At 37.0% G+C, this 72089-nt stretch overlaps 1 pseudogene; it reads right to left on the reverse strand.

Moving 5' to 3' along the window:
- Nucleotides 1–13218: 13218 nt before the first annotated feature.
- Nucleotides 13219–34775, reverse strand: LOC149194976 (oligopeptide transporter 7-like; annotated as a pseudogene).
- Nucleotides 34776–72089: the final 37314 nt, after the last annotated feature.

A 72089-nucleotide genomic window follows, 5' to 3' on the forward strand; every position in this document is an offset into this window, starting at 1 on the left:
ATAAACATAAAATTTAAAACATGAAATAACCAAGATTAAATAGTTTGATTACCATGGATTGTGGCATGAATAACAAGTTGCACACAATCATTATTATGCAGAAAAGTAAATAGTAGTGGCAATTGGACTTGCACACTTTCATGGTCTTTTTGTTCTTGGGGTTCATATATTTTCATTTTTTTTTACCTTCTCTTATTCTTTTTTTGTCCTTTGATTTTTATTTTAGTACATATCCTCTTTACCATTTTTAACTTTTTATAATATCGAAAACATTTGCAGAAAGCAAAGGTATGTACAATATTGCAAGGCTTAACCTTAGTCATTCCAAATTATGACTCCTATTGGTATAGGAACCTAAGACTAGGCATACCATTTAACTCAAATGTACAAGATCTTACCCAATGGTGAACTCACTTCTTTATACCTATAGCCAACTGTACCAACCAACATTTTGCATGCACTTCTTTTCTCAGACAACACCCAGGTCAGTATTAACATAACTATAGTTCGATCTAGGATCAATAAAATAGAAACAACTTGATCACAAAGCTTACCGTCCATCTCAATGATCAATGCCTAATGATCCACCTACATGTTTTCCATAACAACATAAATCCAAGGAATGCTATGACCAACATCACCAACTGTATGTGCCTCCTAAGCACTATAGATTTGGGGTCTACTAACATTGATAATGCACACAATCACTCTTACGATGATCCTTACCACATATCCAAAGCTACAATGATTCCCTACCACAGCCTCTAGCCCTCTGTTGTCCATGTCCCTTCTTAGCTGTATTGAATCTCTTGTGAGGAACTGCATTGTCTTTGTCACTTGCATCTCGAGGTATTCCTCGCTTTGGTGGCAATTTTCCTTTAGCTTTGTCACTTCTGTTCAAGTCATGTTTCAACTCAAGTTTGTACTTTCACTACTCATAACAATTCTTCAACATTTGGATGGCCTCCTCCATCGTTATAGGCTCATCTAACTCAATCCGGTATATGTATGCAACTAGAAATCCACTGATGAATCTCTGAACTTTGGTCTTATCCTTTCTAAGGTAAGGTGCATATCTCAACAACTCTAAAAATATACTATTATACTCCTCATCTATCATAGAACCCATCCGCAACTTATAAAACTCCTTAGTTCAGTCATCATAGTACCTCTCAAACAAGTAATTCTTCTTGAAGAGCCTTTCAAATGCATGCCAAGTCAAATCATCCTCATGTATGTCCTTGACATTCTTAACGTCTTCCCACAAAATATTTGCTTTACCTTTGAGACTAAAAGGGGCTATCCTTGCATTCATGTTTTCTAAGTACTCATGAAGCCTAAAAAATTTCCTCGTGTTGATCAACCAATCCTCCTCATCTTGTGACTTTTTCATAACAACATCAAAGGTAGGTGGATTTTATTTCTTGAGCTCATCCAGGAGGTATCCAATATCATTCCTTGCGTACGGATGACAATGATGACGATCACAATGTCTATCACAACCAAAACTAAAGTAATACCTATGTCTCTCACCCTCCCTATCCAGGGTGTCCAACATCATGCCATTTATGATAGTGTCATATCTATCAGACCTATGGCTATGATGAGAATTGCTACCATATTCCCCATTAGTTTTTTCCTCATGTCCATGGATGATCTGAAGAGGTCTCTATCATTGCAAATCTGAAAAATTCCTAAGTAATATCGCATTCACCTCTGCTTGTTTCTCTTGTGCCTACATGATTTTATCATTGTCTACTTTGCAACTCCTTTTCTCTTCCTTCAATGCTCTCAATGTGTCTGCCAAGTCAGAGGAGTGCCCCACACCACACTTCCCATCTGAATCATAGGGAGATTATATACAATCTACCATATTGCTAGCCATCTAATCTCTTTACTGGAAGGCATAGTATGTCAACTAAATGAAATCACCGTAAATAAACATACCTTGTCATAAATTAGGGAGGATACCTCGTCTACAAGATCATCAAATTAGCATGATTCATGTACAATATAACTATAATAACATATAGACATATACCAATAAGTGCATCAATGCATAACCATGATACTAACTAGGGTCTAGTCATCAATGCAAGGTTATGTCAACAATGCATAATATGACCTCATTCATGAAAAAAATCATTACTCCACTATACACATTTTCTGATGCAACTATCCACTTGCGTATGTAATACCTAATCAGCTACGTTTACTCATAACTGCATGTATTTAAGCATAAGCGATCAATTCTTGTAATCAACCTACAAGACTGATGCATGTAAACAAATAACCAAGAATGCAACCCAACATACAAAGATGTAATAAGACTGCTTATAATTATATAACTAGTCAAATACTCATGACGACGCACTCCATAAAATCGACATTAAGTTCCTGATGATAACCTTATTACTACCATGATCAATATGATGTAGTGCAACAAGCACATAGACTGCAAGTGTAAGAACCACACACGCAATTGACATGCGTGCATGACCAACATATTCACCCATATATGTAGCACTAGATATGACCCAAAGAGAGAGCAACCATGCTTTGATACAAACATGTAACACCCCCTCCCAAGTCTACCCAAAGTAAGTATGGCAACTGGGGAAAACACAATGTGAGATACTATTATGATAAGATTCGAACTCCTATGATACATTAAGGAAGTGGAATCGACTGAACATCACATGCAGTCATCAAACATCATCAAAATAACCCTCACGAGACAAGCCAACCACTCAGACAAAAATTCCCTGGGTCCCACTATTATTCTACATCTCAAAGGCCATAGTCACTCTCATGCTATAGACATGGGAGCGACCAGAAAACCAAAGTCACTCTCGTGGGCCTTCCTAACAATGACTATGGACCAAAATATCTAGTCCTATTCCAACAATCCTGGGATTTAAGCCACTTTTCTACACCAGAATCTTGGACGCTGCCCAGAACTTGTTGTAAGTTCCGGAATTAATCAAAAACATCATCACAATGCTGATAAATAAAAAATCACCCTCAGGACTAGGTTTAAGCATCCCCAATCAGGACTGACATTCTGTCAAACACATGGCATCAATGCAACCTACAGGTCGAGGATACAAGATAGAGCATAAACGACTGAAATAACTTATGAAACATAACCAAAAGGATCATCTCCTTCTCCATTGAACTACTACATCATCAATTAGGTCTTGCATCCATCCATCTAAATGTGACAAGTAAATATATGAAATGACCATGATATAAATCAGTCATTCAACCATGCTTATAACCAACATAAAACCATATAAAAATTAGAGATATGAAAGCTATTAAATCCACATAAAAATTAGCACAAAAGGAAAACAACTTAACTTTTATTAATCATAGGCAAATCCGACCAGGTTTGGGAATTCCACAGACCACGTAGCCATATACATGGCTGAACGAAATCTCTCTTTCAGCCAGTAACCCCTGTGCCATATTCCAAGCATGAATGTGGGATCTCATAGAACAATCAATGAAAAAACAACCGAGAGAATCTAGAGGTTAAATCACCTCCACCCTCAGCAAACCATGATCACACCAAAACCGGTTCTTTGATCACAACCAATCAAAATTTGTAATTCCATCCAAAATCCATCATTATCCTTGAGGAATTTGCTGGCTCCTTGTCTCTCAGGATTTATCGCAATCCAAACCTAGATCACTAGGCCATAAACCAAGATAGATTGTTGAAGCTTTACCATGTATCCCACCAAAACTGATCAAGGGATTCCTAGGCCTTTGGGAATGAACCTTAATACAACCTCCGCTCAAGATTTTGAAACCGATCTCATAATTCCAAAGTTCAAAAACTGAAATAAACATGCCATGGCATCTATGAAAAGGAAAGACTAGGATGAAAACCACTGTCACAACTGAGCAAAACCATGCCACTGAAACCAAAAGAATAGTACACCAACATGCAAAGCCATGCATGTCCATACCAGCTAGGAAATCACACATGCAAAAGGTTACCTGCAAGTATTCCCACTCAAGTTGCTTGACCCTCATTTCCTTTCCTTGATCCTTGCTTTCTTTTTCTTTCCTTCGCTTGCTTTTCATTTCCTCGTTCCAAACTAGAGTGCTCCAAGAAAACTCTAAGTTACCAAGACTAAGAGAGACAGAGAGGGAGAATAATGGGAGAGCTCCAAACTTCAACTGACAAAAAGTTACCAACTTATCCTAAAAAGCCTTTTTATGAATGACGCCTCTATTTTCTTCATTTTCCATTATTTTCCTTCAATTTCCTCCTCACATGCAACCTATAACCTTTCACCTTAATTTTTTCTTAATTTCATTTATTTTCATAAATAAATGTGACAAAAATTCTTTTTTTCCTTCTTATGGCTTTGTCTTAGCCTTTGCCATTTTTCCTCAGACAAAAGCAGAAATCTAGTGATTCCCATTACGATATATTTTCCCAATATTTAGCTTGGAATAGGTGTCCCTTAACCATGGTCTTATTTTTGGTGTTTATTAGCTTTTATTACATGAAATTTTTACTAGGATTGTTACAGAAGTTAATTGATCTAACATAGAACCTTTCACACTCTCAATCACATCTCAATACCTCACCTTGCGGTTTTTCAACTATTAAATTAAACTCATATAGTTATAAATATCCATTTCCAAAAACAAAAGCAATATCTTCTTTATTCACAAACTTCATGTTTTGTATCCATGAATTTTAGCTTCTATAACTGAGAATTGTTAATTTCATTGAGTGTCATGAGTTAATATAATACGTTAAGAATTTGTTCATATAAGCCCGATTTGAACCCTCAATAGATCTAAAAAAATTGCATCTAAATGAGGTACCGACACTTGTGATGGGTCTTGATAGATCATATACATATATTGATTCCCATAATTCCTTCAATTCATCTAGCAATGGTTGTAAGAAGAAATCCATATTCTTCACTTGTCTTCTACCAAAGACTATGAGAGACAACTTAAGATGTTATTCTTCTTAGACAACCATGGGTGGATATTGTTTTTTATGACTGCTATACGAGAAAAAAATAGTTGGTGGTTTGGGGGATATATGGGTTCACGCCATCCATGACTATGCTAAGTAGTAGACTTCGTACTTCATGCTTGAATTTCTTTTATCCATGTATCCTCAACATGCTTCATGGCTATTGAATCTGTTGGGATTTACATAACTCCCAACTCATTTCTATGTGAGGCATTTCATCCCTACAACATAGCTAACTCTTTGCAATGAAAAAGTGTTTCAATTCTTATGATTGTAGGCAGGTAGCTCTATATATTATCAGGAGGACCATGTGATTTACCCTTTTTTATATTTATGGTACCTTTCATGCCCACACTTCGTACATTTCTATTTTTTCTCTTATTCTCCTCTATATATAATACAATGATTCAAACATACATGATAGGATATGTACTCAATACCAAACATTTTCAACAACTTCTTTGCCTCATTGCAACTACCGGGAATGACATTATTACTTGCAATAACCTTGTATTTGAATGACCTATAGTGGGTGGGAAATATAAATGTACAATGTCAATATTTAGTGTTCATAAAGTCGACAATTTTCAAAATTGATGTTTTGCCACTATTTCTCACAATATAAATTACCTTAATATTGTCTATAAACTTGCATTTGACATGGAAAACTTTTGTTTCAATTTGTATAGTGACATTGTTGTCCCAAGCTAGGTAGACTTTGACTAGCCGCTAGGTCCAGAGAGATGCGTGGTGGAATCAAATTTCATGCTTTCGAAAAAGGTATCATTGATATGAGCATCATCCTGTAAATCATCATTTGGGAATGCATCTAACAACATTGTCTCCATCGTATTTGTATCCCATAAGTAATAATCCAGAACAATCTTTATTTGATTGTCTTCATTGCCAACTTGTGATGAAGAACTATCATTGTTGTAGTCATTCCTAATTGGTGAATTTGAGCGTAGTAGGAATTGAATAGGTGGTTGATTCAACCATGCTTGCTATGCTTCCTCTCCTAGTTTTTTTCTGATTGAAACCTTCAATCGATTTCACATTTTAGTAGGTTGTATCAAAATATGGTAGGTGGGTTGCTCATCATCACTACGATTCTAATTTTAAAAAATATTGAGCATTAGTACATCAATGATATTAGTAAGCACAATGCAATTGGTTTGTTGAAATTACATTATATCAAACAATTATTACCATTGTTGAACGAAGATTGCGGCTGGAAGATGGAATGTTATAATTTGCAGGGTAAAATGACTGCCCATTTTCATCTACCAAATGCTTGCATTATGATGCTCCTAATAAGAACTTGTGACATTTTTGAATTGGTGGAATATTTTTTGCATTTGAAATCAATTCTGAATCACGATCCTACAAATTTGGATAAATTTTTATTCAAATTGACGTAGATATTAAAAAAAGGAAAAAGAAAAAAATTAATTAGATGGAAAGGGAGCACTCCACAAAGGACTTTGAGCATTATGGAGTGAACTGTAATTTGAAGAATTGGCCATTTGATATTATGAGATTTTCTCCCTGCATTTAAGTAAAATCAACAATAAATTTTTCTGTACATACCTAAAATTAATTTCAAGAACCATCCCACAATCTGAATTTCAATATAGTTTGTAAACCATTTTCTTTATAATAGGAAGACTTTAAGAAGAAAACGTATACTATGAGCTATTATAACTCATGTGGTTTCTTTGTAAAGGATAATTTGAGATGAATATGTTATTTTATGTGAAAATAAAAATTCATATAACTTTTAAAGCATATCGGTTCTCTAGTAAAACTAATTATACCAATGCATTTGAATAATAACTTCACCAATGTGTTAAAATAATAAAATCACCAATTTCTAGGATTTCCAAAATTAAAAAAAGAATTATATCATATGAGTGTGTTAAAAAAAATTAGCGCATTGATAAGTTATCTTAATGGGTGCTCATTACTAGTAAACACACAAGTACTTTTTACTAAGAAAAGCATTGATGTTCCAAAAAACTGGAAATGGAAAAAAGAAAACACGACTTTATTTTCTTCAAAATGGAAAATGAGCGGTAATTAATTTTTCAAAATCTAGTTTCATAAATTCTTTTAAATGGTAAGAAGCTATTCACTAATTCATTATTTTTTCTGAAAATTTCAAGGGAGAGATTTGCCATAAAGAGATACTGGGAGAACTGTAGAGTAGGAAGAATACTTTGGAACAATAGAACTTTTCAGAAGATATGAACGGTACGGTGATTCACTCACATCCCTCCATAGAAAAAAATTTAAATTTCGCTATTGATTTGACTTATAATAATTTTTATAATTTATGTTACATTTAATCAAGAAAATCCATATAGTAAAAATTTAACTTTTGATTTTACTAATATTATATTTTACAATATATTCTCCTATTTAGATTGAATTAAGCAAAAAAAAAAAAAATACAGAAAAAACCAATACTTACCTTAAACCCATGCTTCTTCTTGCTTATGTGAGTACAAAATTTCACTTTAGGTTTAAATCCCTCCACCACTTGACAATTAGAGTTTTCATTTTATGAATTTTAGATGTAATGGGTTCGTGTTACTATATATGAGGTGTTTGACATGTAAAGTAGGGGTACCACTTATTGGATCAGATCCAAAATTTGTCGACCCTATCAAATTTTATTGTAAAAGAAAAATTTGTTTATGAGTACACATTCTGTAATATAATGCCTCGACGTGCCTCTCCCAAATACCATATTTAAATCCAAAAACCTTGTGTTAAAATTTTCATGTTTTCATTTTTGACTCTGATGGCAATACTTTTATCTATACATATAGCACTGTCATAATTTAAAGTTATTTAAATAAATAATAATTTATGTTTTCAGTTATAAACAACTAAATGTCTTGGTGTGTTTACTAAATTAAACACTCCAACGCATTTTAACACATAAGTGCACCAATTAACACTCTTCTTTTAGCTGAAAATTATGTGATTTATTATAAAATATATTTAATGGCTTATGTGTTGAATCGTATAGGTTGTATATTCATAAAAAAATGTCTGAGAAGTGGTCAAATAATAAAAATACTAATCAATGAAATGGTAACACACTTAAAAAGTAGAAAAGACAAGTTCTGTATAGATTCTTTACAAAATTAATATGTTTGAACTATGTGTAAATTTAACTAATATGTATTGCTTAGTGTGTGTCCTAGAAATCCACAAAATGGGAAAGCTCGATAATATTATTTGTTATCTAACTACAAAAGAGGGTAAAACCATGATGAAATAATTGTTGAAGGATGAATAAGGTGAATGAAAAAACATTGTTCAGTTTCAGTTCCTTTTTGAGTTTTCATTAATATTATACTTAAGAATATTTGATAACATGTTTCAAACAATTTATTAATTCACATATGTTTAATTTTCTACAGTGACCAACAATGGAGGAAAATAATGTTGTTGTAAGAAAATAAAAATTATAGAACATGTAAATGATGATGAATTCATCCTTAGGTCATCTATAGTGGTGTTGGAGGTTAATTAAACGGGGTGTGGGGGGGGGGGGAGAAGGGGGGGGGGGGGGGGGGGGGGGGGCCAGTGTGCGGGGACAGGGGAGGGTGCGGGGGTGTGGGGGAACTTTTACAAAACTATGAGTGATATAGTGGAATGAGAATATATACATACTTTCCACCTATAATATAGAAATCAATCGAATTGTTCCAATAGCTAAGTTATTTTTAAATTATAGGAAGTGCTTCTATACCAATGGCGAATGAGACTTGTCATAGTTACAATAGAAAAACATACAACAACAAAAAGGAATCATTCAAAAAGTAATATGCCTAACTAAAATGATTTTCTAGAATTATATGTATATATTACTACAAAGTATTCATTTACTAACATCAATTCGATTATATTTAGTTTTCATATATCAATATAAAAATAGTTTATTCCTGTTTTAGTAAGATTATTAGCACCATTGCATTGTTACGCATAATGACCTCGTGGGTTGGAGAAGATAAAAGAAACAAGGTTGCAACAACTTTTTGACTTCCCCGATTCCCTTCTTGAAACATACTACCTAGGGCATTTTAAAAATATATAAGCACTGAGGTGTTGTAAGTTTTGGGCCTCAGTGTTGTTTGAATTCAATGACCCGGTGATGGTAATATCTATTATACGAGCTAGTGATTTTTTTTATTAAAGCACCCGTGCTTTTATAAAGTTAATGTACTGATGCTCCAAATGTTATTTTCTTGTCATGATACTCTTATTTAAATTTCCAACACCGCTACATTTATATTGGTAGCACATCGATGTGATTTCTCTAGTTATCACACCACTAAGCCGCCAACCCCCTATATTTTTTTAGTTATGATGAAGTTATGTTATCAACTCTGCTAAAAGATACACTACCACAAATGAATGTTGTAGCATAGTCTTTTTTGACATTTTTTCCCAATTTTATAACACTAAAATGCTCCACTTGAAGGTATTTTCTGTATAGTACATCAAGAAGGAATACAATAGTGTTTCAGCATCCATATGATGTTAGGTCACTGATAGGTAAAACCATAAAGGTTCAAGAGACAACATATAATATGCTAAAAGAACTACATTTTTCTGAGGGAGAAAAGTCGGTGTATGACCCTGTCAATATAAATTACAATCAAATGAAGGACAAGGAAACATACATGGATCAACATCAGTTAAGAAATTTTCTGGAGGAAGCAACAAATAAAATTGCTTTTGATGAAGTATAGGAGGTAATCCTACCAACATATTGTCAATATTTTTATCTCTATGGTATTAAGAGGAGCAAGGATGATGATCTGAAAATAGATCAAGAAAGAGAGTCAAGATCCATGAAGTTCACAGTGATAGAGATAAATGAGGAGGATGATGAAGATCATGATATTGATAAAGCCCTCGCAGTGAGTGCAGGAACTATTGCAAATCCATCAAATGAAACCATGAGAAGCAAAGGCTCACAAGTCATAGTGTAGCACATACCTCAGCATTCCATGTTCTCCTTTGTTGAGTCACCTTCATAGCCTGATTAGAAAGAGGGACAAGTGGGACCCATGTAATTGTCCCTAGAATAATTTAGTTATAAACTACTAGTTGTCCATTGTAAAATTTCTAGTGGTTTTCTATTACCAATAGTAGTTTAAGGTTAGGTACTAGGATGTTGTTCATTATAAATAGGCTCCATTTTTTTGTAAAACAAGAAGAGTGAAAATTTTTATACGAAAACTGTGTCAAAAAAATGAAATTTGTTGGGTATCTAATCTTGAGTTAGGATCAGAGCTAGGATTCTATAGTACCTGAAGGGTTGCAATTACATTCCTTTGTGATCATGTAATTTTGATGTAATTTGAATTTTGAAATTTTAGTTGAATACATATGCAATTATTCATGGCAATTTCCGTTGGTACATCTTGTTTTCAAATGTATGGTTTTATGTTGTATATAATGAGAGAAATTAAATCAGTATGATTTTTATATTATTTATGTGATAAGAATTAGGATTTTATGATGCACTTATTCTTCTTATTAATTATCACATGGGTTTTTATTCTAAATTCAAGTTCACTTTATATCTATTTTAAATGGAAAGATTCATAAGTGCCTAGTTATTGTTCTTGTCCTCCCATTAGTTTCCTCAAATTTCCACCAAAACCATAATTTGTATGCCAAACCCTAAGTGTATGAATGCCTCAACCTTGAAAGAAGTGAAAGAAACAAAACCAATCGTACTTTTCTAATGTTCCATGTGTTTTTCATGTAACTTCTGAACGAATAGATGAAAATTAATGAAGAAAACTCTAAACAAGAAATCTTATGTGTTCCTAGGCTCTTCAATGTTTACACAACATGGTGTGACTTTGGGCCACAATAAGAAGAGTGGCTCTACGAGGGGTTGGCTGGGAGTGCATAATTGTTTTATTTTATTTGTCATTCTCTTTAATTTATTATTAGTAGTATGTGGACGAATAGAGGTTAATTGATCTAAAATAGGACCTTTCACACTACCAATAACCTCTCAATACCTCATCTCGAGCTTTTGCAAGCATTAAATTAAACTCTTATGTCCCTAAATATCAATTTCCACAGCCACAAACTTTATCTTCTCTATTCAAAAACTTCATCTTTTGTATCCATGAATTTTAGCTTTTATAGTTGAGACTTATTAATTTCATTGAGTGTCATGAGTTAATATAATCCATTGATTATTTGTTCATGTAACCCAAATATGAGCCATCAAAAGATCTAAAATAATTGCATCTAAATTGGGGACTGATAGTTGTAAAGGAGACTAAGGTTTTCTGCCTCTCTAACTAATACTCCTATAACTAAAACTAGATAACTAAGTATCTACCCCTCACTTATCCATTTATTTCTAACAATGATCTAAAAGTAAATATCATCCAGAAAAACCAATAGTGTTTATATGCAACTCACAAACTACCATGATAAACTATAATACATGAAAACCTTTAGAATGAAATTATTTTATTGCAATTCTTCCTTAAAAAAGACATTTTAGGAAACAAAATTTCCTAAGTGTTACCAAAAATAGCATTTGCAAAACCCTTCTATAATACATGAAAACCTTTAGAATGAAATTATTTTATTGAAATTCTTCCTTAAAAAATGAGATTTTAGGAAACAAAATTTCCTAAGTGTTACCAAAACTAGCATTTGCAAAACCCTTCAAAACCTAAATTCATGTAATCTTGGGCATAGAATATATGTACCAGAAATACGAGCCGGAAGAATCAAATAAAATCACAAGGAAGCGATGGCATAGAAAATCATATATCCATGACCATTTGCATTCTCAAATCATGATTGTCATTTTCGTGACCATGACGGGGGGAGCATCTAGTGTTTAGATTGGTTGAAAATATCATTCTCATAGGAATGTTGAGTCCAAAATTTTAGAAAACTAAACAAAAATATGAAATAGAAAACATAGGATTGTTCTTACTTATTCAAATTACAAATTGCGATTGCAAGGTCAAATGAATGCATGTCGTGTGTATGATGTTTGATAATGGATTGATATATGGTAACATAGACACATATAGATAAATAACGTTAAATAATGATATTAGTGTCGGGTTTGATAACTTAAGGGACTTTAATATCTGGAATTTCTATCTATTCAAATATTGGTTGCATTTCCAAGTTGAAGTGGTTGGATGGGATGGTTGGAAGGTAGATCTAACACTCTTCCCACCAAGCCACAAATAATAACTAACTAATTCCCTTAGATTTAAAGTAAAACAATAATTTCATTTCCAATGAACAAAAATCAAAAACTTGTAAATCCCTTATATCACACTCTCTTGTTATCCTAGAACCATATCATTTTGTGGTAATATGATGTTGAGGAATGGTAATTCTTCTCCAACACAATATTTTCATTTCCAGTGGACAAGAATCAAAAAATTTCTTTTCAAAATATTAATCATTAAAAATACTTAACATTTTCATTCCAATGGACAAAAATCAAAAAATTGCTTTTCAAAATATTAATCATTAAAAATACTTAACGTAAATCCCTTATATCACACTCTATCCAAAACCCAAACCATCTTGTTATCCAAAAACCATACCATTTTGTGGTAATATGGTGGTGAAGAGTAATTCTTCTCCACCACACATGTTCAATTGCCATAAATAAAATATTAACTTATTGCTATAAAGATCAAAAGGATAAACAAAAATAAATTCCCAAAAATAAAATTACACTATAATAAAATTTAGTGCCGTTAAAACATAAAATAAACACGCTTTACCGAATTCAACGTCTCATTTTTAATAATAATAACAAAAACTTGTTTTATATATATATATATATATATATATATATATATATATATTAAATTGTATTAAATTGTAAGACAATAAGCCTCTTTTAATAATAATAACAATAACTTATTTTAACTAAAACTTATATATATATATATTAAATTGTAAAACAGTAAGCCTCTATGGCGTAAAAATCTAATTATCATTAGATACAATTCCATTTTTTAACGTAACGTCACTTCTTCCAATGCACAGACCGAAGTAAAGAAAAGAAATGGGCTACCCCCTTCTAGTGAACAGGAACTATCAAAACAGAACATCTAATTACAAAGCACAACATCTACCACCGGACGGAAAAATCAGTTCCTGGAAAGCCTCGGCTATGGGCAGCCTTTTTCTGCGGGACACTGTGCGAGGGAGCAACCCTTTATGTTTGCTCCCCACCAATTCAATGAAATATTTTTATATCCCAAGCAGAAGTAGAGAAGGACTCCCATGAACGCCAATCCTGCAGACATCACATAATTGTGACGCTTCCACCAGTCCTGCTTATATGCATAGAGTACAAAGCTGAAAATGAATCCCATGAGTATCCAGCTTGTATAATTGACTGCTGTAGCAGGAAGCATCGCCTCTGAGGCTCCGATGAGAATGGGCATATTTATCAGGCTGATCCATTGTTTCTTAGGGTATGCCTTGTGAAACAACCACAATATGACTGGAGCTATTGCTCCTACTAAGAAAAACCAGTTGATTGCTCCATATTCACCAAGATTTCCAAAAATCCTCCTGGGTCCAACTAATCCCCATATTACAGAAGCGGAGTAGAAGACGTGATCGCCTGGGCATGTCCATGGGCTGTCAGAGGGCAATACGGCAGTGTCGCAGATATGGGGAATGGAATGCATGATCCACCATGCTGTGCTTAAGTACACAATCGCTGAAATAACTGTGCCCACAATCTGCAACAAGGATTATAAATCATTTCCAGCACGCAAATTGACGCAAAAGTTACAAGAAAGAAATAATGGCTGTAAACTTGTAGTAAACATAGATTTTTAGTTAATCTTGTAATAAATATAAATTTGATCGAATTTTCGAAAATTCTATTTTAGATTGATGGAACTTCTACTCTCTGCGCTGCCAAGGTATGCTTGCTACAAAATTAAGTAGTTCCATGTTAAATACCTGTACCCAGAACATTGCTCTAGGAGGGATTTTCATATAATGACCTAGCTTAAAATCCCCCAAGAATGACAAGGCTTTCCCCATGCTTATATATCCATACGTTTTGAAGCAAACCCTTGCAACTGGTCTGCCTGGATAAACATAACCTATGATGTACTCCGTGATGATGTTCAGACCTGGCGCCTACCATGACCAACGCAATCCAAGATTTAGTTTGACGGAAGACTTATGATATAGTATGCTCGACATGGTTTTGCTTGACGATACAAAAGTCAATTTGCATGAATGACGCATATACCTACCTGATTGGTAGTTGCAGCGATAACCCCAATGGGTAATGTGAAGAAGAAGGCAATGCCACATGCCAGTATTACTCCCCACCATGGCAATTGAAGCTGTTCACTGTAATATTCGCATGTAAAAAGCGCTAAAGCTATAGTGCCGACGAGAATTCCAGTGAACCATAATTCTGGCACTTGCTTGTACTTTCTCATTAGTCTGGTGTGCACATCCAATTTCTGAACTCTGAAAGCAGACAGGGTAAGCCTCCAAATTTCCCTGCAACAAATTATAACCCATCATTGTCATTCTGAATGTTTTTGCATCCATGGAATCCTGATGAATTTAGGGATTGATAACATACTTTCCATGAAACAGGAGGACGTGAACCAGTGTGGCAGTTAATGCAGCGAACCCAACGCCATACGTAAAAGCAAAGAATGCGGTAAGATGTATTGGTCCATTCTTCTCATAAGATGGAAGTTTGAATCAACGATTCCGGCGATGTCGTATGGTTGGCCAGTGGAGGTGTAGAGGGTGTCAGAGAAGATTGGGAATGTCTTTGCATGATACAAGTTGAGCCAATATGTTAATGGCGTTATCACATACATTACAAGAACAAATCCAACTGCAGTGTTGCCTATTGAAAACCAGGGACTAGCAAGAGGGCTTCCAAGGTAAGAAGAAATGGTGGACCAATCTATCCCTAGGCAGTCAATGTCAAGGCCATATAGTCCTGAACCCAATTGATGTGCAAGAACAGAGTGTGGAAAGGCCAAGCAGATCCATGACATGGATGTCACCATGGGAAATAGATAGCCGGGGATTACATAATAGGCAAAACTACATGAAAGGACTGTCATGAAAAACTGGTTTCGTGTAAGGCCTCCTTTGGGCCTCCTCCTGATGAAGAGCTCTGCAATCAACAAAATTGGAACAAAATAACGCTTCTCGTTCATATGTTAATGCACGCTATATTAATCAAATATCTCAAATCTCAAAACACCTATATATATATATATATATATATATTCATCCAATCATCTGAAATGAGACTCCTTGCCTGAACAGAGAAACCTGAACAAGGTTTGAAGGCCACCACATGGTAGGAGGTTCCACTAGATATTTTCTGAAGACCCCTGCCCATCCATACCCCCAACATCTGCATATCTAAAACAGTAAGAAATATTGCAGACAACAACAAGCCTCCGGAAATTTAACGAACCTTTCTAGCAGAAATGGTCAAAACCTAACCTGGGTTGTCATGACAAGTAAAGAAACGAAAAAGGTTAGCTTCCTCTTGTAGAAAATTTTGACAATATCGACAATGCCAATTGCATATACACCTGCTGACCCTGCATTGGCAAAGATTGTGATGAGAACATGCTCCTTTGTATTAAATGGCCCCGGATTCAATGAGAACTGCCCTCTGCTGCCTGCAAAAAAACTTTTTGTTGCTTATGGTTGCTGCCATTAGCCGGCCAAGAGGGAGGACTGCAATCTGAGCAGCGATTGAACTAATGGGGAGGGGTTCCGGTTGAAATGTAATTTCAACCGCAGCATCAGTCAAACAGCGACCACAGTGCTGTTTTGCAAAACCGTTCGTATGCTTCCCCCCACCGCTCTTGTTGGTCAGCGGTATTTCCGGAAGAGGCTCTGATCAACTCGACTTGCTGCCACGCGTCCGTACGATTCCAAAACCGCTCATTCCCCCGCCCGTAATGTTCTTTTTGTTAGGGTAAGCGATATGCGTTCCCTTGTCCACCGTTGATTAAAACTAAAGTTGCATATAGTCCACTCCATGAACTTTGCGTGAAGTTTTTTATTTTGACCGATAGTTTCGGTAAAAGTAATCAATGTAAATTTAATATGGTAGGTAAAATGTTGGTAAGAGTTTTAATTTTATTGTTTTTTAATTTACTAAAGGTATGGCACAAAAAACACATATGTTGTGTTTTATGTTGTTGTTTTTTTATCTTCATCGCATATGGAATTAAAAGAGAAGGCTTGCGGCAGCGAATGAAAAACGAGGGTAGTTTTTGAAAAGGAAATGTAATATGTAGCAGCACAAGCTAATGGAGAATTTTTACACCGCAATGTAAAAATATATAGTAGTATTTTCATTTTTAAATAGAGACAGAGGTTTTTTTGTAATGCACAGGAGTGCTGGAGACAGAGTAACTTTTGTTGGATGAATACGTAAAAAAATTTTGAGGGCATATGGAATGTAATACACCAGTGTGTAAATAAAAATTTTACACAACAGTGTTGAATTTTTATTGTGAAACGAAGTATTGTTTTTATTGCAGAGACAGAGTAATTTTATTTTTGTGGAAGTTCTTTGTGAATCCCTCTGAAAAAGAGGAAGAAATATGTATGATGCATTTTATTAATGAATACAAGTTTGATTTGTATGTGGAAAACTCTGTCTGCTCAGAAATTTTGTGGAGAAAACAAAGCATTGTTCTCTGTTCTTTTGTGTTTGAAATTACCACAAATTTCCAACATGGTATCAGAGAAGATCGAGGCTCTTTGAAGGTGTCAAAGAAGCTGAAGGAAGGAGTTTTTTGCTGCAACAACTTCTCCAGCAAAGTGAAGTCTCAGGCAAAAGAATCCAAGGTATTTCTCAAAGTTTTTTTTCGTGTAGCTGTTGAATACAGTCAGTGTTTTTAAATACACAGTCAAATATTTGAAGCATAGCTGTGAGTGCAAGGAATGGCCAGCACCAGCACTAGTATGGGTATTTTTAATACTCAGCTCCCACAGTTTAATGAGAAAAACTATGACTATTGGGCCATAACCATGAGAGCCCTGTTTGCCTCACAAGATTTATGGGAACTTGTTGAACATGGATTTGAAGAACCAGCAAATGAAGAAGAGTTTAATAACTTGACAGAGGCAAAGGAAGATCTGTTGAAAAGCTATATGAAGAAGGATTCGAAAGCCCTTGTATTCTTATATCATGCAGTGCATGAGAGTGTGTTTTCAAGGATAGCAACAGCCAAGACATCCAAAGAAGCATGGCAAACTCTCAAGACAGCCTATCAAGGCATGGAGAAAGTGAAGACAACAAAACTACAGTTGTTGAGGAAAGATTTTGAAAATCTGTGCATGAAGGAGTCAGACAATATTGACTCATTTTTCACACATGTAATTGGTCTAGTTACACAGATAAGGACTCATGGAGAGATTCTTGAAGAAAGGAGGATTGTGGAGAAAATATTGAGAGTCCTACCCTCAAGGTTCCATGTGATTGTCACCACCATAGAAGAGACAAAAGATCTCTCAAAATTTTCAGTTGATGAACTTCATGCATCATTGATAACACATGAGCAGAGGTTGAGTAGAAATGAAAACTCATCTCTAGAGTAAGCCTTCAAGACCCAAATGTCCTTTGGAAGAGGAAGAGGTCAAGGCAGAGGAAGCAAGAGAGGAAGAGGCAGAAGCCAAAAGAGAAGTGGAAGGAACAGTCCAACAAATGCTCAAGGAAGAGGTAGAAGCCAAAACAGAGGTGGAAGGAACAGTCCAGCAAATGCTCAAGGAAGAGGCAACAATCCAAATCAGAACCAAGGCCAAGGCAACAGTCAACAAAGCGGACAACATCATGCTCAAGGACAAAGGTATGAAAAATCCAATGTCCAATGTTATTATTGTAAAAAATATGGGCATTATGCAAATGAATGTAGGAAGAAGCAGCATAATATGACTAATAGATCAAGTGAAAATATCACTAGAGAAAATATTAGCCAAGATAATGTGTTTTTAGCTTGTAATATGGCTTAAACAAATAGGGATGATATATGGTTTCTAGACTCCGGTTGCAGCAACCATATGATAAGAAACATAGCCCTGTTTTCTGCTTTAGATCAAAATGTGAAATCACAAGTCACACTTGGAACTTATAGTAAAATTTCTGTTATGGGAAAAGGAGAAGTAAAAATATTTACAAAGAAAGGAGAAAAGAAAACCATAGCAGATGTCTATTATGTTCCTCGAATGAGATGTAACCTCTTAAGTATTGGACAACTTGTTCAAAAGGGTTACAGTGTTTTCTTTGTGAATGATGTATGCACCATCATGGATAGAGCACCCAACGAACGATGCATTGCTGAAGTGAAGATGACGAGGAACAAGAAGTTCCCTCTTAGAATAAGGGCAGATTTGAAAAACAAAGAAGTAATTGCAGCAGTTACCCAAGAGGCTTTCCAAAGCGTACCAAAGGATGAAAATTGGTTGTGGCACCTGAGATTTGGACATATCAACTTTGGAGGTCTTAACTTGTTGAGTAGAAAAGGAATGGTACGAGGATTACCATTGATAGAGAAACCAAACAGCCTTTGTGAAGGTTGTATATTGGGGAAACAACACAGAGAAAGTTTTCTATCAGGGAAAAGCATAAGGGCAAAAACACCCTTAGAAATTGTCCACTCAGACTTATGTGGACCGATGCAAACTCCATCACTAGCAGGCAGCCAATATTTTCTAACATTTATAGATGATTTCATCAGAAAGACTTGGGTTTATTTCCTGAAGAACAAAAGTGAAGTGTTTGAAAAATTCCGAAATTTCAAAGCACTTGCAGAAAACCAAAGCGGGCTGCATATGAAAGTTCTGAGAACTAATAGAGGAGGTGAGTATATCTCCAAGGAATTCCTATGGTTTTGTAGAAGAAATGGAATTCAAAAGTAATTTACAGCTAGGTACACCCAATAACAAAATGGAGTTGCTGAAAGGAAGAACAGGACAATTATGGATATGGCGAGGAGTATGCTAAAGGCAAAGCATTTGCCAAATGATTATTGGGCTGAAGCTGTACACTGTGCAGTATATATTTTGAATAGATGCCCAACAAAAGCAGTCATGAACAGAGTGCCAGAAGAAGCATGGAGTGGGAGAAAGCAAGGAGTCACCCACATGAAAGCTTTTGGATGTGTGGCCTATGCACACATTCCAGATCAACTGAGGAAGAAGTTGGACAATAAAGGGGAGAAATGTATTTTCATTGGATACAATGAGGAATGCAAGGCTTACAGGTTGTATATCCCATCCACCAAGAAGTTTTTTGTGAGCAGAGATGTTCAGTTCATTGAGGAAGAAGCTTGGGATGGAAACATAGAGAAAAAGTGAATGTTAAAAATTGTTTGTCTCATGATGAAGATGATGAGGAGATGGCTGAAATACATCCCCAAACAGCAGTGCCAACACAAGGACACCAAGAGACACCCTTGAGGAGAAATGACAATGCTTCTTCAAGCACACCACAAGGAGGAAATTCAATTGCATCTTCAAGCACTTGCACACCGAATGAAAGAGGTAAGAAATTCAGAAATTTAAGTGATATTTATGATGAAGGAATGAATTCCTTGTTTGCTTTGTATTGTCATGTTGATGACCCTATTCATTTTGAAGATGCAATTAAAGATAAGAAATGGATAGAAGCTATGGATGAGGAGATGAATGCCATAGAAAGAAACAAGACATGTGATTTAGTTGAGCTACCAAAACGTAAAGAAGTTATTGGAGTTAAATGGGTCTACAAGACCAAAAGTAATGCTGGAGGCAAGATAGAAAGGCACAAGGCAAGACTGGTTGTCAAGGAATACAAGCAGCAGTATGGGAGAGACTATGAGGATACTTTCGCACTGGTTGCAAGAATGGAAATAGTGAGAGCAGTGCTGTCCATAGCAGTACAAAACAAATGGAAAGTTTACCAAATGGACATGAAGTCAACATTCCTAAATGGAGTGTTAATGGAAGAGTTTTACATTGAACAACCTCTAGGCTATGAAAAGAAAGGCCAAGAACACAAAGTATGCAGATTGAAGAAAGCTCTTTATGGGCTGAAGCAAGCGCTAAGAGCGTGGTACAGTAGAATAGATTCCTATCTACTCGAAAATGAATTTGCAAAGTGTGAGGGAGAACCCACTGTCTACATCAAAGAAAAGGATGGTAAAATTTTAATTGTAGTGTTGTATGTTGATGATGTGATTTTTATAAGTAATGATGACTACCTCATTAAAAATTTCAAATCAGTCATGAAAGAAGAATTTGAGATGACTGACATGGGTTTACTGAGATACTTCTTAGGAATAGAAGTAAATCAAAATGAAAATGGAATTTTTATCTCACAGGCAAAATATGTTAATGAAGTATTGGAAAGGTTCAATATGCAAGAGAGCAAGGCAACAATCACTCCCACAGTGATGGGATTAAAACTCAGCAAAGATGACAGCAACAAGGATTTTGATCCTACCGTGTACAATAGCATAGTTGGCAGCCTTATGTATTTAACTGCAACTAGGCCAGATATTAAGTTTGCTGTTAATTTAATTTCCAGATTCATGGAGAGGCCAAAGGAAGCACATTGGCATGCAACAAAAAGAATTTTGAGGTATGTTAAAGGTACAAAAAGGTTTGGCATTTTATATACTGTCTCAAAATGTTCAGATTTAGTTGGATACACTGATAGTGATTGGGCTGGAAGTGTAGATGATCGGAAAAGCATATCCGGTTATGTTTTTCACATTGGTTCATGAGCCATTTCGTGGGCTTCTAAGAAAGAGCCTATTGTGGCGTCGTATACAGCAGAGGCAGAATATGTGGCAGCTACAGCAACAACATGTCAAGAAGTTTGGATGAGAAGAATGTTAAGGAGCTTAGTCCAAGAGCAGGCAAAAGGAACAATGATTTTTTGTGACAATAGCTCAGCTATTGCATTACCCAAGAATTCTGTGTTTCATAAGAGAACGAAACACATTGACACAAGGTTTCATTACATCAGGGAATTGGTGAACAATAGAGAAATTGTTTTACAACATTGCAGGACTCAAGAACAAGTTGCAGACATTTTGACAAAGCCATTGGACCAGAAAAGCTTTGAGATTTTGAGGAAATGTCTGGGTATGACTGATAACCCAGCAGTTGAAATTAAAGGGGAGTGTTGAAATGTAATTTCAACCGCAGCATCAGTCAAACAGCGACCACAACGCTGTTTTGCAAAACCGTTCGTACGCTTCCCCGCACCGCTCTTGTTGGTCAGCGGTATTTCTCGAAGAGGCTCCGATCACCCCGACTTGCTGCCACGCGTCCAGTGTACGATTCCAAAACCGCTCATTCCCCGGCCGGTAATGTTCGTTTGGTTAGGGTAAGTGATATGCGTCCGATTGAATTCAACGTTGTCCACCGTTGATTAAAACTAAAGTTGCATACAGTCCATGAACCTTGTGTGAAGTTTTTTATTTTGACTGACAGTTTCCGTAAAATAATCAATGTAAATTTAATATGGTAGGTAAAATGTTGGTAAGAGTTTTAATTTTATTGTTTTTTAATTTACGAAAGGTATGGGCACAAAAAACACATATGTTGTGATTTATGTTGTTGTTGTTTTTTTAATCTTCATCGCATATGGAATGAAAAGAGAAGGCTCGTGGCAGCGAATGAAAAACGAGGGTAATTTTTGAAAAGGAAATGTAATGTGCAGCAGCACAAGCGAATGGAGAATTTTTACACCGCAATGTAAAAATATACAACAGTATTTTCATTTTTAAATAGAGACAGAGTTTTTTTTTTGTAATGCACAGGAGTGCTGGGAGACAGAGTAACTTTTGTTGGATGAATATGTAAATTTTTTTTGAGGGCATATGGAATGTAACGCAGCAGTGCGTAAATAAAAATTTTACACAGCAGTGTTGAATTTTTATTGTGAAACAGAGTATTGTTTTTATTGCAGAGACAGAGTAATTTTATTTTTGTGGAAGTTCTTTGTGAATCCCTCTGAGAGAGAGGAAGAAATATGTATCAGGCATTTTATTAATGAATACAAGTTTGATTTGTATGTGGAAAACTCTGTCTGCTCAGAATTTTTTTTTTGCTTCCCTGTGTTAAAGATCCTGTGGAGAAAACAGAGCATTGTTCTCTGTTCTTTTGTGTTTGAAATTACCAGAAACTTCCAATAATTCTGTTCTGTACCCAAAAAACTGATTTAGAAATGATAGGATAACGCAAGACAAAATTCTGAGAACCCACATCCTGAAAGTTAGGACGGGAATGGTTGGATAGTCCGTTGTAAGCACAGTGAGAGAAACCTACTCGATCGAGGACTCGTCATCGAAATCTTCTTTGTTCTCAGCGGATGATATATGTTCCTCATCTCCATCGTTTCTGCTGCAGGACAATATATCTACAAAAACAACCATTACAAAACTCCAATAAGCTTTCCATTGCTAAAATGCAGAAAAGGTAATCACAGAGTGGCCACTTGAGAAATCAACGCCAACGCCAAACCGGAAAAAAGAGAATGCTATGTACCATGTGAGGTCAGAATATATGCATTCCTCATCTGTACTTGTCTGCGATTTTCATTCTCCATTTCTACTTGTCTGCGGCACTCAGTTATTTCCTGTAACGTCGAGGCGAATTGGCAGTGGATTTGAGAGGCAGAAGATGACACTCAAGTAGTGGCTCTAGCTATTAGAATTGCAAACATATATGACCCGATGAGATTAATATTTCATAGCATTTATATTTATATTTAGTATTTATTTTGAGAACATCAATCCGCATCCTATCAATAAATTGTAATTAATATAATCTTAAATTTAAAAATATAAAATAGAAATATAATCCTCGTACTACGTGAAACCTAAAAAATGATATTGAGTACAATTTTTCAAAAACATTTTTAATTTTTTATTTATTCTTGTATGGATAAACATTTTTTATTAACTCTTAAAAAATGTATAGTCAATGATTTTCTCAACTCACTTTAATCACATTAACTCCAATCAGATTTGTTAGTCATGAGAGCTAAGGAAAACCGAAGGACAACCTATCAAGCTTCACAAAATAACAAAAAAATTAATGACAAGAGGTCAAAAAAATGGAGAAAATGAGAAGACAACTAGTATCCCTTAAGGAGTACGAGGAAAGTGAGGTGCATGACCTCAGTGCATCTAGACTGTGATGATCACCATCAGCATGAAAATCCACATTAGCAAAATTCCCCTCCATCTAGTCTAGGCAATCGTTGATTTGTGGTTAGCTCATTTTGATAGATCCCAAATGGTCCAATATATTCCACTAGTTTTGTTGTAGGCCATTGAGGAAGAAAATGACTTCATTACGGTCATCATTCCTTTGTTGTTTCATTTCCTCCAACATTGCTACGATACACATCATCTAAGAGTCTAAAGTTTTCATAGTAGGATGCTAGTCCATAAAGCCTCATGAAGGGGTTCACACTTGAGCCAACTCCCCATCAACCTCTGCCCTTCTAACCTCATCATCAACCACCACTCTTCTTTATCCACCCTGTGCTGTCTATTGGCCACATGGCCTCATCCCTCCCCAAAACCTACCACATTTCCTCAGTATTATTGCACGTGCACTAGGCCATCCAACCAAGAACCCCGTTCAAGCACAAATATAGGACTCCATCCCTTGAACCGTAGGCCATCTATGCCAAACGGAAAAATTAACAATATTACTCCTAGTTCAGATCTGCAACTCCACCACCACCCATCGACTACTATAGTTATCTCAACTACCCAAGGGTTGCATCTTGCACATCCGTGAAACCCTGTTGACACCGAATTTCCAAGACTCACTCCATGATACACAAAAATTACAAGAAATGGGAACTTGGGAAAAATATCACCGAACTCACCACACTCCACTAGAGAACAAATGATGTCCCACTCCAATAGACTTCTCTCAGTAGTGAAATGTAAACAAAACATAGAGAGACTCTAAACCACACTAGGACACTTACTTGCATTCATTCGCATGTGCCAAAGTCGTTCGCCATGAACACCACCGCGTAGCCTAAATACATAGAAAACTCTAGATATTTCTAGCCCCCAAATCCCACATTGTACGTAAGGACTTTCGACAAAGGTGCACTGAGAGCCATACCTTCTAACTACAACAATCTCAAACAAAGGTACTAGGTGATCGATCATGAACAGATTGGATTCCTGTGCATAGTCAATGTCATTTATGCCATTTACTCAATCTCCTATACCACAAAACCACCAAAAATGAAATGAGATAATCCTCTAGAGGTTATATGCCTAAGCCCACTTTGAAATGCCTCTACATTACCCTTTCCAAGACCCTTTTGTTTCACAACTTAGCATAAGGAAATGTCACTGTTGATCCCATGAGTGCTCGTGTTACCTTCGATCCTCCACCCATTAAGATTTTTATTATTTATTTTATTGATATTCATAAATATTTATTTATTTTTGGTCTATGTAAAAATATTAGAGCACAAATTGGAATTGAGGATGAATTTGATTACTCAATATTGACTTCAGAATCAATACATAAAGAAATTAAGTTGAGCTTAGTTGTACATGCAATATCTTAGAGCTAACTTAAGCTAAGTTTTCTTTATGTTTTGTTAATGTGCACATGCACCACATGCAAGCACTAGAGTTAACTAACTAAAGACAAGTGAACACCACATGTAAGCACTCTAGAGTTAAGTAACTAAAGCTAAGTGCACACCACATGTAAACACTCGAGTTTACTCACCAAAACCAAGTATACATTACATGCAAGAACTAGAGTTGAATTAAAGCTAATTAATACTAACTTGATATATATATGTTGAAGATAAAGGAGAATATCCTAGAATAGGTAGAATTGGTTCACGTAACCTCAGGATAAGAATTAGTTTCTATTTCTTAGGATGTTGTTCTAACTTCCCTAAAACCATGTTTTCTATTTAATGTGTAATGTGCATGAACAATGTAGAGCCTTCTGTAGAGCCAGACTCTCCTAGTTCAGACTCGCTTTCGTAGAGCTGACCAGTGGGTTTTATTTTTATTAATACAAACATTGCCATTTTTATCATGGTACCAGAGCGTCAGGGCTCAGGAACCTGTATGATGGCTGGTGGGTGGTTCTTTGAACCGAGATCATCGCAGTTGTAAGACGGATAACTTCGACGATTCCAAAATCATTGCTAGTTCTGAGTGTACCTCTGCGACGAGTGCATTGTAGGTCCTTCGTGCAAATCTCTTAACTTTTTCGTCGCAAGAAAGACGTGTACAGCTGCGACGACATCGCAGAAATGACACGAACTTCTGCGACGATCATTGAGGCCAATAACAAGGTTGTGGCTACGAGGGGAAGCTAAGAAAAAGGTTGTAGCTGCCAACAGAAGGTTGTCTAGAGGCTATGAAGGAAGCCACGGTGATTTACGGGTGTGCTACAAGATCAAGCAACATTGAAGAATGGTGATCTATCTCTCTCATAGATTTGGGGTAAATTTAACATCTTTTACCTGTCGATTTTTTTTTCTTTCTAAATCGCCAAGATGAATAACAATATATTTGAAGCATGCATGAACGAGCAAAACAAGCTCGATGGTTCCAATTATGCAAATTGGAAGTTCAGGATGTAGACTCTGCTAGAAGCATAGATTGCTTGGATGATTGTGAATGGGGATGAGTCGCAGCCCGCGACTGGATCAACATCGATCCTAGATTGGAAGAAATGAGAAAGTAGATCAAGGACAATGTTAAAGATGTGAGTGAAAGACTGCATTATACCGCACGTCAGAGAAGGTAGGTCAGCTAACGAGATCTGGGGAATTCTTAAGGAATTGTACAGGATCAGGAATTCAAATCGTCTTCTGTTCCTCAAGAGTAAGATCCTATCCATGAAGATGGAGGAGAATGAAACAATTGCTTCATTCACAGCGAGGATTAATGATCTGAAAACAAAATTATCATATATTGGTCATACAATGGACGATATAAATCTTGTAACCATTACAATGAATGGTGTCACTGATGATTATCAAATGTTCATCACTGGGATAAATGCGAGAGAGAAGATCTCACATTTTGAGGAGCTCACAGGTATACTGATGTAGGAAGAATGGAGGGGGTCAACTCTGAAGCCCTAGAGTGCTGATCTTGCATTGATGGTGAGGAAAGACTTCTACAAAGGGAAAGGAGGTCCACAAATGGAGCAAGTTCACAGAAACAACCAAATCTAACCCAAGGTATGCACCCAAATGAAAACTACTTTGAAACTAAATTTTTTTTATTGCGGAATATTGGGTCTTATTGGCAGGGAATGTTGGAAAAAGAAATATCATGAAGAACAATAGAAGCCAAAAAGACATGCAAGTCATCTCGCGAATGGTGATTAAGTGCATAATTTTAGATTGTTTATGGCAGACCAGGATGAGAATATTGATGCAGACATCTGGTATGTATATTCAGGAGCGTCAACACACATGATAGGGAATAATCACTCGCTTCAAGATTTTAAAGAAATCAACAAAGGCGCACAGATTTACCTAGGTGATGATAGAATTCATCAAATCAAAGGATGTGGGGAAGTTTCAGTCATTCTACCTAATGGTAATATCAAACAAATTTATAATGTAATGCATGTGCCTGGAATAACAAAGAACTTGATTTTTGTATCTATGATTACAGATCAAGATTTGAAAGTTGAATTTTTAAATCTAACAGCTACATTAAAGATCTACTAGATGACATGAAGATAATTGCTACAGGAATTTGAACAGGAGGACTGTACAAGTTGTATGTGAGACCTTCACCGGTTCGAGCATTTATAACAGCGAGCTTGACTATAGAAGAGATTTGGCATCAGAGATTCAGCCACATCAATTACAATGATTTGTTGTTATTACAAAGGAAGGAAATGGTAAGAGATATTCCTATGCTAAAACAAGTACATAATGATTGTGATGACTGTACTTTAGGAAAATGCATAGAGAAGAATTCCCCGTTAGAGTAGAAAAGAAATAGAGGGATATACTAGAGTTAGTGCACACAGACCTTTGTGGCTCCATGCAGACAAAATCATTAGGAGGTGCACTATATTTTCTATTGTTTATTGATGACTATACGAAGTCTTCTTCCGTGTATTTCTTAAGTAAGAAGATTCATACATTGGAATACTTTAAGCAATTTAAAAATATGATTGAAATACAAACACGAAAACAAATAAAAATTCTTCATTCTGATCAAGGGAGAGAATACAGGAAAGATGAGCTTATCATATATTGTAAAGATCATGGAATTTTGCAGTAGTTCACAGTACCCCATACTCCACAGCAGAATGGAGTAACAAAAAGAAAGAATAGAACTCTGGTGGAATGTGCTAGAAGTATGCTGAAAGGTAAGAATGTTTCAAATGATTACTGGGCTGAAGCAGTGAATACTGCGATTTATTTAAAAAATAAGAGTCCCACAAAAATTCTTGAGTCTAAAACTCCTTTTGAAGCTTAATATGGATATAAACCTGCAGTAAAACCTTAAGAATATTCGGATGTAAAGCATTTTCCCACATACCAAAGGAAGATAGAAGAAAATTAGACTCAAAACCCATTAGATGTACTTTTATAGGGTATACTCACAAGATCTTTGTTAGTAGAGATGTTAAATTCCATGAGTAGGATAATGAAGAACCTGATGAGCAGTATGATGGATGGGACATTCTGTACTTTGAGGAAGAAGAAGCAGAGAACAATTAGGGTTAGCAGCAAACAAAGGAAGAGGATGAGCAACAACAACAACAATAGCAACAACAACAACAACAAAAACAACAATAACAACAACAATAGCAGTAACAAGAGGAAAAATTAAATGATGATCAAATAAGGTTTGAAACCACCACCCCACCTCTTAGGTGATCAGGTAGGAAAGTTCAAATACCTGCAAGATATAGGGAAAGTGCTTTTATAACTAGTATGATGAATGTGGTTGAACCGTCTAGTTATAAAGAAGCAAATGAAAGTAGTGAATAGAAAACAGCCATGGAACAAGAATATGATTCAATAATTAGAAATAACACTTGGGAATTGGTTGAACTTCCTAGAGGAAAACAGACCATATGTTGTAAATGGTTATATAAACCAAAAATTAATGCAGATGGAACTATAGAAAAACTGAAAGTTAGGTTGGTAGCAAAGGGGTACACACAAAAAGAAGGGATAGACTACGAAGAAACCTTCACCCCTGTAGCTAAACTGAACACTATGAGAATGTTAATAGCTTTAGCTACTAAGGAACATTGGATAATGCACCAACTAGATGTAAAGTCTGCATTTTTGAATGGAGAACTAAAAGAAAATGTTTATCTAGAGCAACCGGAAGGGTTTGTCTAGAAAGGAAAAGAACATTTAGTTTGTAGATTGAAGAAAGCACGTTATGGAATAAAACAAGCTCCCAAAAATAGAAGCAAGAATGACCCTAATCTTTAAACCATGAAATATGAACAAGGGTGCGTAATGTTGATTTCATTATATGTATATGATTTGATAATTACAGGTGATGCTACATATCTAATTGATGAAATCAAGCAATAGATGTCACAAATGTTTGAGATGAAGCACCTTGGTGAACTCAGATATTGTTTAGGTCTTGAAGTCTGGAGAGATTCAGGTCAAACATTTATGTCTCAAGCAAAGTATGTCAAAGTCCTGTTAGAAAAGTTTAGAATGGATTAGTGTAAGCCTACACCAGTACTATTGCAGCAGAACATCAAATTGCAGTGTGAGGATGGCTCAAAAGCGGTGGATGCAACACTTTACCGATAACTGGTTGGGAGTCTGATCTACCTAACCACCAGTAGGCCTGATTTGGCTTATGTAGTGAGTGCTAAGCCAATTTATGTCTAAACCACTTGAAAGCCTTTGGATGCAGCGAAGAATGTTTTGAGGTATCTACAAGGTACTGTAGATTATGGAATTATTTACACTGACTCTTCTGATGTTAGATTGGCAGGACTTGCAGATTCAGATTGGGCAGGAAATGTAGATGATCATAGATCTATAACAGGTTATGCATTCAGTCTTTTATCCGGGGTGACCACATGGAGTAGCAAGAAGCAGAACATAGTCTCCTTGTCTTCAGCCGAAGTAGAGTATCAAGCTATGTGTGCAGCAACATGTGAGGCAGTTTGGTTGTGGAGACTTCTCGAGGATGTTGGGGAAGAACAGACAGTCGCAACAACAATCAAATGTGACAATCAGAGTTCAATCAAGCTGGCCAACAATCCCGTGTTTCACAAAAACACTAAACATATTGATACTCAATTTCACTTTATTAGCGAGAAATGCAATTCAAATAAATTCATCTAGAATATCGTAATACATGTGATAATGTTTCAGATATTTTCACTAAGCCTCTTGGAAAAGTTAGGTTTCAAATGTTTAGGGAGATGTTAGGCATATATGTGAATCCATTCTCCATTAAGGGGGACTGTTGAAGATAATGGAGAATATCCTAGATTATGTAGAATTGTTTCACTCAGGATAGGAATTAGTTTCTATTTTTTAGGATGTTGTTCTAACTTCTCTAAAACCATGTTTTCTATTTATTGTGTAATGTGCATGACCAATGTAGAGAGTTCTACAACGCCGGACTCTCCTGGTTCAGACTCTCTTTTGTAGAGCTGACCAATGGGTTTTAAATTTATTAATACAAATATTGCCATTTTTATCAATATACACCAAGAGTCTAAGAAAATTATTCATTTTCTATACTCACTTTTCTCATATTTTAACAGCAATGGTGACAATTTACTTCAAAACCAACAAAGTGATAATAACGTAGTTTCTTGAGCCATGCAAATTTCACACATAAATCATAAATTAAACTTGATTTTCATAGCAATTTTTTTTATATTATTTATTTTATTTAGATCATGAAGTAAAAAAAAATCAATGTTGGTAAATTTTAATAGATTCCATACCTGATCTTAATTTTAAAACTAAAGAATAATTTTAGTACCCTTTATGTGAGACGAAAGTTAGTGTAAAATACATTTTTTTAACAAAATTTTTTTGCTTATTGTTTATTTTATTCATTCTCATACATACATAAATGAAATTTTCGTTTATTTATGGTTTCGAGTGTTCATTTATTTTTATATTCACTTTCTTCAAGTTTTTAGTTAGAAAGTTAGTTAGAAAAGTAATGATGGGCAGTTGGTTTGCAATATGAAAGATGTTAGTTAGATAGTGACTATATTTATTTGAATCAAGTTGTTTTTAGTGATATTTTTTGAAAGTTCCTAAGGGGTTTTATGGTGTTCAATCTATATATAGTCGAAAAACCAATTTAGATAATACAAATCAAGCTTTCACCTCAAAGTTTTCCTTAAGAAAAGTCCAAGAAAACACTAAAGAAAACTCCCATGAGAATTGCACACATAAATGATGTGCCTGAATATTGTTTTTATTGAAACATAATTTATTTTTGTTAAGAAGATAACTTTTTTATCAAGTATTACAATGTTTAATAAATTTCATACATAATTTTTTTTTTTTTATAACTGAAATATAGTCTAGTATATTATGGATGGCATAAAAATATAATAGAAATTTTTTTATAAATTTGGTATATAATTTTAATTTTAAAATTGAACCTTAACCATAATATATGATTATATTTTATATGGTAAAAAAAATGATATAATAAGAAAATTGAATAACTTACCTACATTATTTTAATTTTAAAATTGAACCTTAATCCTAGTATATGACTATATGATATATGGCGAAAAGAATTTCTATTAGGGGTTAGGTGTAGCATTCTATAGTCTTTATTTATAGTTTATTATTTATTTTATCTATTTTTATATTTATATTTAAAAAAAATCATTTTATCAATTATTGTATAATCTAATAATTTTTATATTTATTTTTTGTTTGGGTTATTTTAAGGGAAATTTAAATCTTGAATTTTATCATTTATATAGTAGTTATCATAGTTAATTAAAAGATAGTCAATAGATTAATTTTTATATTTTATTTAATATTTATAATTGCTCAAGTACAGTCTCACTAAATTAATTTACAATAAAAAAATATTTATAAAAAATTGAAATAAAGTTAAAATAAAATTAAAAAATATTTAAAATTATAAATATATAAATATGTAAAAAGTTAAATTTATATTTAAATTCTATATATTTATAAATGTAAAAATAGATATTCTAAATTAGAAATACTTAAATACAGAAAAGAAAATTAGAGATATTTCGGTAAAAATATAAAGTTTGTGGACAAAAATTTTCAAAAAAATTTAAACGGTCAATAACTCCTAAAAAGTTAATTTTCATTTGAAAATGTTTAAAAATAACCTGCCCATAACAAATATAATCCTAATAAATTTGATGAATGTTAACGTTCAGTCTTAATAAATGTAAAATGTTTATTGAATGTTTCTTAAGCTCTAAGTCTAAGGCCTGACAATCGAGTTGACTTCTTGCCCCTCCCTTTCATTGAGATTTCATTGAGATTTCTTAACTAATATTCTTCAAGTCTGACTTGAGGGGTAGTGTGATACCATTCGGTGATTTAGCTTTAATTTTTTTCAAGACCCTGCCTTGGTAAAGAATCTGGCTTTATAAGTGCAAGCTAAAGATAATGATGGCTGTTTTTTTATGTTTTGTTTTGTATTTCATATAGATATGAAAATATGAAAAACAAACACGGCTTTCCCGGGGGGCGACTAGGCTGATTAAAGGACTTATATTACTTTGTGGCGCTTCCTTTTCCGAGTTCCAAGACATTTTAATGAACTGCTCCAACTTCTCAAAAATTTTAATTAACTACTATCACACGTAACTCAGTGACATAATATTAGGCATGTTTATGGAGTTACTAAAAATTGCGTTGTTTTGTCTATTTGGTGGCAAATTTGTTACGATGGTTAAAAATTTGTAGTGTTTGAACAGTATTTTTATGGATATAAATAGATTCAACGTCACTAGTTGGGTATAATGTCAAATTTGGCTACAATAACCAAAAATTTGTGGATTATTTCAATAATGTTTTTGATGGATTGAAATAGATTCAGGGCTATCAAAAATATCATCCAAAAATACCCAAGACACCCAAAATCTTGAAGCTGGACAGGGGTAATATGGATTTACAAAAAAATATGGCAAATTTATCAAAATCGTGCTGAATTTCTAAGATTTTCTAGTCAAATTTGACTCATTGTCAGATGCCACTAAAAATTTCTGGAATGTGATTTGTGTTTTTGTCTTTTTTTCTTTTCTTTAATTTGACAATTGTGTTTTTGATGGTGGAAATAGATTGCACACCACTAAAAACCCGTAGGGTACCCAAAAATCTTGAAACTTAACAGTTGTAAGAAAGGTTTTAAAAATATATTGCTAAATTTATTATAAAGCATTGCAAAGTGTTCATTGATTTTGTTATGTATACAAGAAAGTTATATTCTATATTAAATAGAACAAGTACCATAAAATATAAATAAAATATTATTTTATTAAAATAAAATATTATTTTATTAAAATAAAATAAAACAAAATTTGTAATGTTAAATATAAAAGGAGTTTTTTTAAGATGAAATACAAATTTTATTAATTAAAAAAATAATTTCTGGGAAATAAAATATTTTCCTAACATGTATTATTTATTATTATTATTATTATTATTTTGGTAGGTAAGGTACCCACGGGGAATTTTAGTGCCTTAACAATGCACCCATTCACCGTGAATCCAAATCCCCGTGGGCATTATTTATTTTATTTCTATTTATACACATAACCCAAAATCATTTTATTGTTTATACTAAAATTTAATAACTTTCCTTCTTTATTTATAATCATAATATATTCATTTTTTGTTAAACCTTTGAGAGATCAACGAGAATGATGCTTTGCAAAACACTAATAACATTAAAAATATTGTTACTTCTAAGTTCAAAGAAAAAATGTGGCATGAGAAAGATTTAGCACCTAAAATAAAATTAAGTTATTAAAAGAACGTCATCAACCCCACCCTAAAAGATCAAAAGTATCTCTCTGTTTTAACTAGCTCAAAGAAGAAAATTAATATAGTGAAGATTAGAATGAACTCTCATGAGCTCCATAGTGAAACACGTCCTTGGGAGTTCCTAAAACACGATGATGGAAAGTAGATCTGCCATCTCTGTGAGAATAAGAACATCGAGGATGAAAACCACATTCTCTTAGACTGCCCTGGGTACAACCACATTATATCTTAGTTTCATAATCTTTGTCGCAATACTAACCTTCCTAGCCTTTTACGATGTCAAAATTATAGTGAGCTCGGGAGGCTTCTCTCAAAGCCTTTTGAGCATAGGAATAAAATCTTAAATCAAATTAAATAATCTCTTTCTTTAGGTCTAATAGACCAAAGTTTGGTTTAACCACCATCATCATCATTATATACAATAAAAAATAATATAATGTACACCAATTTTATAATATTTATTTTATTTATAAATTAAAAAACGAAAATTTTATTTCATTAATTTGTTGAATTTAACTTTTTGTGATTTATATCAGGGTTAAATTTTTTTGGGTAAATAACATTCCAATGCATTTGTCGACAAGCTTGGAACCAAAGCCTGTGATAAATAACATTATTCCATTGCATTTGTCAACAGGTTTAGAACCACCACAAGTTAATTTTTAGAAAATGTTATAATTTTTATACTTAACTTATTCCTAATTTTATAATTAAAATATTATTATAATTTATTATAAGTGGCCTCCAAAAGTATGAGATAAAAATATTTCCATAGCATTTATTTTTAATTATTATTCATTTTATAATAAAGTAGAAAAAATGTTATCACAGATTGGCGAACTAGATGTCTACCATTACTCAAATATATCAATGGAAAACCGGAGAAAAGAGGATGTCATATACCATCTGAGGTCTGAATATATTCATTTTCTACCACATACATAATAGCAGATACTACCACATACAGGAGAAGAAGCTCTAGCTCGAGCTATAGCGCTTATTAGGAATTGTCCAATTCAATTAATTCCAGGGTCAGAGGGAGAGTCACGAAGGGCTATTCTTCGATGGGGTATGATTCCACTTTCACCTTCCCAAAGGGATCAATGGTATACCGAACGAACGGAACTTTATTGCTCAAGTTGAGTTTCGTTAGGGACCGGGTCTACGTCACTTTAGAGGTGGGCTTACTTTCCTTCCCCACCCCCTTAACGACCATAAGCCTTCCCTTTATTGATGCAATGCCCCGGAATTCAATTTCACTTCCAAAGTATGATAAAGCAGACACTTCCGCATCAGCATCCGAAGAAACATCCGCAGAAGCATCAGCTGAAGCAGAAGAGGAGAAGTAGGACTTTCTTCCCAGAATCGGCTAAGGAAGAATTCAAGGAAGTCCATTACTGAGAGAAGTGGTGATCTCGTCTGACGCTCTAGGCACGTCAAGCGCTAACCTGATGAAGAGTCATGAAAACTGCTAGTTGCCTTACTGGATAAGCTACTGAAGCCGTTTGCGAGTGTTTCGTAGTAAGCAGCTCGGCTCGCTACGGCAATAGGACGTGCTAGGTAGTTTGCTTGTTTCGGTCTCGCTCTTTGAACCGTGCCAATTGATGCGCACTGTGGCATTGGCAACTTCAACGTTGGGCGGATGAGGCGTACTTCAAGTAGCATCATCTGTTTGCTCCTCCGTTTTATTGCTGGATAGAAGGAAGCAACTGTAGCCGAGTTTACAGGTTAAGGGGCTAAGCTACCTCCCTATTATGTTAGGTCTTAAGTCCCATTCTTGGACGCATAAGTCCTCTTCTTGGACGTGTAAGTCCTATTCATAGAGTAGAAGTAGCTACGAGCTCATACTTTTTCCTATCTTCCGAAGTTGTTTAAATCGGGTGTATCGCAATAGGGCAATAAGGAAGGTGTTACTGTAAGGAAGAGTAGCTCAAAGGGAATACCTGGAAGTAGAGGTTATAGGAAGACAACTCGTTCCAGCTAACCTAGTTGAATGGGGAAGGCCACATAACTGCAATTTAGGTACGCACCCCAGTCTGTGAATACATCTTCTGGCATTATACTTGATAGGTCTAGTCTTCCATTACCGGCGGCGGTAGTAACATAAAGTGTGTAGCTTTTCGGTGGCGGTTAGGATGTTAAGCGGATCCTGCAGAGCTACCAGCCTTAGTAGCCATCTAACTAAGCCAGAAAGACAGAAAGCTAGCCAAGAAGGCCTCATCACCAGCCATTATAACTATCTATCATTCTCTAGGTATGGGTAAGCCCATCCCTAGGTTCCCAGTCGGGTAGTTCCGTCCCGGCCGCCCTCCTCCCGGTCGGAGATTAGAGCATTCGTAGCTTCCGGGCAAAGGTGGAGTTCCCGAGGTTAACACATCATATCGTCTCTCTGTGCCGGGTGTAGAATCATTCCATCTATTCGTAAATCCTCATCCCAATCTCCAGAAGGACCGGGTTGAACAGAAGAACCATTTCAAAGTTCGCTGTCTCAGGAGTTGGAGCATCGGCAAGAGTAGAAGAATCTGATCTAGCAGAAACAGGAATACTGCCTGCCTACCCAAACAAAGCAAACTACCTACCTATATACTACCTACCTTTTTCTCTTTATACCTAATACCTACCTACCGGAGGAGCTTACCTAACCACAGATGCACAACCAAGAACCAGGCTTATTCAGGTAGGTTTCGATGCCAGTATTCCAGTTCTGGTGGTGGTTAGTCACTAGATGTAAGGAATCTTTTCCGCTAGTCGATTCAGGGAGGCACCTTATTTTCTGTTTGGGAACTATGTATTACTTCTCTGTCTGTGAACCGATAGCAGCCCATCCCCACCCATCATTGCCGAGAGCCAATAGTAGTCGATCCGGGTGTCGATGCTGGGAGGCGCAATCCAGGTGTCAATGCAATCGATCCAAGAGGTGATCCTGCTACTCTATGCTGCCAATCGATGACAGGTGCCGATCACTCGATGCAGTCGATCCCAGAGTAGATGATGAAGTCAATTCCGGTACTCAATGCTGGTACTCGATCCAGGTACTCATAAAGAGTCGATCCCGCTACTCGATTCACTCGATGCCAAGATTCTTTGCCAGGAGTTACAGTATCGCCAGTTGTCAGTCTGAGCTAGTCGGTGCAGCAATAATTTCTACTCAGTGCAGCATGGCATGATGAAGCTCTGGTCAGTGCATGAATGGAAGCTCTAGTCATCGAATCTAGACTCATGGGAACCTATACTTTGTGCATGAACCTCTATTATGGAAACTCTACCCATTGAACCTATACTTCGTGCATGAACTATACAAGCTGCCAGTCAGTGCTACAAGGTCAGTGTTCTACAACCTTCAGTTACCAGTTTTGTTAGTGCCCAGGAGGTCGTTAGTGCCCACCAGTTTCCATCCCCCGTGCCCGATAGGTGTTCGTGCCAGGTTCTACGTGACCCATAGTACGTACCCAATAGTTGTATGTGACCAGCTCTCCGTGACCAGGAGTACGTGCCTTAAGGGCAGTGCCGAGAAACAGTTCATTGACAGACGGGGGCAGTGCCATAGCAATTGCCAGTCATAGCGGGGCTGGGATCAGGGGCTTGGCTGGGATCATCTTTAGCTTTGATTGGCTTGGATACTCAACTGGGCTACTCAACTTGGATGGCTGCTGCGCTATTTAACTGCAGGGCTAATAAAATAGGGGAAAATCCACTGGTGGGGGATGGCTGCTTGGCTATTCATCTGTGGCTGCTCCGCTATTCAACTGCACTAATCGACTGCGCTAATCTCAACGGCTTGGCTCAACGGTTCGGAACAATGTAAGATTTAAGATGCGTTACTTACAATGCACCTGTTTAGACAAATGGTTTCATTCACGCTTGTCAGGGAATGCCAGGAATCGATGGGGAGTACCACCGGTTAGTGATCGATTGATTAGACAGAAGGGTGGTCCAACGGACGGACGAATGAATGCTTGAGCGTTGGCAGCCTTACCGATTGATACCGAACAGGAAGGAGTTCCTACAGCTACTCACAAGGAGGGGCCTACTCACAGAGGCTACAGGTCACAGGGACTAATCCACAGGGAGAGGGAGGGGGCACACAGATACACATAGAGCTAATCGAAGGGGAATATTCGAAGGGGACTAATCCAATGGGAGGGGTCTACTCAATGGGACCTAATCCACAGAGGTTACTCACAGGGGCCTAATCAATGGCAAGGGGCCACCCCACAGACACCCTACAAGCCAGACATAAGAAGCACCCACCAGGCGGATATTTACATGGATTCGATGTGGGTAGATATGGATGATTTCGAGTTCGATGTCGATGTTGATTGGCGTTGGAAATGGCAATGGCGTTGGCGATGAACGATGGAAATGGCGTTGGCAAGGGCAGAGAAGGAAACAACCTAGTGCCCACCTGTTCTCGATTCCCCATGCCTGGAAGGAGGGGGTGATTCTATGTGCGTTAACAGTTTCTGATCACACATGCCCAGGAATTAGGTGTTCGTGCGTGAACAGTTGCAGTACTTAAACAGGAAAGGGATGTTCTACGTGCCTTGTTATTGATACCCCATTCCAGCAGGTGGTTAGAAAGTGAGGTGATTCTAAGTGTGTTATCAGTTCTCATCCCACGTCCCAGGAAGGTGGCGATTCTACGTGTGTTATCAGTTCGACGTGCACAGGATGGAAGTGGTTCTAAGTTCGTTACCAGTTCGACGTGCACAGGATGTGTGTTCGTGCCAGGTTCTACGTGAGTGATCTATACGATGTACCCAATAGCTAGTAAACGATTGGATAATGCTTACTCGAACCATCTCTGGTATAACAACACCAGGATACATAACCCTTCGAACATTGAAAAACATTTCTTCGACTCCTTGTCTATATGAAAGAAACTGATTCATCCTGCTCCTTCTCCGAAGTAGAAATCGTCGTTGAGCCAGTCAGATAACTACCTACCTGCATAGGCGTTCATGAAATCAAGGAGAAAGGAATTAGCCATCGCGAGATGGACAAGCTGGACGAGTAAGAAAGTTATGAATCCCATTCCTTACACCCATGTTATCTGCTGCAGGGTCTTTCCGTCCACCATAGATAAGAGGACTCACTGGAATAGGACTGGCCATGGGCTAGCCATTGCTCTGCATGATACTCATTATGTGGTTGCACATTCCCATTATGTACTTACTATGGGAGCCCTGCTTCATCTGCAGGATTTCACTTCCGGGTGGGTAAATAAAATGCCGAACCCTGACTGACACTTTAGGTAAAATCCACGGATCGGGGTGGAAATCGTTCAAGTTAAAAGCTTGCTTGTGCAAACTGGGAATTTCAATAGTGAAACGTGGACTATCGAGTTATCCTATTTGACCCTGGCCTTCCGATAAGTGTAAAATTAAGTACATAAAGGTAGCGCGGTCACTGAAAGAAAGGGCCCCAGAGATGGTAAATTTGGTAATGAAAGGTGGCATATAAGGGTATTGGGCAAAGTGAAAGGTGCAGGTAATTGGGTACTGGGGGCTGTAGGATAGTTTCCTCGTCCAGGGCGATCCTTCCTGTGTGACGGTGGACTGATCCATCCTGGGTGTTACTGGGGAGGCGTACGTAAAGCGAACAGAAAGGGTAATGTTCTAGGGGGCGGATCTAGAGAAAGCGAAATGAAAGCGAACAGAATACGGACTGAATGCGAACTGACTACGGATGTTTAACATAAAGCGGAAGGCAAGTCCATAGGGAAAGGTGTATAAAGGCAAGGTTGGTCAGAGGGTAAGGGTGTTTCATGGAATCGGTGATCTACCTCACACGACTTGGCTTCGGTCCCCTCCTTCTTCCTTTGTCCGCTCTGATACGGCCAGCCAGCATCATTGTAAGAATCCAATCAGTATCGGTGGTTCATTGACTTGGTGCACCTACCCACCTCACTCAAACGACTGGGCTTATTCCACCACCACTCTGTTTCGCTAAGCTTCAATCTATCTTTGATTCGGCCACAACTCCTCCATCGGTAACACTTAAAGCATGGATGTATCCTGTTAAGCATCCTGGGATTGATCCAGGGGCGTACTGGGGAATCAGGGTAATAGTACCCTACCCACGTAGCCAATAGGGAAAGCGACTACCCACATAGCCGATAGGAATTAGGTCAACCCACATAGCCGGTATGGAAAGGTTAGACCCCCATAGCCAGTCATAGCCACCGATCATAGCCACCGATCATAGCCAGTAGTTCTTGCCAGCAGTCATTGTCGGGAGTACTTGCCTTTTATCATTGCCGGTATCATTCTACAAGCTCAGTCATCGCTAGAAGCTCTTGTCAGTGATACAAGCTCTACTTAGTGCAGCTATAACTCTGGTCAGTGCAGGAAGAAGCTCTAGTTCGTGCCCAGTAGTTCGTGCCCAGCAGTCGATCCAAGAGTCGATGCACTCAATAATAGCTGCTAGTCGATCCACGTGTCGATGCCAGTCATAGCTGGGCTTGGCTACTCGGATACTATACTTCTTCTCTTGCTTTTCGGGCTTAGCTAGCTTCTCTGGCGGCTTCTCAGACAGAAGGTAGCAGATCCGGAAAAAATAGTAGGAACTGGTGGATCTGGGTAAAGTGGCGGAATAACAATCGGATCAGGTTCCATCTGCTCGAGACGGGAAGCACCCCAGCCCGCGGGTACGTATTGAGAGGCCACCCGTTCAGACTCCTCTATATCATTTCGCAACGCCCACTTGAATTAGTCAATTTCCCATCTCGATGGACCAGGTTCATTCACATTCTAACTCGCCCATCTCCTAACGAGGTTGTTCAGTGTGTTCAGTTCTCTATTCCCACTTCTCTGCGGTACGGAAGATGATAGTTACGGTAGTGGCTCCAGCCATGAGAACTGAACACATAAATGATTAAACTTACCTTTTCAAAGCATTTACATATTTATTTATTATGTATTTTATTCCAGCCATGAGAACTGAACACATAAGTGACTAAACTTACCTTTTCAAAGCATTTGCTTATTTATTTATTATGTATTTTATTCAGCTTAAGAATTTAAATTTTCTAATTAACAATTATTATAAAATATATGAGTCTTGGTCTTTTACTTGATCTTAATTCTAAAATTGAAATATAGTGTTAGGATATTAGGTTTGACATGAAAACATTTATTTATAATTTATTATTTATATTATTTATATTCATGTATATGTAAATTTAGCATCATAATTTATTTATTAATTATAATAAAATTTAATAACATTTATAATTTTAGTATATTAATTTAAAAATTAAAATATAATTCTGGTGTATTATATATTATAAAAATATATTATTAGGTAGGTATAAAGTTTTCACGACATTTATTTTTTATTTATGTTCAGATATATATAAGAATATTAATAATACTTATTAACTATCATAATTAATAGTAATTTTGCAATTCAAATATGGTTTTATATTATATTAGTGTGTTTGGTATGAAAAATAATATAAATGTAATAACATTTTCTGAGCTTGAAAATCGTAGAGTAATAATTTTTTGATAAAACAATTTTCAAATTGTCTTCTAATATTACCTAGTTAGACTTGTAACTTTTACTAGTATTACTTAGTTAAATTCAATATACTGGTGTACTCATAACTATATGCAATACTAAGATTACCCACTTAAAATACTAAGATTATTTACTTAAATTCAATACTGGTGTACTCAGAATTATATGCAATACTAAGATTACCTAGTTAAAATACTACGATTACCAAGTTAAATTCAATACTGGTATACTCAAAATTATATGTAAAGATTTACTATAAACCATGGAAATTATTTATCAATTTCGTAAGTATTACAAGTAGAGTGCTCAAATATCCTTCACTTAATGCTCATGTAATATTATAAGGTTGTAACACAAGGTCACTAAGGTTGCAACGCAAGGTCACTTAGTGCTAAAATCTCCTTCACCTATTGCTCATGTAATATTATAAGGTTGCAACACAAGGTCGCTTACCTATGGAAATTGGCGTTGTACCATTTGCATTTAAAACTATTAAAAATAAAAAAAAATATAATCCGAATAAGTGGTATGCTAACTTGATGGGTGGTCCCCTGAATTTGAGATTTGGTTTGCGTATTTGCCTTCCTCATCGTGCTTTAACAAGCTATAAATTCAATGCTTTAGATCGATTCTTGTAAATGGATGACGATGATTACTTTGTGACAAGGTTAGAGTAAATATCTTATCCAATCCGTGGATAGAGGTTCATTATGTTTTCACGTTGATTTCTTAAATGAATACCTGATTTTATGTTCCTACCACATACTTGGCTCGGTCTAGGTTGGTATTCAAATCAGGCTCCTTCCAAGAAAAAAATTGTTGCACAAAACATTAGAGGGTAAGTCTATTCGAGACTCTACCTATCAAATTTTATATGGAAAAACACCCCTTCATATAGACAATCATTCACTTTTCTTCTTTTTGGGTTTATTTATATGAAACAATTTTATTCAAATGTCCCCTAAAAGTACATTCTTAAATCCCTAGCAAGTTAATTCTATTGTTCATTGAGATTCGTTTCACAAAAGAAGTATTTTTTTAGTATGTTCTAATTCCTTATAGGTACGTAAAAGGTTTGATGTGAGGTCCTTACAAAACTAGTTTAGCCACATCATGTTATTGTTTTGTCCCATGTTGCCCCTATATTGTTATTGTTGTGCACCATAAAGGCCCACTATTGTTATTATTGTGCCCTTACATAATTATTGTTATGTAGGCTCTAATTGTATTGTGACTCTTTAGACTCCTATATTTACAAAGGAGGTATTGTCACTTTTATCATCCAAGAATCATTCATTGATTTGATATAAAGGAGGTTGTCTCCTTGAAGAAGAATATTTTCAAGTCATTTAACTATCTTCTCTTTTTCTTTTTGTGAATTGGTTGCAAAACATTTGGTATCAAAGCCTTGGATCCTAGGGTTTCATTGCTTCAAACATGCCATCTTGGAATTGTCACTATAACGTTTCCTTCTACAAGGATTCAAAAGCTAAAATTTCGATTGCATGGAGCAGAAAGCTTGGTGATCATCATATAGAAATTTCATAGTTTGATTCATTATATTCTTTGACATATGATTCAAGGAAGTTAGGCTTTTAATACACTCGAGAATTACGTTTTAAACATGTGTCTTGGGGAAAATTGTCATAAATTTCATTTTGGGCATCCAAATTCAATTTCATAAAAAGTGGTCGAAATTGAATATATTGTAGTTTCTTAGGTATGAGTTTTAGGGCCAAAGGACAAAATAATGACAAATGAAGACAATAAGCAGGCCATCTTGAGAGATTTTATCTGACTTTATTTTCAAGAATTCAATCTCTGACTAAGTAGTTGTTTTGGAAAGAGGACATAGAGGGCTACCGCGGGAAAAAGTTTCAGACCTTGGGAGTCCTAAATTATAGAGAAACAACAGTTTCAAGATCAAGCTACAGAAACGTAGGAAATAATGTGTGTACTTTTTTCCAAAATTTATATAAATTTTGTTGAAAATGAGTCTAAAGTGATACAAAGGGCGTAGTAAATAATATATATCATTATTTGGTTCCAAAATTACTTGCAACAAAAAAAATGGATACTCCTAGTAAGAAAATAGAAGGCTCTACTATGACGCATGAAGAAGAGGAAGACATGCAACATGATATATTAAAATTAGGATACCAAGTGCAACAAATTTCTCTCTTGTAAAGAATAACCAAAAATGGATTGAAAGCAATGATGAATGTCAAGATGGATGGTTTAGAAGTAAAAACAAAAAAGGACACGAAAGGTTTTAAGGATGATTTAAAAGTAGACATGTGAGTTTTTAACGTAGACATGGATGCGATGAATTCCAAGTTGGAAGGATTGATAATGTTGCTGCTAGAGAGCCTTCCTACCTATGATAAGGTAATCCATAAAAACCATGACGTGGAAAAAAGGAATATGAATTATGGTTTTAGATAATTGAATGTTGGGTTTAAGAACAACCACATTCCAAAGATCAACATGACGAAGTTTTATGATGAGGATCTGGTAACATGGATACTACAGATGGAGTAATTCTTTGATCTACATAATGCCCACCAAACAGAAATGGTATGCATTGCAGCTTTATATTTACAACCAAATGAGTTTGTATGGAATTGACGAACTTCTTCTCTTAAATACTTGTACGCTAGTAATTTTTTATGGAAAAATTGATAGCACATTACGTGAATACAAAGAACAACACCTTCTTTATCCAAGTGATAAATCGTAAACAAAAGGGTTCAACGACAAAGCACATTGAGGACATCCAAATATTGTATATCAAGGTAACTGATATTCTTGAGGAGCCTACGATTGATGTCTTAATATGGACTATAAAGGATACTATGCAACATGAGGTTTGCCTTTCCGAAGCTAAGTCATTGGAGAAGTAATTCAGGGTGTCAAGAAAAGTTGAAAGCAAATTTATGGCAAGAAGGAGGTTTACCACTCAAAAATAGAAAGATGGAAGTGTTTCTCATCCTAGTCTTTCACAACCTATAAGGCTAACACCACAAAAACTAGCGTAAAAATGACCAAATGGGTATTGTTATAGTTGTGATCACAAATACATTAAAGGTCATAAATGTGGTGAGAAGAAATTATTTTAAATAGATTGGGAAGAGGAGGAATAAAATGAAAAATAAACATCAAAAGAAGAAGATATACAACAAAAACCAACACCGAGAGTTGAAAAAGAAGAAATGAATCTGACCATATCCTTTAAGGCATTGGCGGGAATTACCACTCCAAAAACTCTCAAGATAATAAAGAGGTAATATTATTGATTCATTTAGGTAGTAGGCATAATTTGATTCATTTTAACATATCCAAGGATATGAATTACTTTGTATTCCAAGCACTAGAGTCTCAAGTGATGGTTGTAGATGGAGTAACTATAAATTTCGCAAGGAAATGCCATTATATCAATCTAACTATGGGAGAATATCTATTAAATAGTCTTACAGTTTTCATTCAATGGGTGGTGTTCATGTTGTATTAGGAGTCCAATGGTTACAATCTTTAGGGATGATAGCTTTTAATTTTCAAGAAGTTTTTTGTAAAGCAAGGAAAATTAAACTAAGTGGTATCAATAGGAACCTGGTATGGTAATCAATTCTAATGGAATTACAAATATTTTAAAGAAGCATCGAGGTGTGATTACATAATTATGCTCACTAGATGTTCAAATGTTTAAGTCTCCTATTTATCCAAATCTTCAAACTTTATTCCATGACAATCATTCCAAGGTATTTGAGACCCCAAGGGTCTCCCACCTATCCATAATCATGATCATGCCATTCACTAAATTTCACGAAGTGTTCCTCCAAACATTAGACCCTATATATCCTTATTACAAAAAGAGTAAAATTGAATGTATGGTTGCATAAATGCTAGATATTGGTATGATTCAATCTAGCCAAAGTTCTTTCTCTTCTCTAGTAATATTGGTACATAATAAGGATGGATCATGGCATATGTGTCTGAGTTATAGCAAGCTCAACAAGTTTACCATTAAAAGATAAATTTCCCATTCCTATCATTGATGAATTTTTTAATGAATTACATGGAGAAATTTACTTCACAAAAATATATCTTTATTCAACATATCATAAAATTAGAATGAAGACATAAGACATTTTGAAAACAACATTCATAACTCATGAAGGTCATTATGAATTTTTGGTCATGCCATTTGTCCTTACCAATGCACCTTCCACATTTCAAGGCTTAACGAATTCCATTTTCAAACACTTACTTAGAAAATTTATGTTATTATTTTTTGATGGTGTACTAATCTATAACAAGTGTTGGAAGCATCATGTTCAACATGTTGACAAGGTGTTCAAACTATTGGAAGAGAAACAATTGTATGCAAAAAGCTTCAAATGTTTCTTTTGGGTACACGAGATGGAATATTTAGGCCATATTGTATCTCATGGGAGTGTTAAGGTGGACCCTAAGAAAATTAAGGCCATCAAGGGATGAAAGTTTCCCAAAAATTTAAGGCATATTTGAGGATTTCTTAGGTTGATAGGGTATTATCACATGTTTGGTAAGAATTATGGTAAAATAAAAGCACCTGTAACAATATTACTAAAGAAAGATGCATTTTTTTTGGACTCCAAAAGCAACTAAAGCCTTTGAACATATTAAAGAGACAATGTGTTGAGGTTCGGTCTTAGCTATCGCAGACATTAAAAAAACCTTTATTGTCGAATGCTATGCCTCAAGAAATGGAATTGGTGTTGTTTGAATGAAAAAAGGAAGACCCATTTCCTTTAAAAGTTGTCCAATCCAAGTAAAGAATTTACACAAACCCATTTATGAGAAGGAAATGTTGGTAATTATAGATGCCCTAAAGCGGTGGCACCCTTACCTAATTGTAACATACTTCAAGGTAAAAATATATCATGATAGTATTAAATACTTCTTTGGACAAGGATGATCTTTAGAAGAGAAAAAAAAATGGGTCACAAAATTGTTGGGTTTTGACTTAAATCATCTACAAGAAAGGGAAGAAAGCATTGTTGTGGATAGACTCTGAAGAATATATGAGGATGTGGTGGTATTGGCTTGTGCCATTTATATTATCCAACTTGATTGGATAAATGAAGCAATGGATAAATGTAAGAATGATGAAAAGGAGTTGACACTCATTCAAACGTTTTAGCAAGATCCCAGTTGATACATGATACTTTAACTTAGAAAAATGATTCACTATAGTACAAACATCACTTATATCTATGTGAAAATTCCAAATTGATAGTAGAATTTCTTTTGGAATCAAAAACTTATCCTATAGGAGGGAACTCATGATTTTTAAAAACTTACCACCGAGTTAGGAAGAATTTTTTTTGCGATGTGTTATCAGTCAGGTTGTCCCTAAGCTCCTTAAGGGATACAGCCAAGGTAACCACAAACCAACCTTTGGCGTGCAGGTTCTAGCCCACCTGCAATCAGAGAGGGCTCTCTCTTTGAAATTTAGCTTTGTTTTGGGTTGATTTTAGGCTAGTTATGATGTTCTTGGGTTTTGTTTTGATTTTGGTGGGAAGGAGGATTCTTTCAAGCAGAGTTGGGATGCATAGTGTGAGAAGTTCAAACCATTGGGTATGGAGTCATGGATTAGGGCTTGTTGTTGCGTTTTCTTGGTCACAAGAGGAATACAGAGCAGGATAACTACACATAAAACAACATTCAAGCTGAAATAAGGGTGAAATGGACGTTAGAAATGAAAGGAAACTAAGGATATTTTGTCTAACTAACAGAGGGAAAGGTGAATCAAAATTTATCTAGGAGCAGTCAAGGATTCCTAAATAACAGCCATACATGGATGAAATAGAGCAAATACAAGCCATGAGGTATTCATATTTATGCCTATATAAGAAGAAAACATATAGAAATCACAGAAACTGAGCATAAATTACTGCTGGGCAAATTCTAATCTAATATTTATTTCTGCAACTTGGATCATGAAATATAGATGTTATAACATATATAAATTGAAAAAAAGAGACAAGGAAGACTTATTAAGCCATGTGGGAGCACGAGAATACTGTATTCACTCTTCATCCATTAAAACATCCAACAGAAAGTCCATCAACAAGCTCTTCAGTGATCTTTGATTATAGAAGTTCACAAATATACAGCACAAGCCTAAACTCTGGATTATCAACCAACCAACCCTTTAAAACAATGCATAGGGTGGTTTATATAGAAACATATGCACAGACCAGATCTAAAATAGATCTCAAGAGAGAAAAATATCTCAGAAAATATCTTCAAAATAGATCTAAAATAGATATGTGGTAATAATTGTCTTTGATCCTAACTTGTACTGAAAATAAATGCTAGAAATATCTATAACAGCTGTGCATGAGGCAACAACCTCATAAAATAACTATCTTAGGCTGCGTATGATGCAGCAGCCTCAAAAATGGGTCTAAAAAGTGTCCTTTGAGCCATGCGCTACCCACTTGGCCATAACTGCTCATTGGGCTTAGCAGCGCTGCTCACAAATGTGGCTTGATACATTGTCTTTGTTGTACTGGGCTTTGAATCCTTTTGCCTACGCCTTCAAGTAGTTCTGCTGCCTTAAGTGGCTTTTAAAGCCCAAAACTGTGAGTTGGTGAGCCTTTATGGCTCAGGACTATTCCTTTGACTTTTTTGTAGGCCTTTATTGCCCACCTGTGTTGATGTTTAAGCCTTCCACTGATATCTTCATCTGATACTCTTTGCCGCTTCCTGATACACTTTGCCGCATGAATCTGGGCCCTCCTTACTGCAAAACACTTTAAACGTCCAAATCACCCCTTTTCTGGCCGCTGTTCGGCCCAAAGAACTGTTGTCACACTGTCTGCTGCCTTAGGAGCTGCTATCGGCACTTGGCCGATCAAAAATGCCTTCAAACTGATAAATTTGCAATAACTGGTGGAATAGTGGAGCTCTGGAGGCATGCCGAGGCCAAATTATGTGTTTTGGAAGAATTTCGGGCTTGGAGCGATTGAAATTGGCTGAGGGATGCCTTGTTTCTTTTGCAGCTGTGGCGGGCGCGGGCGCCGCATATAAAACAATGAAAATGGCCCTTCTTCCTTTAAAACAGGCAAAAATGCCTTTAAACGTAAAAAACCATCAAAATTGGGCACAGGCGGAACACTGTTCATAAGATTAGATCCTGGCCGTTGGATCCGGTGCGGGCCGATCCAACGGTTGGCGCGCAATCGGCGATCGGCGATCGGCGGACCTCCAAACCACCATGCCTCCGACATGCGATATCCCTGCGGACCCGAAATGCTATTCAACTGTTCTTTATAACTTTTCGGCTCCGGCCAGTCGGAGCTATAAATGGGGCGATCGCCGACATAATGTGAGCCGTTGATCTGAGGGCCCGATCCAACGGCTGAGATCTCATCGCAATTTCGCTGTCGGGAGTTCCATCGGGGCGGTAATATATATATATATATATATATATATATATATATATATATATATATATATATATATATATATATCTATATATATATATATCTATATATATATATATATAGATATATATATATATATATATGACTTGTAATGCGATGGGCCGATTGCCGATATCACATCGGCGATCGCCCATCGGGAGGAGCATATGGGTGGCATGTAATATACAATGGACGAGCGAAAATGGGGGCGCGCGACTTGATCGGAGCCGTTGATCTGAGGGCCCGATCCAACGGCTCCCGATCAATCGGCGTTTCGGAGATCGGCGTGGACGGGGGGGTGCGGCCCTTAACATTCTTGCGATGCGATATATGCAACGATATATGCGATAAACACAAACATTGCGGCAATGTGGTTATAACCAAAACAGAGCTTTGCGGATATATATATATATATATATATATATATATATATATATATATATATATATATATATATATAGATATATATATATGGATAGGGGGAAACAGTCCCGATAGCGATACGCTATCGGCTGCGATAGCAATATCGCTATCGGCGGCATGAGCGGGGAGCATACATATATGACTTGGAACAATGCGATACGCCGATAGGCGAAATCGCGATCGGCATTTATCAATCGGGCCCATATATATATTGCTTTTAACACATGACTGCCCCCTCCCGACTGCGATATCGCATCGGAGGGGGTCCAAAAGGGAGCTTTTGTATTTGGAGCAAGGCTTTAACACTAAAGGGAGGCTTTGTGAAATCGGAGGGGCCTTTTTAATGTTTTGAAGGGATTCTAAGGCATCGGAAGGGGTTCGATAGCCTAAAAAGATGGGTTTTAATGCTTGGAATGAGTCCAAAAGAATTTGAGACGAATTTTATATGTTGTGAGAAGGGTTTTGAGCCTTTAAAAAGGTTAAAACATGGTTAATGATGGTTTTTATACACTTGGAAGGGATTTTATGCATAGGAATGAGTCCTAATGCATTGGAAGATGATTTGAAGGGGAAAATGAGGGTTCTTGCTAAGTTCCAGGCAAACTTAGCAATTTCCAAGCATACTAATGGTTATTTTTCAACCAGGGGGAGGGGATAAGTATATAAGGGAGCTATTTAGCTTATTTTTAGTAGGGGGAGGGGAAATAGATAGGGATTTACATAGTAAAGTTAGCAGTTAATATGATAATGACAAGAAAGCGCTAAGTTTGGAGATCTTAGGCTATTAAGGGGGACAATGACTCATAGAGGAAATATGAACACTCCTTAAGTAAAGCGGATCTTTTCCAAGGCAACTGATATGAACAATGATGAGACTAAGAGATATCAAGCAGATCTTGACCTCTTTAGGGGAGGTTAGTGAATAATTTGGGAAAAAGGGAGAAGGGAAGGTTAGACATGCCTCGCTTGAGCTGCTCCGAGTGAAAATTGCCTCATATTTGTGATCTGAATAGATATAACACTTGAAAACATGAAAAGGATCACAATTTATCATTCTGCTACCACAAGACTACCTACCCGGCTTACTTACCTAACATTTTTTCCTTCTTTTTGTTTGGGTTCACTTGAACTAGCAAACCCATCTTTTTTTCTTTTCTTTTAACTATTTTCCTACCTAAATCTAGCCTTATACCTTCCTGGGGCTCAGATTAGACAGTTGAGCACCCTTGTTTCTCTATCTATCTACAAATCTGCCAAGATTAAGCTGTTTGGACAAATGTTCATCTCTATATTCTAAAACATGAAATTTAAACCTAGGGAAGCCAAGATTAAACTGTTTGGCCTTCCCTTAACTGAAACAAAAATTACATGCCACATCAAATATGGAACTTTTACAACATGGAAAAGATGGACATTATTGGCACTTCCACTGTCAATCATGAAAAATGACAACCTATTGCAATAGGAGGCTAACAGCATGACCTTAAATTTGAGGTGTATAATGTTGTGGCTGAATGTTTGGTTTAGCAACAAATTGAAGTGAAGATATGTAAAACTCCATGCCTTTTATAACCATTAGTCATTCCCAGTCAACATTAGAGGGAAGTCTCAATGGATTTTGTGATAGGTGTACCTAGCTCTGAAGGAAAGAGTATCATCATGGTGGTAGTTGAGAGACTTAGAAAGTACACAATTCTGTTCTCTAGCTCATACTTTCAAAGCCAACATAGTCACTATTGCAGTTGTGAAAATAGTTCAAAAGGCACATGGAAATCCAATGATTACTGTTGGGTCCCTATAATACTAGTAATTACCCCATTACTATTGTAGTTGCATGCCTTATTAATATTGTTGTGCCCCTATTATCCGCATATTGTTATTACTGTGCCCCATAGAATCCCTCTATTGTTATTTTTGTGGCTTTATATTATTATTGTTAGGTCGACTGGGTTATATTGTGACTCCTTAGACTCCTATATATAGAAAGGAGGTTTTGTCATTTGAATCATCAAAGAATTGTTCATTTATGTAATGTAAAGGAGGCTGCCGCCTTGAAGAGGCTGGATTATAAGACGTTGATCTATCTTCTCTATCTTTTCTTGAGCTGGATTCATAACATTTGGTATCAGAGCTTTGGATTCTAGGGTTTCGCTGCTCCAAACAAGCCATCGTGGAATTTTCGCTATAACTTTTTTCCTACGACATTTCAGAAGTTGCAAAAAAAGACCATTTTAGAGGAAATCGCACTGAACCTTGAATCCAAATTTCAGAGTTTTTCACGCTATATTTGCAGAGATATGATCTAAGGAAGTTGGTCTTTTTGCAGACTCCTAAATTACATTCCAAACAGGTGACCTGGGGAAAATAGTCATAACTTTCTCTCTGGGGATCATATTGAAATTTCGTAAGAAGGTACAAAAAGAGGATGGACTGTAGTTTCTTATATGCATTTTTCATATCCAAAGGTCAAAACAGTGACTCGTGGCACATTGTACAAGTTCGCTCTACTAAACTAGTCTATAATCAAGTCACTATGGGAGATTTCACATAACTCTTCCTTGGAGAATCCAATTTGGGTCAGACTTGTGGCATTGGAAAGAGGACATAGAGGGCTACTGCAAGTCACAAATTTAAAACTAGATGATCAGAAAGTACAAAGATACATGAGAGGCAATGTCGAGCTCCGACAAAGTGAAAAAAGGTGTGTAAATTTTCTTAAATTTTTGCTTAAGCTTCGTTTGAAAATTATTTTGAAGGAATTCAAAGGGCATAGTAGAGCATTATTATCGGTAACTGATTCCTCGAGGAAAGAAAATGCAAACGCCTAGTAAGGAACTTGAAAGCTCTAGCATGACTCATGAAGAAGAGGAAGAAACACTACATGATATATGAAAATTACAAGAACAAGTGCAACAAATGTCACTGTCGCATAAGCTAACAGAAGCTAAGATAAATGGCATGGAAACTAAGATGGACAACTTGAAGATAGATTTGAACACAAATTTGAAGACAGGCATGGCAGATTTGACAAATTTTCTACAGGAAATACTTACCAATGGTGAAAAGGTAGTAAAGGAAACTCATGATGCGAACAAAAGAAATGTTAATCATGAATTCTTAGACTCTAATGTGGGATCAAAAACCCATCATATTCCAAAAATCGATATGAGGAAGTTTGATGGCAAGGATCCCGCAACATGGATATTACAAATGGAGCAATTTTTCGATCTCAATAATGTGCAAAACACACAAAAGGTACGTATGGCAACTTTATATTTGGAACCAAATTAGTTTGTATGGTATCAATGGCTTTGCTGTCGTAAACAATTTATCACTTGGGCAATTTTGAAGAATTGATAGCACATTATGAGGATACAAAAAACAACACTTTTTTAGCCAATTAATAAGTCTCAAACAGAAGGGTTCAATAATGGAGCACATTGAGGAGTTCCAAAAATTTAACATAAGGGTAAAAGATATTCCAGAGGAGCATAGGATTGATGTGTTCATAGGGTCTTTAAAGGATAATATCCAACATGATGTTCGCCTTTGGGAACCTGATTCATTAGAGAAGGCATTCAAGTTAGCAAGAAAAATGGAAAGCAAAATTATGGCAACCAAGAAGCATACCACTCTCAAATATAAAGATGGAAGTGTGGTTGCTCCTAGGTGAATTGATAGGTGAAAGGGGAACCGAACATGCATAGGGTTCGAATGGCTAAAGCCATGAACAGAGGAAGAAGACAGTCAGTCAAGTTAGACAGAAGTCGAGAGACGGAGGAAGTGCAATAGTGAACCATGAGAGGAGGACTAAACACAGAGAACAGTAAAGCAGAGCAGAAGGAGACAGAGGGTTGAGCTGACCAAAGGAAGCATCGAGCACCAGAGAGCTTGAAGATTCAAGCCATCCCATAGAGGAATCTATCTAGAATAAGCATCACATTTGGCTCTTTCCACTGTAGACCAGAAGGTCACAGAGCTAGTAGGAAGTAGAGTTTGTGCACTCTAGTGGCTTGGGGAATCCAAGAAACCACCCTGCCAAGTAAACCTCCTTCAGGTGAACTCACATTGAATCCCTGTATTGTAATCTCTCTGCTTAAAGACACAATAAAACAAGGCCACCACTAAAAGCTAGACTGGAGATGTATCCCTAGAGAATAGGGTGAACTCCTTATTAAAATTGTTTGTGTCTTTGTGTTTCTTAATGCATTTCCCTATTGTATTTCCATTTTATGGTTTGTGTGTTGGAAATCTGATCGATCCATTGTTTCAATAACACAGAGCACACACCAGCACATGAGTCTGTAATACATTTGTTTAATAAATCTTTAACTGATGTCCCTCATAGGGTGAACATCATATCAAGTGGTATCAGAGCTCAAGGATGTAAGGTTAGACAAGATTTTGTTGGTTTAGATGTGAATGCTCACAAGATCAAAGCTCAAATTAGGAGAAGGAGAGTTGGTGGAAACTAATCCTGAAATTGGGAGAGTCTATCCTCAAAAGACAATGTCAACGAAAGGTTCTATCGGGCTAGACCATCAATTCATAGAGCGTTTCCTAGCTATAAAGTCTATGGTTGATGAAATGTACAGAGACTTTAGAAAGCAAAAGGTGGAAGATGCATGAGGCTCTAAACAAGATAAAGAAGAGGATGTGTCTCGCTTGCATGACCACTCCAAAGGAAAGGGGAAAGAGAAAATCTTTCTCACACCTCCTAATAGCCCTGTGCATAATAAGAAAGGATCTTTAATTAAGTTAGATGTTAAATTTGATTTTCTTATATATGATGGATAGCTAAATGCCGAAAAATTAGAGAATTGGATTAGACAAATTGATGTGTATTGTAGGGTACACAACATAAACTCAGACAAGATTAGGATTTAGCTGGCAAGCCTACGCCTAGGTGGCACTGCCTTGGTTTGGTGGGAAGGCAAAACCCAAGATGATATGAAACGACATGGCAACACCATCTCTGTCTGGAGTGGATTTGTTGCTGCAATCAAAAAGCAGTTCTATCCATTGGCCTACATGCAGCAAGCCATGATGAGTTGGCTAACTCTTCGATAGTTGAAAGGGCAAAGTGTGCAAGGGTATACTCAAGAATTCAGAAAGAGAGCATTGATGTTGGGTATCTCATTAGACTCACCAGAGACTCTTTTGAAGTACATTGGTGGTATACATAGCTACATGAGGCATACCATCGTCATGTTTAATCCCACTAGTATAGATTAGGTATCGGTACAAGCTACTCATCTAGAAGCTAGAGGAAAGAATGGTAATACAGAAGTTGGGGGACCATCCCGACCCACTGTAAGCAAGAGCAAGGAGAAAAGAAAGTAGAAGTGGAAAGCAAGGAAGGCTAACACATGCACTCACTGTAGAAAGGAGGGGCATGATGATGAGCATTGTTGGATTCTGCATCCAGAGCTTACACCTGAGAAGTCCGAGGGCAAGAAGAAGAAGACAGCTGCAACTATTTAGAGAGATTTTGGGTCAAACTCAGGAGATGAAAAAACTATAGAAACCATCGGTATAAAAGGTTAGAATTCTGAAGCATCTACTAGTAATTCTACTCAATCTGTTATTAATGAAGAAAAAGAGAAAAAAGGACATGACCTTTTCCAGATTCGAGTTATTTCCAAAAACCAAAAGATTGATACTTTTGCTTGATAGTGGCTCACAAGTAAATTTGATTTCTGAAGCAATTGTAAGGAAATTGGGATTATCAACTACACCTCACAAGAAACCATACCCATTAGGATGGTTGAATGATAAAGCACAACTACAAGTGACTAGAAAGTGCAAACTCAAGTTTTCTTTTGGGTCAACATTTGTAGATGAGGTTGAGTTAGACATAATTCCTTTGGATATATATGGAATTTTTTTAGGAAGTCCTTACTTGTATGATAGAAAGGCTATTTTCTATAGATCTAAGAACAAGTATCTACTTGTTAAAGATGGAATTGAATACTTTGTAAGAGCTCATAAGCTCAAGAATAATTATACTCTCATAAACTCAGGACAGATGAAGAGAATGATAAATTCATGCAAACAATTCTTACTGATGGTTGTAAAGGAAAAGAAACTTGATAAAACCAAAGTATTTGAGGGCTATAATGCTGAACAACAAGCTGATATAGAAAATGTTGTTACAGAGTATGATGTCTTGTTTCAAGAACCTAAAGGTCTACCACCCAAAAAGGGAATAGTATATGATATTATTTTGCAGCAAGATGTTCCATTGCCTAACATTGGGATGTAGAGGTTGTTTGCTTTAGAGAATGCTAAATTCAAGAAGCAGGTGCAGGATTTGCTTGATAAGGGCTTCATCAAGCCTAGCATATCACCATGTGGGTCACCAATCATTTCGGTGAGAAAGAAAGATGGCTCGTGGAGAATATGCATTGATTACCGAGCACTGAGTAAGATAACAATAAAAAATTGTTATCCCCTTCCTCGCATAGATGATCTTTTATATCAATTTAAAGAAGTTGTTTTTAACCAAGCTATATTTGCGTAGTGGATACCATCAGATCAGAGTTGCAGAGCAAGATGCATGGAAGACTATTTTAAAAAGAAAGCAGGGATTATATGAATGGTTGGTTATGCCTTTTGGCTTAACTAATGCTCATGCTCCTTTCATTAGATTAATGAATGATGTACTCATACCTTTTCTTCATGATTTTGTTATTATGTATCTGGATGACATTCTGATTTTTAGTAAAATGTAGGAAGAAAATCTAAAGCATGCTAAGCAGACATTACATGTTTTGAAAAGAGAAAAACTTTATGTTAGACTCTTAGAATGTGAATTTGGCAAAACATCTCTAAACTACTTGGGTCATATAGTAGGGGGAGGTGAATTGAAAATAGATCCCTCTAAAGTGGTAGTCATTGTGAACTGGCCTAAACCCAGGTCTGCTACAGAAGTGAGAAGCTTCCTTGGAGCAACAGAAGATAGGAGGAAGTTCATTTCTAACTTCTCCTCGGTTGCAGCTCCCTTACATGCTTTAACATGATTGAATAAGGTGTTTCAGTGGGAAGGCAAACATCAGAAAGCCTTCGACACATTGAAAGAGAAAATAAGTATAACACCTGTACTAACATTGCCAGATCTACAAAGACCATTTGAGATCTAAATTGATGCCAGTGAATATGCCATGGGAGCAGTGTTGACATAGCATGGCAAACCCATATGTTATCATTCAGATACTTTTAATCCTGTAGTAGTTAACTATCATACATATGATCAAGAATTGTATGCATTAGTTCAAAGTATGAAAATATGTAATCGTTACTTAATGGGCAAAGAGACAGTAATACATACTGATCATCATCCACTTCAATATTTACACTCCCAAACTAAGTTGCAGGAATCAAGGCATTACAGATGGATGGGGTTTCTACAACAGTTTCATTTAGTCGTTAGATATAAAAAGGGCATACATAACAAGGTTGTAGACATGTTATCTAGACCCATTATAAATGCATCTACCATGCTCAAGCATAATTCTATGCTACATGAAAGCTACATAGAACAATATGCTCAGGATATGGACTTTAAAGATGTATATGCAACTTTAAGTCAAGGCAAAAGAGTAGAAGAATTTGACTATCATATAAAGGACCGACTCTTATACCATTACGGGAAACTCTACATTCCACAAACAGAGAGGATAAAGATAATTAGGGAAGCACACACTTCTCTTATATTAGGTCACTTTGCGGTAAGTAAAAGAGTTGCACAACTACAAAGATTCTGCTATTGGCCAAAAATGAATGAGACAGTTTCTAGATATGTAAGAGGGTGTGCCATGTATGCTAAGAGCAAGCCCAACAATAGAAAACTAGGCTTGTACACTCCATTTCTACTTCCTTCTCACCCTTGGGAAAGTGTTTCCATGGATTTTGTTGGAGGACTGCCTAAATCTGGGAAAGGTCATGATTATCTATATGTTGTTGTGGATAGGTTCAACAAAATGTGTATTTTGATACCTTGTAGTAAACAGATCACAACTGAACAGACTGCAAAATTTTTCTTTGAACATGTATGGGTTCATTTTGGATTACCCACTTCCATTGTATCTGATTGAGACAACATATTTGTGGGGAAGTTTTGGTCTAGTCTGTGGGAACTAATGGACACCAAATTGAAGAAAAGCACAACATTTCATCCACAAACAAATGGCCAGACAGAAGTAGTAAACAAGACAGTGATCCAATTACTAAGAGGATATTGCGGTAAACATCCTAAGCTTTGGGATGAATAATTTTGTTATGTGCAACATGCTTACAACAAAACCAAACACTCTTCTACACAGAGATCTCCTTTTGAGACCTGTTTTAGTTTCACAACAACGTCTCCTTTGGATTTTGTCTTTGGTAAATATATCATGGTTGATGGACACAGTGATGTGGACAAGGCAACTAGGTTCATTGAACAGATCCAGGAGATCCACCATGCAGTACAGGAATAGCAGGAAAAGATCCAGGCCAAGTACAAGGTTAAGCATGATAAGCATCAGATGGAGCTTAGTTTTCAAGTTGGAGACAAAGTCTAGTTGTATATCAGCAAGGACAGGATGCAAGGTGAAGGTAAAATGCTAAAGCCTATTAGGTATGGACCTCTTAGGATACATGAGAAGATTAGTGAAAATGATTTCTACCTTGATTTACCATCTTACATGCACATCTACTCAGTCGTAAATGCATATTTCCTGAGATTGTTTGAACCTTCAACAATTGAGGACCCTGAAGAGAAAAGTCAATTGCCTTCTACTAATGACCTGCTACCTGAATGCCTCAATGAGTTGCAGCAAGACACTGTGCTGGACAATAAGGTGAGGAGAACGCACAAGGGAGATGTTGAGAACCTCAGGATTGGGCTCAAAGGTTCAAATCCAAGCTGTGCAAAGTGGATTGAGATTGGACAAGTGAAGAAACAATATCCTCACTTAGTCGATGCTTGAAAACCAACTTTTGCATCCAAAAGCTTTTTCAGTGGGAAGGCCGTGATCCGAATTGGATCCATAAAAGATTGTCAAAGGACCGTGACTGTATCAGGTCAAACAAATCTCTAAAGAAATCTAAAACAACGATCAAAAACACCTTGAACTAGTGGCAATTGCAGCCAACATGGAACAACGAGGACCTTGGTCAAAGCGTGCTAACCAAGGCCCATGGAGACCACGTAGGAGGCCAAAGTAGCCCCTAGGAGCCCCGAAATGGGAAAACAAGTGATTTCTGATGTGCGATTAGCACTTAGCGCTAATCACGCATCGCTAGGCAAACAGGGCCGCGAAGGAAAAGCCCGAGCAGTTGGTCGCGTGGGGGAACTGAAGGACTGCAGGTGGAAAAGGGAAAAAGCACCAAAACATAATGGCCAGACCCGCGCTCTGGAAACTGACAGTTTTGACCAGGGTGCCCTAAAATGGTAAGAGGTTTTGGATGAAAGTGGAGCGATTCCATACAACGATCGACCCGTGGCAGGTGGAGGTGAGAGAAAACCATTTTTGAACATGTACAATCGGTCGAGCTAGTCAACCACCCGAAATGTGCATATGGAATCGGATCTGGAGGGCCCAGATCGGATGGCTGAGATCATGCCCGATGGAGGAAGTGAAATCGACATATAATTAAGTCGCATTTTAAAGGGATTTGGAATCTGTTTGACTACCACAATGGAGGAAGAACACATCCATGACGTAACTGAAGAAACAAACCGATGAAGAAGGCTAGCACCATTTATAGGAGGGCAAGTGGCCACTCCCTAAGCTTTCATGATGACACCAAACAAGGAACTCCAAGTGCAACTGTAGAAGGTGAATCAACATGTAGAAGAGGAACCGAACAAGCATAGGGTTCAAATGGCTAAAGCCATGAGTAGAGGAAGAAGACAGTCACTCAAGTTAGACAGAAGTCAAGAGACAGAAGAAGTGGAACAGTGAACCCTGAGAGGAGGACTGACCAGAGAGAACAATAAAGTAGAGCAGAAGGAGACAGAGGGTCGAGCTAACCAAAGGCAGCCTCGAGCACTAGAGAGGTTGAATATTCAAGCCATCCCATAGAGGAATCTGTTCGGACTGAGCATCACATTTGGCTCTATCCACTGTAGACCAGAAGGTCACAGAGTTGGTAGGAAGTAAAGTTTGTGCACTCTAGTGGCTTATGGAATCCAAGAAACCACCTTTCCAAGCAAACCTGCTTCACGTGAACTCACATTGAGTCCTTGTATTGTAATTTCTCTGCTTAAAGACACAATAAAACAAGGCCACCACTGAAAGCTAGAAGGGAGACGTAGCCCTGGAGAATAGGATGAACTCCTTATTAAAATTGTTTGTGTCTTTGTGTTGTTTACTATATTTCTATATTGCCTTTCCATTTTATTGTCTGTGTATTGGAAATCTGATCGATCTGTTGTTTCAATAACACAGAACACACACCAGCACATGAGTCTGTAATACTTTTTTTAATAAATCTTTAACTGATGTCCCTTATAGGGAGAATATCAGATAAACATCTAGAGAAAGAAATCAAATAGTATTAGAGATATACATCTACACTGAAATGAATGCATCTAGTGAAAATAATCAAATATAACTAAAAATAAAATATGCATCTAGTGCAAGAAATGAAATAGCATTATAAATCATCAACTCCACAAAAGTTAATGCATCTTGTGTAATAAATCTTCTTCCCTCTCTGCCCCCTCCAACTATTTCTATATCTCCCTTCATCTCCCCTTCTTTGTCTCTCTATCTCACCCCCCCAAAACACACATGCTCTCTCTCTCTCTCCATATATATCTCTCTCCCTCCCCCCCCCATCTCTCTATCTCTCACACCACCTCCCATCTACATCTCTATCTTCCTCTGCCTCTCCTTTCTCTCCCTATATCACCCACAAAGCATACACACTCTTTCTCTATGTCCATCTATCTCTCCCTCCCTCTTAATCACCATCTCCCTCTCTCCCCCTTGTATTTTTCTTGCCTCCTTCTCTCCTCTCTCCCTCTATCCTTTTCCTTATCACAACCTCTCTATTTCTCTCCACCTTTCTCTCTCTATGAATTTATTCTTAGCTACCTCTCTCTCCCTGTCCAACTCCATCTATCGCCCTGATTCTCTCCTCTCTCTCATTTACATCCTCTCCTCCTTCCTCTCTATGCCTTTCTCTCCTACCTCACTCTATCTCCCCATTCTCTCTTCACCCTCCAAATCTATCACCATCTCCCTCCATCTATCCTCTCTCATTTTCTCCCCCCTTCCTTCCATCTCTCCTTCTTTGTCTCTCTATCTCACACAAAAACATACACACTCTCTATCCATTTCTCCCTTGTCACTTCCTCCCTCTTTGCATTCGGGTCATAGACCATTCAATTTTTTAACTTGAGCTACTATAGTAAACAACATACCTTGTCTTTTTTTCTCTCCAATATTAAAAATAGTTTTCTCCAAAGTTAATCATTCTAACTTATGGAGTGTTAAACCCCAAATAATTTTCAGTGGTAGTTATTTTCTATTACCGCATTTGAATGCAAAGTAATTAAAAGCTTCAAATGATGGAAAATGGGAATAATAAGAATGTAGCCAATTATAAATAGTTTATAGTTTCAAGAAGAAAACATTTCAGGTAAGAAAACATTTTCTTTAAGATGAAAATTCAAGTATTTTATTTATGGTTGAATTATTGTAACACATAAGCCAATGCTAATTAATTCTTAATAGTTTCCTTATAGGTATTTACTAGATATATCTTCAAAATATTATTTCTCAATAATCTACAATTCCAATATTAACAACATCTAATGCATCTAATGCAAGCAATCAAATAAGATTAGAAAACAACATCTACATTGAAATCAAAGCATCCAATGCAAATAATAAAATAATATTACAAATCAACTTCTACACTAAAATTAATGCATCCTGTTAGCGCCTAGATTTACCTCAGGTTGAAAAGGCAGGATCGAGGACCAACATCAAACCACGCTCAGCCTCATAGCTAGCCCTACGAGGACAAGAGAGGGCTCTCTCCGGGTCAATCTCAGCAAATGATGATCTGTGGGGCTTGAGATGACTGAAATATCTTCTAATTTTGGGATAGGTATGAAGCGTAAGGATTTGATTTGATTTTTTGGGAGTTTTGTTGGAATCAAGGGAAAGGCAAATTTGGGTCGGGGATGAAGGCCAGTTTTGCAAAGTTCTGATCAGGGCAAGAAAGGCAATCGTTTGATGCTTTGATTTGTAAAGATGGAGGGCTCAAATTGGTGAGAAGCTAAATAGGGCAGGAGGGTACCAAGAATCCTCTTCAAACTGAGGAAAACATTGAAAATTAAACAAAACTAACAGGCAGAGCACAACAAGCTAATGAATTCTACCTTTATCACTCAATTTGTTTAATTTCATAAGCAAAGAGAAGGGAAATGGCATACATAAAACATCAATGAACTTACAATTACATGAAGAAAAACACCATCAAAATACAGAGCCACAAGGATACCAACAAGTGCTGCAAAACCCTGGTCTTTCCTTTGCGAAAAATGCTGAAAATGAATGTACAATGAAGTGCCAAGAAATCCCAAGTGTCCAACCCTGAAAATGACTAAGAAATTACATGATATAGGCAAGCCTAACTCCTTCCCATGCCTCTAGGGGTCGAGCTCATCATTCTAGGAGCTGTTTCAACCATATCTAAACAAGGAACTGAAAATAGGCAATGAAACAACTTGCCTCTATATGTTAGGAAACTGATTCATTCAGTCGTTTTTCACTTTTTAGTGAATGAATCTACTAAAACAAGTAAAAATGTGCCTAAATTACATCATGTTCATGAAATTAAATCAAGTTAGATCAAGAGTTACATGAAAAAGTGAAAGTAGTCAAGACTGGGCGAAATTCTGAGCTTCTGAGTGAAAAACAGGCCAAAATTCTCTATGCACCACGCCCAAAATCTGTATGTGTAGCACAACTTTGGAGCTGATTTTGAGGCACTTCCTGAAGTCCAAATTGAGCTCATGATAGCTCGTTGGAAATCCCTACCTATCTACATTCCAACCCAAGTAGAATTTCTAGATTTTGATGTGATTCCTCCCCCCCCCCCCAAAAAAAAAAAAAAATTCAATCTCCCAAGACTGATTCCTATGGGTGCAAAAGGTGGCAGAGAGGTCATTTTTAGGGTGTTTTTGACCTTTTAGACAACCCCGAACTTGATGAAATCCTTAGGTAATCCATGAGAATGCATAAATTTTGATGAAAAATAAAAAAATATAAAGCTTTCGTCCAGAGGATCTCCCAATTATAGGCGCGCGCCAAGTGGCACTACGCGTTGGGCAGAAAAACCTATTTTGAAGCCAAAAAATTAAAAATTGACAAAAGTTTCTCCAAATTTGCTGAAATTTGGACTGAAGGTCCATCATCAAGTATCATGCTTAGCCAAAGAAGCTTCAACCAAGATTTGGAGCCTATCATTCCTTTTGCGTTGTTTTATTTCTCTCCTTAGTCTTGCCTTCACGATTTTGATCCTTGCTTTGCAAACATGAGTTCGTGCCCAATAATGAATTTTCATGTGCCTGAGCATGTCCCTATCCTTCTTTCCCTTCACCAATAGCTTCTCAAGATGAATATTGACCCTCTCAAGCCAAGTCTCTTGATCGGCCTCTATCTCTTGCTCCGATGAAGTGAACTCTATCCTCCTCCTTTGGGCAGCTTAGCAGTTTTGCCGAATGTTTCGTAACTCCATGACTATATGTTGAGCCTCCAGTTGTTTGTTTCACTGCTCCAAATAGTTTATGACCCATTGATCTCTCTGCAACTTGTCGGTCAATGCATCTATCTCGTCTTTCTGCTTCTGAATGACTTCCCTCAGCTTTGAGCTAGGAGAGCTCACATCATCATCGATGAGGATGAAATCAGTGTCTAGGCCTCCTGAAGGGCCCTCATGCTACATAGGCTTCTTGCCTCTGTCTTGTACTTATACCTGTGTTGTTGATGATGGCAACGAGACCCCTTCCACCCAAGGTGGAGATAGTACTCGTCGGGCTGCTGCAAATAATCCCCTCATGCCTCTCTGATAGGTGACGTATGTCGGCACACTAGTAGTCTCTGCCTCCTGACCTCCATGCTGATGTGAAGGTTCACCTCTATGATGGACAACCTCCTGATGAGATGCTAAAGCTGTGAAGAACTCATGGGAAATGAGGTCTTCCCATGTGATATCCTGCAAGCCAAGCTGATGCACAACAATGATCTTGATGAGCGCATAGTGATAAATGTTGTTGTACTGCTCTTCAGGAGTCTTCTTCTGCACAAGAGTAGTCATCCTCTCGATGTTTCAGAACATGAAATATGGAATGTTCATCATCTTCACTCTTGTGAAATTCATCAATAACCTGATATGGTATGCATAGAGGCGTGAGAAGCGGCCTTCACAACTGAAGTATCTGATAATGAGTCTCATCAACGGCAGATAGGATTCTTTCAAAAACCGAAATGGGAACACCCTGCTGAGCTGTCTCACATATCTAGGCTTGATGTATGGTTCATAATATGCTCTTTCCACCTACATTCTTCTGTTCCACTCCTCACCTACATTCTCTATTCCTGTTGCTTGAGAAATGGTCTCTGTTGCTAAGGTGAAATTTACACTAGCAAGAGTTACCTGACCATCATGCAAATACAAAACAAATAACCGAGCCAATTCTTGATGATGCTGAATCTGAGCAATCATTTCACAATACTGAAAGCATGACTGTTGTTGGAAACATGCCATGGCAAGTAGGCAGGCTTTCAATTCAGTCAAAGAGGTAGGCTCTTCTCTGACATGTCTGCCACCCTTACGAGGCCTCCTTGGTGCATGAAGCTTTGTGGTAGAATCATTGTCTTGTTCATATGATGAATCAGTGTCTATCATGGTTGTAGGAATTTACAGGGTAAGTTCCTCAGAAAGAATACCAAAAGGACACCGCTCACAACCAGATCTCAAATCAATACACCAGTATTTTTGACGTGGTTAAAACCCTCAGAGTGCAAGGAGGGAAACAGTCCACGGCCTGTCCCAACGTGGGTACTACAGGAAATTTATTAATCAAAGAATGAAAATTTACATAAGCTTCTCTCATGCACGGATTACCCGAACAATGACCCTCCATGCGCTTTAAATAGAACTCATGGACCAATCAGGTGTCAAGCCACGGATCAAGTGTCGGTAATACCGAGGTGAGAGTGAACCGTCGGATCACTACATATCGTGACCGTCGGATTGTAAGTTACAATATGTACAACGGTAAAGAAACACACTTTACCTAACTCTATACCTAACTCTAAACTAGACCAAGTTGAACTTAACTATATCCTATGTGTCGGAATATCCTAACATCCCCCCTTAAGAACAACTTGGGATAGGATTGAAGGATTTACAAATATGACACAATAGGAGAAGGAAGGAGGCACTAGAGCCTATCCCCCCTTAGTGACAACTTCCTGAACTCCAAGCATATATCGAAGTTTAGTGAACTTCGCCTCTGTGAGAGCCTTTGTGAAGATGTCTGCAACCTGATCATCTGTTGGACAATATTGCACTTCAAGAACATGGTCATGAATGAGCTTTCTGATGAAGTGCATGTGTAGTTCGATGTGTTTGCTGCGCTGATGCTGGACTGGATCTTTGCATAGCTGAATGGCACTTTGATTATCACACCAAAGTGTGGTTGGATGCTGCTGCTCAAAGCCAAACTCTGATAGGATCTGACGAAGCCACAAGGCTTCCTTACTAGCTTCCACGGCACCACGATACTCTGCTTCTGCTGACGAAAGAGAAATGGCAGCCTGTTTCTTACAAGCCCATGTAATAGGTCCTGAACCAAGAGTGAAGACATAACCGGCAGTAGACTTCCGATCATCAGGGTCACTAGCCCAATCAGAATCAGTGAAACCAACTAACAGAGGAGCTGCTTTGGCACTGTAATGAATCCCAAACTGTACTGTACCTCGAACATAACGAAGTATTCTTTTGGCTGCTTTCCAATGACTTTCACGAGGGTTTTGCATAAAACGAGCAACAAGGCCAACAGCAAAGGAAAGATCAGGACGAGTATGGGTTAAGTACAAGAGTTTTCCTACAAGTTGACGGTATAAGGTAGCATCAACTTCAGGAGAAGTACAAGAGACTGAAAGTTTGACTCCAGACTGAAAGGGAGAAGGGGCTGGCTTACAGTCTTCCATGTGAAAATGACGAAGAATATCACAAGCATACTTGGACTGGGAAAGGGAAATACCCTCCTTGGATTGCAAGACTTGAAGACCGAGAAAATAGTGTAAGTGTCCTAAGTCTGTCATTTCAAATTTCTTTTTAAGGATAGACTTCACATGGTTTATAAGGTTGGGATCACTACCAGTAAGGATAAGATCATCAACATAAAGAACAAGGATGATAAGAGAGTCACCCACTTTCTTGGTGTAGACAGTATTGTCAGAATGACACCTAGAAAAGCCAGATTCTAAAAGAAAGCTATCCATTTTGGCATACCAAGCCCGAGGAGCTTGCTTGAGACCATAAAGGGATTTCTTAAGTCGACACACAAGGCTGGAGTCTGTTTGTATGAAGCCAATGGGTTGTTCCATATAGATTTCTTCCTGCAAGTCCCCATGCAAGAAGGCAGATTTAACATCCATCTGATGGACTTCCCATTTTAAAGAGGCAGCAAGGGAAAGAACAAGGCGGATAGAGTTCATTTTGGCAACAGGGGCGAAGGTTTCAGTGTAGTCAATGCCTTCAACCTGTGAAAAGCCCTTAGCAACAAGACGAGCTTTATGTTTATCAATTTTCCCATCTGGTCCATACTTGGTTCTGTAAACCCATTTACATCTTACAAGTTTTCGTCCCTTTGGTAGAGGAACAAGATCCCATGTATCATTTGTCATCAATGAATGATATTCTTCATTCATAGCTGCTTCCCAATGTGGATGGCCTGAAGCTTCTGCAAAAGTGTCAGGATCATGATTTACTGGAGCTTGAGCCAGTAAAGAAGAGGCTCTTTCAAACTGAGAACGTGTACGTCGCTGATCTGTAGGATCACCGGCAAGATCACCTGCTGCATCTCGAGTAGCACGGACCCATCTTGGAAGTTGAGGATCCTGAGAAGGTGGGGGAGGATTGTCATCCTCACTTTCATCATCTGAAGAAGAAATGTTTTCAAAAGTAGAAGAGATAGGAAGAGGTGGCACATCCGCCGAACTAGGCTCGCAGGCCGATTTATTTTCATCAAATTTTACATCTCTTCTAATGATAACATTTTTGGACTTAAATGGAATAAGTCTATAACCTTTTACATCTTCAGAATATCCAACAAAAGTACATTTCTCACTCTTAGGTTCTAAAGCTTTATGCTTTTCATCTGGAATATGGGCCCATGCTTCACTTCCAAACACACGAAAGTGACTTACATCTGGTTTAATGGAACTCCAAGCTTCTTCTGGAGTGATATTCTCTAGAACCTTAGTAGGAGTGCGATTGATTATATAATTTGCACAATTAATTGCTTCGGCCCAAAAACTAAGACTGAGTCCTTTAGATTGCAGCATACAATTAGCCATTTCCTTTAAGGTGCGATTTTTCCTTTCAGCTACACCATTTTGTTGTGGAGTGTATGGAACAGTATGTTGCATTTGAATTCCATTTTCGGTGCAAAAGTTGATGAATGTGTTTTTAACATATTCTCCACCATTATCAGTTCTTAGCTTAAGAATTTGATGTCCAGATTGTTTTTCAACAAAGGCTTTGAAGGCCAAAAAAGTGTTAAATACTTCGCTCTTGAGTTTTAAGAAGTATACCCAAGTGCGTCTGGAGAAATCATCAATGAAAGTTAAGAAGTACTTGCAGCCAGAGAATGAAGCAACAGGAAGAGGACCACATAAATCACTGTGCACAAGCTGTAAAGGGGCTGAGGCGTGCCAAGAGGCACGTTTGTCAAAACTGTCCCGATGATGTTTTCCGAGTACACATCCGGAACAAACACCATCTCTGCAAGATACCATAGGAAGACCTGTCACCATATTTTCTTTACATAGATGCTGAAGGGAGCGATAGTTTAAGTGACCAAATCGCTCATGCCAAAGTTTGCTCACTTCATCATTATGAGCAACAAATACTGAGGGAAGATTTGATGACCCAAAGTTGTGAAACTTATACAACCTTTTGGAATCATCAGCAAGACCAGTAGCTAGAATCTGTTTAGGATCTTTTAGATCCTTGATTACAACATCATGAGGTGAAAATTCAACAATTTTACCTTCACCTGAATGAGTTATCTGATAGACAGATAGAAGGTTGCAGGATAAGGTTGGAACACATAATACATCATTAAACTGACCATTGTCTAGATGAACAGTTCCAGTCCCTACAACATTAAGAGATCTATCATCACCAATATATATATTTTTGGTGTTACAATCATTTAAAGAAGAAAACATGGCTTGGTTTTTGGCCATGTGACAAGAGGCTCCAGAATCAATGAGCCACTCATGAGAATGAGAAGAAGAAGAAGATACATTTAATGCATAACCAGACTGAGATGATTGATAATGACATGCAGAAAGTGCCATTCCGGAAGTTGAAGTTGAAGTAGGCTCCACATGGATGTTATGTTTCTTCATTGCGGCTTCCAAGGCTTCCATCTTCTTAAAGCATTTAGATTCTAAGTGGCCATCTCGATTACAAAAGTTACAATGTCTATCAGTCTTCTTCCATTTGTTTTTATTGGTCTTATCATTTTGCTGAAATGATCTTTCATCTTGAGGCTGAGTTGGTTTAGGACCATTCTTTTGAGGATATGACTTCTTAGGATTCTTTGAATTTGGTTGCTGCTGGGCGGCTAACGCTTTCGAGGAAGAGTTTCCAAGATTAAGAAGACCAAGGTGTAAGAGTTTTTCTTGTTCTCTTATTAAGGAATCACAAAAGGAGTCAAAGGAAGGGGGCTTGTAGTCTTTGCCTTGACAAATGAAAGCTTCCCTTGTAGAATGGAAAGTGGAAACAAATACAGAGTAGGCTGGTCCCAACTTAGTAAGGATGGAATAAATAAGGTTACCATCTTCTTTCTTAACTTTAACACCTTCCAAGAGATATCTAAGGGTCTTGAATTTGGACAAGAAATCTTCAATGCAAGAAAAATTATTAGGATCCAAAGTAAGCAACTCATTTCAAGTTGATGGGCTCTAATTTCATTTTTAATCCCAAAAACTTTAGCGAGTTTTTCTAATGCTTCATGAGGAGTTTCAAGTTCTGCAATATGGAATCTAAGATCAGGAGAAATAGACATTCCTATCAAACCACGTGCTTGATCTTTTCTATTTTCCCATTTTTCAGCCTTGTCTTCATCTTTTGGTTTCTTCTCTTGGTCTGTGGCTATTCTGAAGAGACCTTTACTTCTAAGTAAATCTCCCATGTAGGCTACCCATTGGAAGTAGTTAGTGCTGTCAAGAATGACTTGGCATGGACTTTCCATTTTTTGAAAAAAAACTGAAGCTGAAGATGCTGAAAGTAAGTGGTCCAATGGATAGATCTCGAAAAAATAGGCGGTTTTAAAAAAAACGGCTCTGAAAAAGGTTTCCGGATGAAGAAGTTATGGCTTTTTGAAAAAAAATTGTTGACGTTGCCGGCAAAGTGCGCGAAAGTGCGGGAATGAAAAAATCCGCCCCCACAAAATGGAGACTTGAACCCAAGACCTCTACTCTCTTAAAATAGCTTTGAACCAATTGATCTATACAAAAAATTTGAGAGAGAGAGAGAGAGAGAGAGAGAGAGAGAGAGAGAGAGGGGGGGGCCTTGATTTGCGTGCTTGCCTTGAGAAAGCTCTTTTTCCCTACAAAACACAAAACACAAAACCCAACACGAATATGCAAAGAAAAACGAACCTTGCGGCTCGAAGTTAGCTTTAGCCAAAAAACTAGAAATTTAAAAAAAAAATCTCAAAGTTAGCTTTAGCCGAAAAACTAAATATTTTTCTCAATGTTTCTGATTTTCCGAGATCACACTAAGGTGCAGGGAAAAGAGCATACGCATGAGAAAAATCCTTCCTTTCTGTTTCTGATTTGCCCAGATCGCACAGAGTCGCAGGGCAAAGAGCATACGCAGAAATGAAAGGTATAGATCCGGTTAAAAAAAAAAGGCTAAATAAACCGAAACCGAAATAAGCAGAGAGAAAATAACAGTAAACTGCAAAAAACACTGTATACCTCCCGATCTGAAAAATGACGCAGCTAGGGCTACCAGAAACCTTTTCGCGTGAAACGAAAGGGGTTCCTCACTGAAATAGATGCTCCGAACGCAACAGAGCAGTCCTCTCGGCCCGAAAGCAGTCAGAAACAGCAGATCTAGGAAACAACAGCCGCATGCAGTTCTACCGGCTTCAGATTTGGATCACCAACGGACGCGGCCCTCAAATAGCTCTGATACCATGTAGGAATTTACAGGGTAAGTTCCTCAGAAAGAATACCAAAAGGACACCGCTCACAACCAGATCTCAAATCAATACACCAGTATTTTTGACGTGGTTAAAACCCTTAGAGTGCAAGGAGGGAAACAATCCACGGCCTGTCCCAATGTGGGTACTACAGGCAATTTATTAATCAAAGAATGAAAATTTACATAAGCTTCTCTCATGCACGGATTACCCGAACAATGACCCTCCATGCGCTTTAAATAGAACTCATGGACCAATCGGGTGTCAAGCCACGGATCAAGTGTCGGTAATACCGAGGTGAGAGTGAACCGTCGGATCACTACATATCGTGACCGTCAGATTGTAAGTTACAATATGTACAACGGTAAAGAAACACACTTTACCTAACTCTATACCTAACTCTAAACTAGACCAAGTTGAACTTAACTATATCCTATGTGTCGGAATATCCTAACAATGGTGCTGCAAAGGTGTATGTCAAGTATGTGTTTGGTTTGGTTTGAAAATGAGAAAGAGGTGTTTGTTTTCAATGCCAAATATGCCAAAGAGCAATAAGGAACTGTGAGGAATATGGGACAGTGGGAAAAGTGGATGGTGGAGTTTATCAAGTGAAATTTGAAATGTGTTAACAGTCATTTGACTGTGTTTAGGGATGTGGGGTTTGGGAATTTGTTACAAATGATATGGGAGAGGGAAAATGATAGAGAATGGTAGGATTTAGGATAGGGAAAATGGGAAGTAGGGATATGAATAGTTTGGGAGGTTAGGGCATAAGGGATTGACTATAATGATAGAATTATGAAAGGAAATGGATCATGAGAGGGAAAGGAGACTTGGCACCAAAATTACAATTTGAAAACACCAATTTCAAAACCCAACGGAGTAGATTTTGATATGAATATAGGGTTTGTATTTTCAAACTTTAAAATCTCAAATATTCCCTCCAAACAATACCCAACACAAGCTAAATTCAATGGCGAGAACTCTCAAACTTACTTGGAGCAGAAGAAATGGAGTTGTTTGGTTTTTGATGAAAGCAGTGATATAAAATTGGCTTGTCGTCTCTGTGCGCTGCGCACAAACCCAGTGCGTTGTGCCTCCTGGATGTGCTGCGATGGTTGTAAATTGCACGGTGAAACTTGGCCCAGTGCGCTGCACAGCCTATGTGCGCCGCGCCTTCCTCCAATGCGCCACACGCACTCCAACACACAGTCTCAGCTTTCAAAACACAACTTCGCTCTTTCCCAACTTAAGTCAACTTCAATTGATCTCTTGGCATACCAATGGGTGTTTCAAACAATGAAAATATCTTATATAGTGATGGGTTTGATTTTTGTTTCTCAAAAACCCACTTTCTTATGTTTTAGTTTTGGAACTTTTCTCACTTTAATACAACTCTGTTCTTCTTGTTTCTTCTTTGATATTTGGCTGAAATGATGAAACTCTTTTGTCAATTTTGCAGGGATGTTTGGCATTGAGTTTCAGCAAAGGATGACCAGGGCTGCATCTGAAATATCTAAGAACTGAAAATTTTGAAATTTACATGGCAATTTATTACGAAGGACGAAATGTCGAATTTTATTCAAAACAGAGTTTTGAAGAAAAGTCATAGTCCAGCAACATGACGATGAAATTTTTGAAATAAAAACTTGTTTAGAACCTCCCTCTGGTCTGCTGGCATTATTGGACACTTTGAAGACTGAATTCGCTAAACCCTAGACCTAATGACTGAAATGACTCTTTGCCCACCAAAAGACCAAACATTGACTGTCATTGATTGGAAAATGATTTTGATGGACCTTGATGAAAAGACCTGAGCCAACTAGTACAAGACATGAGGGGAATGAGTGACAAGGCCCTTCCATAAGATTATGGCATGCCCCTAACGGAATGCAGATGAATGAACCGTATGAGACACCTAAAAATGAAATGTAATAAGAGAAATGATCTCTGACGAAGGGATGTAAAGACAAACTATAACACATCCAATGAAATCAATCAAATAGGATTAGGAATCCAAATTGACATTGAAATAAATGCATCTGATGCAAGCAATCAAATAGGATTAGAAAACAACATGTACACTAAAATTAATCCATCTAGAGAAAGAAATCAAATAGGATTAGAAGTGAACATCTACACTGAAATAAATCCATCTAGTGCAGAAAATTAAATATAATTCGAAGAAAACTTTATCTATACTGAAATCAATGTATCTCGTGTAAGAAACATTTTTCCCTCTCTCCGCTCCATTGAATCTTGAAAAATATTTTTAATAATTTATAGTCTCAAGATTAAAAACATCCAATCCATCTAATGCAAGAAATCAAATAGGATTAGAAAACAACATCTACACTAAATTTAATACATCTAATAAGATAAGAAATCAACATCTACATTGAAATGAATGTATCTAGTCTAAGCAATCAAATATATTTAGAAATATATTATGCTGTTGACCTGTGATAAATTTCAGAATACTAGAAATGCGAACAAATAGAGCCCAAAATACATAATAAAATGAGAAAAACAACAAGTATTTTATTATTCATAAACGGATTCAAAGTTCACTTGCCTCTTTGAGGGGGCAACCTCCAATAGAACAAATATTGATTACATAAGTCTCGATGATCATTCCTTTAGTAACTAAGACTATTTATAGCTAAATGACATCCAAAACCCTAACTATCAGTTATCATTTCATATCATTGGGTAAGCACATTATTTTTTAACTATGGCCCATTTACAAATAATTGTGGTCCCTTTTCTCTAATGTGGGTCAAGGACTTAAAATTATTAATGCAGGCTTTATTTACTCTTTGTCTAAGTATGACTATAACTCAGAAATTGGGCTTATTACATAAATAAAGGGGTTAGGGTTGGACCCTAACATGACATCCCTATCAAAAGAAACATTGTCATCAAGGCTGAACGTATAGAAACTGTTGAAGGCTATTGGTTGGTTCCCAGGTCACATCTCTAGAGAGGTGTCTTTCCACTTGACATGGACTTCCTTGATCGTTTGGCCACAGAGATGTCTTTCACGGGTATCAAGACATGTTTTGGTCGGAGCCACAGTGAGCCTTCCTCATCCAATTCACGCAT

The sequence above is a fragment of the Pinus tabuliformis genome, chromosome 2_2, assembly GCF_031772625.1.
Source record: "Pinus tabuliformis cultivar Carrire ecotype Pingquan chromosome 2_2, CPIR1, whole genome shotgun sequence".
NCBI lineage: Eukaryota > Viridiplantae > Streptophyta > Pinopsida > Pinales > Pinaceae > Pinus > Pinus tabuliformis.